This window comes from Pinus tabuliformis, chromosome J, assembly GCF_031772625.1.
Source record: "Pinus tabuliformis cultivar Carrire ecotype Pingquan chromosome J, CPIR1, whole genome shotgun sequence".
Lineage (NCBI taxonomy): Eukaryota > Viridiplantae > Streptophyta > Pinopsida > Pinales > Pinaceae > Pinus > Pinus tabuliformis.
The window spans coordinates 1096185428-1096257516 of NC_142295.1; the positions used below are offsets into that span (position 1 = coordinate 1096185428).

General features: G+C 36.0%; 4 pseudogenes; all 4 read right to left on the reverse strand.

Moving 5' to 3' along the window:
- Positions 1-20376: 20376 nt before the first annotated feature.
- LOC149230855 (mannosylglycoprotein endo-beta-mannosidase pseudogene) lies at positions 20377-21682 on the reverse strand (annotated as a pseudogene).
- A 457-nt stretch (positions 21683-22139) lies between these two features.
- On the reverse strand, positions 22140-22556 carry LOC149230856 (protein DJ-1 homolog D pseudogene; annotated as a pseudogene).
- A 2426-nt stretch (positions 22557-24982) lies between these two features.
- LOC149230857 (mannosylglycoprotein endo-beta-mannosidase pseudogene) lies at positions 24983-26273 on the reverse strand (annotated as a pseudogene).
- A 472-nt stretch (positions 26274-26745) lies between these two features.
- On the reverse strand, positions 26746-27162 carry LOC149230858 (protein DJ-1 homolog D pseudogene; annotated as a pseudogene).
- Positions 27163-72089: the final 44927 nt, after the last annotated feature.

Below are 72089 nucleotides of genomic sequence, written 5' to 3' on the forward strand. Positions count from 1 at the left end.
TATAAAAACATGCATGTAAGTAATTATATGAACAAACAAAATAATTAAAGGAAAATGTAAAAGTACTACAGTATTATCATTAAAAATATATATATAATTTCACAAAACCATTGTGTGAGGTGTCCACAGAAAAATTTATTGTAGTTGTTGCACAATTCATGGAAGTGAATGATTCATACAATAGTGATGCAAGTGTATTATATCATAACAACTAGACATGCCAAATAATTAGATATTTACAAAACCTATACGCTCAATTATATATAATACATGTTATTGTAATTATACATATAATCAATGAAGTCCATAAAGATGATTTCATAATAAACTCATTGATGAAATTTTCCTTTATAAAAACCTTGATCAATCCACTACAATTGTTCCCATATATCCATCATGGATGAAAATCACATGAAATTAAATTAGAATGCTCCATTTGTTAAAATTTTCTCACCTAGCTAGATTTAGTTAGTTGCACATTGTTTGAAGATCCCTCCTGATGGGATGGAGTAAAAAATGTGTTACGTCAAAGTAAGTTAGGAGTTAGAGTGAAAATAAAATTTGGTTCTTGTAAATATTATTTTTAATCTTAGAATACTAGGAAGATATATTAGGATTTTACTTAGTGTTACAAGTCATTTTGTCACATCTACTCAAAAGGCCTATAACTTGGATCAATCGACACCCTTGAACACTTTTTCATTGTCCATTTGTAAAGCACTAAGCATCATCTCCCCAAAAAATATGATTTTTTGGCCCGATTATCTTAAAAACCATATTTTTAGTCCCAGTGCATCCTGCATAACTATGCGCCTGCAATGGTTGCAAGCTGCATAACTGAGCACCTACACTAACCAGTGCAAGTTTCTCTACTTTGCAGGTTCAATGGTTCTAGAATTTCAGGAAAATAAAAAACTATTTATGAAACTTCACCTTCCAGGGATAAGGATCTTGAATTCCTACTCTAATATCCTTAGAGCTTATCCTCCTTCATATGTGGATCTCAAGTCTAGATTGGTAAATCCTAAACTACCACTTTCACCCAATAAATTCACTACCTCCCATAGAGTATGGGTTGGCTTTTGAAGATTAATAGTGCGCTCATCCTACTACTTTGAGCTTAAGGAATCATCCTCCATTAATACATTAGGGTTGAGTTTGAAGGTTTTCTTTGTGGAAAGGAAGGACAAGACAAATGGGGAGACATCTACAAAGTCAAGCATCTATAAATTGTTGTAACTCTCTCCTTCATTTATTAATACAATAGGCACTATGTTTTCCTATACTTGTGTCATGTTGATTCTTATGTATTCAAATGCCTTTTGACTCATTTATTAGAGACATTAGTTTATGATATGTGGGTATTGTAGTTATCTTTCTTCTTTTAATCATTTTGCAGGTTCCATTTATAGCACTTGGAGCTAGAGTTGGAGCTTACAAGAAAGGAGATTCTAGGTAGGTATTTCTTCTATATTTTGATTTCTCTAAGAAAAATATAGATATTTTTATCCCTATTTTATTTATAGATCAGACCGTTAGATCTAGGGAGTTCATTTTTGTCTGCAGAAGTTCATTTTCCATATAACACTTAGGAGGGCGTGTTTTTCTAAACTAGTCATGTTTAACACTTTTGTCAATCTTAATATGCAATTATAATAGCCCTGGGTTAAAGTTTCATATAATAAAGGATCATAAAGGAAAAATAAGACCAAGGTCACGGGACACGTATTCCAAGATGAACGTTGGGAAAACACTAGTGGGCATTACTTGTGGTTCAATAATGGCTATGGAAATTAGCAAAGGCATTGGCAAAGGAAAGAGGCACTAATTGGAATTTACTTATAAGAAATAAAGGAAAATGGGAGAAAAGGAAGGTGAAGAGACACAAATATGCATGCAAGGGAAATTAAAAGGAAATGAAGGAAAAAGGGAGATTAATGATAAAAAGGAATCAAAGAAACATTTCACAACTTTTGGTCATCACAAATTTTGTTAGTTTAGCTTTTGGCTCTCTTACACTTTTTCACACTTAGAGCATCCTTGGAGTACTTTAGAATTAAATTGGATTTCCAGAAAGGGAATCAATCAAACAAAGGAAGGAAAAGGACTATCAAAGGAAATAAAAGGAGCACAAGGGGAAGGTTGAATCAACAACTTTAACAAAAGGATCCTGCAGGTAATTGGTTGCATGCGTGATTTCCTTGCTAGGATGTGAATGCATAGTACATGAATTTGTTTATTTGGTTCATTTACTACCTTTGTCATGGGTTTCTCCCGATTTGAAAATGGTTTCAACCTTGCCTTTCCATTTACTTGATATCCATGGTGTGATGGGATTGACTCTTGGTTGAGCTTTATATTGTCGGAAGGTTTTGGAGCCTGGTGAGGTGGTCTCAGAAAAATCCCAAGGTTTGGGGGTGCAGATTGCATTTTCTGGGAAGCCCTCGATAGGTGCGTGGAGATAGAAAAATTCCTCAAGGTATGGTGAAGGAATTCTGACGCATCCAAGCTTGGTTTGGTTTTGTGATCTCGGGATCGATTTAGGTGAGATCATGGTAGCTTGAGGGTGGAGGTGGTTTAATCTCTAGATTCAGTGGTTGATTATATCTTTCTTTATCCCAAGTGATCCCACATTCATGCTTAGAATATGGCATGGGGGTGATTGGCTGAAAGAAATATATGGTTTAGCCCAATATATGGTCGGGTGGTATGTGGAAGTCCCTGACTTGGTTGGATTTTGCATAATTTAATATGAGTTATTACTCTAATGTAATAAATGAGAATATATACAGATTATCATGTGGAATTTATGGCTGATTTGTCATGGTTTATATTCTGGTTATATGCTGGTTATAAGCATGGTTCTATGATTTTCTCTTATTGTGGCTCTAGTTGATGATTTGATAGTTTATTGAATGGTTGATGAATACATGGTCTAAAAAGTGTTGTTGCAGCTAGATTGAGAGGCCATTGAGCCTTCTTGGTGATTCTCAGATGAAGTTTTGAATTTATTATCAGATATGCATTCATGACCTGTAGCTTATATGTTTACCATATGTTTGATGAAATGTCTATCATGTACTAGGCATGTTTTGTCAAGATATTGTTCAGGTTTTTAATGATTGGAATTTATCATCTTAATCATGATTCTAGAAAGTTACAAGTAGTTCTAAGAAGTGGTCTGGAGGCTTGCCTAAAAAAGTGTCATAGATGTCATGACCGCATTCACAGAACATGGGATTTTTGGTCACAACTGTTGGCAGGCATGCTTGTGCATACAGTTGGAGCCTCATAACCACATGTAAAAATTTTCAAGGGTGTGCTTGAGGTGTTAAGTCAGTGAAAAAGAGTTCTATCTTAGGGATTTATCACCTAGGGTGGTTTGCAGGCTCTTATGTGGCCTGTAGTCCATGATGGATGGTTGTAAGTTGTCGATTAGTCAACCCAACTTCCATACAGGAACTTGAATTTCATGTCATGTCATAGTGACACTCATCTCATGTTTACCCTAGAAGATCTTATAAAAGTGAGTAAACATGGGACGATGCCTTTACAAGGTGGTATCAAAGTGAGGTTACAACAATGGACCTCAAGGTAAATGTATATGGTTATGCATGCATGTTGATTATATATGTGCCTAATATGCATGCATTGTGATTTTTATGGTTATCATGCATGTGGTTGTTATTGTATTATTGTGTCATAATGCATGATGTTGATAAGTTGATGTCATGATGTATTGTGCTAATTTGGACTAATTTTTGTAGATGTGATATCCTTCCCTGAACTTCACTAAGGTATAATTTGATGATATTTATATTTGGTTTATCTAACATGGTATGATTGTAGGAAGAAAAAGATTAAATATGAAGAGAAGAATGGTGGATTATAGTTCATGTGACTCTCCTTAGATATCATTTGAACAATAAGGAAATGAATATTTTTCTTGATATAGCAGATACATTGAAAAGTTTAAGGGCAGAAATCAGAAGTTTTAAGGAAGATAATAATAGTTTGATTGAGACAAAGGAAAGGATTTCTAGAGCTCAATAAAAGAAAGTTGAGGTTAATGTAGTGATCCTTTCAAGCTTATCAGATTTACAGAGACATGGATAACTAAGGATTAGTTATGGATATGAGGAAAGGACTAATGGGGCATATGGTAGCAAATGTTGATCAGGATATAGGTTGGATAAAGATGATACAGCCATAGGTGGTAGATGGTTGGATACACTTGAAAAGAGAGGTAGTGCTTATGGGTTCTATTATAGTTCTGGTTCAGAGAGGCATCATCTTCATCACCGCCATCATCCTTATATGATGAGTGAGAAGAAATATTTTCTAGCAGATTTCAAGAAATTCAAGCATCCTATGTTTGATAGAGAGATGAATAAATCAGAAGATGCAGAATCATGGCTACCTAGGATGAAGAATTTCTTCTAATTGCATGAGTATTCATAGAATATGAAAGAAATATAGCGATATTTATTCTCAATGGTAAAACATATATCTGGTGGGAAGATGTGAAGTGTGTCAGAGGCATCATGGAGAGTTAAGTTGTCATGTGTTTTAAGGAATCTTTAGAAATAAGTACGTGTCTAAGAGATATTATGATGGAAAAGTGAAGGAATTATATGAGTTGAATATGGGTTCCATGATAGATTAAGAGTACATGACAAAGTTTCTGGAGCTATTGAGGTATGTTCCCTACCTCAAGGATGAAAAGACAAAGGTCCAAAGGTTCATCAGTGGAGTGCCATTAAAAATCAAGGATCGGATTGAGTAAGATGAGCCTCTGTCATTGGAGGAAGTCATCAAGAAATTAAAGCATTGTTATGAGTAGTCGAAAATTAATCCCGAGAATAAATGTGTCTGGAAAGGGAATGAGAAGGATAAAGGAAAATGGCCTCAAAGCAAGGAATGCCTTAGAATGTTGGTAAGAAGTAAAATTTGGCTCCTTAAAAGAAGTTTAAAGCAACTGAGAAGGGACATGGACCTCAACTCGGAGAGAAGTAGAATAAAGGTAGTGGCAAAGAATCATTGCAGTGTTGGATTTGTGGCAAAGAGCATCGCAAGAAGGATTTTCCATTGTACTAGGGTGGAAGGCCACAAATATATAATGCTCATGAGGCGTATATAGTTGGGGATGTTAGAGAATTTCACAGATCTATGCAACACTTGATAACAGGTAGGAAGATCATTAGACATCCATTATTGAGATGGAAGGTAAGCTTTGTAATCGAGTTTTTTCCATTTTGATTGATCTTGGATCTAATTATAGTTATGTTATTCCTGACCTAGTGGACAAGTGTGGTTTGAGTAAAGAAGTGCATGTGGAATCTCAGTTGGTGAAGTTGGCTACATGTACCAAGAAAAGAGTTCATCATTGGGTGAGATCTTATTCATTTGAGTTGAATGGTATGCCTACATCAACACATCTAAATCTTATTCCTTTTAGATCATATAGTATGCTTTTGGGTAGGGATTGGTTTTTTACTCACAAGACGAAGGTAGAATACTATGAGAAGGCTATTGATTTCCTGGATGAGAGATCATAGTGGAATAGGGTACTTTTTTTACCAACCTAATCTGAATGCTAGGAAAGCTAGATGGTTACTTATATTCAATGAGTTTGATGTCAAGATAAAGTACATTAAGGGTAAGGAGAATTGGGTTTCAGATTCTCTTAGTAGGAGAGTGTAGGTAAATAATATTTCAGTTGTGACCTCTTATGGGATAGATTTATAGGAGCAGATCCTGCATGGAGGGTAGCATGAAGAGGTACCAAAAATTGAAGCAGAGGTTGCAACAATAAGGTGAAGGTGATAGGGATGAGGGGTATCACCTCATGGCAGACAGTTTGTTTAGATTCAGGAATAAGATTTATGTTCCAGATAGAAATGAGTCAAGAAGCGCATCTTGAGGGAGCTTCATGTTAAGCCATACTCAGGTCAACCAAAATATCAGAAGACATTGACAGTTGCCAATAAATTCTATCATTAGACAAACTTCAAGAAAGAGGTGGTTGATTTTGTTGTGAGATGCTTGGATTGTTAGTAGGTGAAAGCAAAGTGTAAGCATTCAAATAGTCTACTATATCCTATTCAGATTCCAAAATGGAAATGGGAGGTCATTTCCATGGACTTCATTACATTTTTGTCAAGGATATAAAGACAACATGATTCCATCATGGTTGTGGTTGACAAGATGAACTAGGTATCTCACTTCATTGTAATAACGTCTACTAATTCAACTAGTGAGGTAGCTCACATCTTCATCAGGGAGATAGTGAGGTTACATGGTGTTCCCAAAAATATTATATCAAATAGAGATGTCAAGTTCACTTCTAGGTTTTGGAAGGATTTTTTGGTAGGCTTGGGGACAAAGTTAGTTTTTAGTACAACTTATAATCCATAGATAGATGGAGAGATAGAGAGGGTCAACAAGGTTCTTGAGGAAATCTTGAGGATCTATTTCATGCATTAACATCGGAAGTGGGAGGAGTATCTTCCACTAGTAGAGTTTGCATGTAATAATGGGTATCAAGAATCCCTGAAGATGAGTCTATTTAAGGCTCTTTATAGGCATATTTATAATACTCATATCATATGGAGTGATCCAGTGAATAGGGTTTGATTGGACCAGATATGTTGGCTATGATCGAGTAGGAATTGCAAGTTATCAGAAGGAATTTGAAGGAATTAAAGGACAGGCCAAAGAGTTATTCAGATCAACATAGAATATTCAAGGAGTTTCAAGTTGGGTAGCACTTGTACTTGTGCATAAAGCTCAAGAAGAGTTCCTTGAGGATTGTATCATGTGCCAATTTTTCACCTCGGTATTGCAAGCCTTTTTAGATCCTTGAGAGAATCGGATTAGTGGCATATAGACTTTCACTTCTACTAATAGTGAAAGTACATGGTGTTTTCCATGTTTCATTTCTTAAGAGATATGTCCTAGATGTTGATCATGTGGTTGATTGGTATGTGTTACAAATCGAACCAGAGGGAGAGATCCATATAGAACCTCAATTCATATTGCAGTGGAAATAACTCATCCTCTGGAACTCAATAATCGAGCAAGTTAAAGTGAAGTGGAAGCACTTTGGGCCCAATGAAGCAAAATGGGAGATGGTTGATCAGATGTGGAATTTGTATTATTCATTATTTGTTGTTTCAAGAAAATGATTTTTTGATATATATGTGTGTGTGTGTGTGTACTATTGTAAATACCACAATGAGCTATTTTATAAAGATCCAATAAGTGGTATGTTTGTTTGTCTTTTCAGCAGGATGCCATTGTAAATATTGCATGCAATATGTTTTGTTTTCAGCGATTTGTTGGTCATAGGTGTCGTAGAACACAGAGGATGGTGTTCCCCCAAGAGAGATGGGTTTGTAACTGTCTCGAGATAAAATTTCATGTAATAAAGGATCATAAAGGAAAAATAAGACCAAGTTCATGGGACACGTATTCCAAGATGAATGTCGGGAAAACACTATAGTGGGTATTACTTGTAGTTCAATAATGACTATGGAAATTGGAAAAGACATTGAAAAGGAAAGAGGCATTAATTGGCATTTAATTATGAGAAATAAAGGAAAATACGAGAAAGAAAAGGTGAAGAGACAAAAATATGCATGCAATGGAAATTATAAGAAATGAAGGAAAAAGGGAGATCAATTATAAAAAGGCATCAGAGAAACAGTTCACAACTTTTGGTCATTACAATTTTTTTCATTTTAGCTTTTGTCTCTCTTTCACTTTTGCACACTTAGAGCATCCTTGCAACACTTTAGAATTCACTTGGATTTGGAGAAAGGAACAAAAAGAAGCAAAGGAAGGAAAAGGAAAGCAAAGGCGCTGAACGGGAAGGTTGATCAGCAACTTTAGTAGGAGGATCTTGTAGGTAATAGGTTGCATGTGTAATTTCCTGGATGGGATGTGAATGCATGGTACATGCATTTGTTTATTTGGTTCATTTTTTCATTGGCATGGATTTTTCTTAGTTTGACAATGGTTTCAGTGTTTCCTTTCCATTTCCTGGATAGCCATCGTGTAATGGAATTCATTCTTGGTTAAGCTTTAGATTGCTAGAAGGTTTTGGAAATAAGTGAGGCGGTCACAGGAAAATCCCAAGGGTTAGGGGTGGAGACAGTTTTCTTTGGAAAGCCATCGATAGGTGGGTGGAGACAGGAAAATTCCTCAAGGTATGGTGAAGTAATCTGAAGGCATCCGATCTTGGTTTGTTTTTTGATCTCGACACCGATTGAGGTGAGATCATGGTAGCTTGAGGGTGGAGGTGGTTTAACCTCTGGGTTCTCGCGTTGATTATGTCTTTTTTTATCCCATGAGATCCCACATTCATGCTTGGAATGTGGCACAAGGGTGATTGGCTGAAATAAATATTTGGTTCAACCCAATCTATGGTAAGGTGGTATGTGGAAGTCCCTAACTTGGTTGGATTTTGCATAAATTAATATGATTTATTCCCCTAATGTAATTAATGAACACTTGTACACATTATTATGTGGATTTTATTGCTTATTTTTCATAGTTTCTATTTTGGTTATATGTTGGTTATAAGTATGGTTCTATGATGTGCTCTAGCTATGGCTCTTGTTCATGATTTGATAATTTATTGAATGGTCAATGAATGCATGGGCTAACAAGTGTTGTTATAGCTATCTTGAGAGGGAATTGAGCCTTCTAGGTGATTCTTAGTTGAAGTTTAGAAGTTATGATCATATATGAATTCATGACCTATTGCTTATATGTTTACCATATGTTTGATGAAATGTCTATCATGTACTAAGCATGTTTTGGTCAAGATCTTGTTCAAATTTTTAATGACTAACATTGTTATCATTTTAATCATAGTTCTAGAAATTTATAGGTATTTTTGGGTAGTGGTCTATAGGATTTCCTGAAAAAATGGCATAGTGTAACAACCCAGGTTAAAATTTCAAGTAATAAAAGTTAATAAAGGAAAAATAAGACCAAGGTTAATGGACACTTATTCCAAGCTAAATTTTGGGCAAAATATCCTAGTGGGCATCACTTGTTGTGTATTATGGCTAAGGGGAAATTTACAAAGGCAATGTTAAAGGCTTTGAAAAGGAAAAAAGTTATTATTAGCATTTTATTTAGGAAAATAATGGAAAATAGGAGAAAAGGGAGGTGAAAGGTCACAAGTTACATGTGATGAGGAAATTGAAGGAAAATTAAGGAAAGAGTAATAAATTAGAGGCATCAGAACATCAATTGGTAGTCCTTTGTCAATTCATTTTTTTAGAGAGGAGAAGGAAAGTAGGAAATCAAAGGAAGAGCAAGGAATGACAAGGAAGGACAAGGAAAGAAAAGGAAAGAAAGGATCAAGCATGGAAAGGTTGGATCAAGCAACTTCAACAAGAATACTTGCAAGTAACAGGTTGTATGTATGATTTCCTAGCTGGTTTTGGCATGAAATTTATGTGCATGTGTGTATTCGATTTCATGGCTATCGGTGGCATGGATTTTGTAGGGTTTTGACAGTGGTTTTTAACCTTGCCTTTCCATTTCTAGAGAGTCGTGGTGTAATGGGATTCTTTCTCTGTTGAGCTTTGGATTGTCAGAAGTTTTTGGATCCAAGTGATGTGGTCTCAGGAAAATCCCAAAGGTTGTGGGTGGAGATGATTTTCTCCAAGAAGTCCTCAATAGGTGGGTGGAGACAAGAAAATTCCTCAAGGGATAGTCAAGGAATTCTGAGGCATCCAATATTAGTTTGGTTTTGTGATCTCAGATACGATTTAGTTGAGATCATAGTATGGTGAGGGTGGAGGTGGTTTAACCTCTAGATTACCTTGGTTGTTTATGGACTGGTTTATCCCATGAGATCCCACATTCATGCTTGGAATATGGCACAAGGGGTTATTAGATGAAAGAAAGATTTGGTTTAGCTCAATCTATGGTTAGGTGGTACGTGGAAGTCCTTGACTTGGTTGGATTTTGCATTTGGTTAATAAGGGCTATGTTTCTCTTATCTTTGATAAGCAAATGCACTTGTTATTATGTGTGTTTAATGGTTGATCTATCATTTTTATCTATCTTGTTATATGATAGTTATAAGCATGGTTATATTACATATCTAAGTATTCCTATTATCACATTTCATTAAATGAATGTATGGTTAATGAATGCATGGCCTAATTAGTGTTATGACAACTATTGTGAGAAGGCATAAATCCTTCTTGTTAAACCTGAGATAAGTTTTCAGATCCTTATGTTCAGACATGCATTCATAACATGTAGGTTACATGTTCATCATGTGTTTGATGGAATGTCTATCCTAGTTGGGAGATTTTAAGTCAAGTATTGGTTTAAGTTTTGGTTTGGAAGCCTTGTTTCTATGTTATTCATAATTTATGGAAGTTTCACTGGGTTTTGGGCAAGGGCCTAACTCTTAGCCTTGAAAAAGTGGCTTAGAATTTGGGGTTGCAGACATAGAATTGATTGAAAAGGTCCACAGTCACTGGGAAGCAAGCCTATGGGAGTGGTTGGATGGTTACAGTTGCTTGGAGGCCTTGGCAAGGGAGCGACTGAGGCTTTAGGTTAGTGAAACATAGAGTTAACTCAAGGGTTGGACACTTGGAAGGGTTTGGTTGCTCCTGTAGGTCCTATGGCTCATAAGGGAGGCCAGTAAAGTCTTATGTTGTTGACTCCATTTTCTTAAGGTCATATAGGACGTCGATTATTATCATAGTGATCCTTAGCTCATGTTTACCCTAGGAAAACTCGTGAAAGTGGGTAAATGTGGGAGGAGGTGGGTTACAGGGTGGTATCACACTAGGTTTCACTCTCTTTGGGTAAATCTGATGTTGTTATAGTTATGGTTGTCATGCATGGGGTCATTATACACAGTTGGTATGGTCATGCGTGATGTTGTTATATTGATTTGCTTATGATTATGTATATATTAGCACAATATAAGCTAATGTGGACTGATTTTTCAAATGAGATAAACCTCTCTTGAACATCAATGAGGTATTGTTTTGATTTTGGTATCTATTTGTTTAATCTGACATGGCCTACTTGTAGGAGGAAGAGAATCAGATATGGTGAGAAGAATGGTATACTACAGTTATCATGACTCTCCCTACAGATCAGTTTGGTAATAAGGAGATGAGTATTCTCCTAGTATAGTAGATACATTGAGAATTTTGAGGGCAGATATTAGAAGTTGCAAAGAAGACAATGTCAGGTTGGTTGAGGCTTAGGAAAGACTTGCAAGGGCTCAGGAAAAGCAGGTAGAAGTCAATGTAACAATTCTTCAGATCTTGTTGAAATTACAGAGATAGGTACAGTTAAGGATCAATAAAGAGCAGGAAGATAAAAATAATGAAGCCTATGGTAGCAAGTCTCGGTTTAGATATAGGTTGGATAAAGGGGATACCTTCAGAGGTAGAAGATCACTATATACACCTAACAAGAGGATTGGTATGTATTGGCATCATTCTAGTTCGTCATCTAGGAGACATTATCACCATCATCAATGTCATCACCCTTATAGGAGGAGTGAGTACTTCCAGAGGAGTTCAAGAAATTCAAGCCTCCTACATTCAATGGAGAGATGAAGTCAGAAGATGTAGAGGCATGGTTGCTTGGGATGAATAAATTATTCAAATTTCATATCTATTTAGAGAACACAAAATATAAGATAACCACCTTCAATATTCAAGGGAAATTATATATTTGGTGGGAAGATGTGAAGAACGTTAAGGGTGTTCAAGAAGAAGAGTTGATTTGGGATGATTTCAAGAGACTCTTTAAGAAGAAAAACCTATTGGAGAAGTAATATGATGATAGAGCTAAGGCGTTTTATGAGTTGTGGATAGGTTCTATGACAAATGATGAGTACACTAGCAGGTTCCTGGAGCTGTTGAGGTATGTACCGTATCTTGAGGATGAGAAGGGTAAGAATCAAAGATTCATCAGTGGGTTTTCAATAACATGTAGAGTCCGGATTGAGATTTATGAGCTTATATCTTTGGAAGAGGCCATCTGGAATATGAATTATTTCTATGAGCAGTCAAAGCATAAAGCTAAGCCTAAGTGTGATTTGAAAGGAAATGAGAAACTTAAAGGGAAGTGGCCACCAAAGCGAGGAATACCTCAAGATCTAGGTGAGAAAGAAAATGTTGCTCCTTATGTTTCAGTGCTAAAAGGTTTCTTTTAAAACTCCTAATTTCATCACATTAATTATCAACCTGGGTAAATCTTTTTGTTTCAAGAGTGTACACAATATGTGCAAGCTATAAATCCAAAGAGTAATGCTTTTTAAGTTGAACTATAAAACTTGATACAAGAGTAACTAGATGTAGTCATCAATCTCAAGCTATAACTTTTAAAGGAAATAATACATCTAAGCATCAGGACTTAATCTCAAGGAAAACCATAATCAAAGCTGAAGCAAGCAATTCAATTGAAAATAGCATCAACCAAGCATAGTAGCATTAACCAATCTCTTCTGGCTAATCCTATCTAAATCACACTCAATCTCAATTAAGCAATTAAAATGGAAATGATGTCAACCGAGAGTTCGATAGCATTAAGCAATCTCTTTCAGTGGATTCTATAATAACCACACTCTCACGTATGCCTTATTCTGCAATGTTGTAAATGAAAGAAAATGAAATCAATGCTCTAAGCCATGCCTGTCTGTGTAAAAATAATTCACGCTTATGCTAGAAATTAAACACTTTGTAATGAAATTAGCACACGTTCTGCAATGAAATTAACACTCACAACCTACAGAATTGATAGAATTGAAATGCAACCGGTAATGGAAGTCTACACCGCTGGTGCTAATCTAGCTAGATCTCCCAGTTGTGGTGGGCCCTTGCCACTTATGGGAGGAAATAACTTATAGTAACTGGAGAATTAAAAACCACTCAGGCTTAATCAACACGTCTCATTCGATTTGATCTGCACGCGCCAAGGGAAATCATCAGACTCTTTCATTGAATGAAAATAATATAACATAGTCTACCTATAATTCAACAGTGATTATATGTATATATCAAAATCTCTCCATTGTCCCCTCTCCTCCTATCCTATCCTATCCTATCCTATCTCTAATGATCCTTATCCCTCTTTGATCTTCGTTCTCATTTAAATACACAGAGAGCATAGAGAAGATACAACAGATATGATTACAAAATGATTCCCATAACAAAATTGGATTGTTCACAAAAAATTGATCAGCAAGTTCATATATAAAATATCTTTCCATCAGCATTCAACAGGAATAGGTCAAATTTGGTATTGCAACTAAGATAATTTGGAAACTGGCCACAACAGCGAATTTGAGACAAACGTCTTCATAGAAACTTCCATTTCTCTTAATACGGACTGATTTTGGGAAAACTGCTTCACACAAAACTAATTTGGTCCATTCTAAACAAAACCCATGTTCCATATTTTCCAGATTCTTCTCCATTTGCCCGAAACGTCTAATAAAAAACTGTCACTTCTTATTCCAGTGAATTTCTAAGTTGGAATATTTAATGATGAGCTGAAGATCAAATATGCAATCTGGAAAATATCTTGGAGGCTAAAATGGTGAGTGATATTACAACAAATTTATTAATAAACCATCATTGGTAAAATCATGCATAATAATCATCAATTTATTAAAAATAAAGGAGAAGAAATAATATTTATTCATAAGAGCATAAATAATTATAAAATGGAATTATATGATAAATCATGATAAATGATGTGATAAAGAAGGGTAAAAATGGATGAAATAGGCATTAAAGAGTGATAATAATAATGATAAACTAGCAGCCCAACATACCCCCAAACTGAATATATTTTATGTCCTCATGCAACCCAAAACCTCTGTATTAACCAAGCAATAATACAAAAATTGTTCATCCCAACTCATGAAATAGATGGAACAATTGACTTCTTCCTCAAATAATGAATATTCAACTTTAGCAATGTTGATGAAGGCATAACAATTTTTACATTGACGTTCAACTATATGTATATGAAGTTGCAGCAAAATATGATATAAGTAACAACAAGCTTCATTAACCATTTTCTAAAAAAAAACTACAAACCAGATTTTGTTGAAATTTTGCAAGTAGAATTCTACTATATTAATGCTTTTATGATCCAAAGATCAGGTCATTTTGATGCACAGATCATGAGATATAAACAAAATGGTTGTAGGTGACAGTGCATGATTTTAGAAATTTGACAAACTAATTTAACTTGAAATTGTTTGGGTTTGTGTATTTTAATGATACCTCTTTTTTATCCAAAAATCACAAGAATTCAGTTCATATTTTTAAAGATATACACAAATCAATTTCTGCACTATATAAAAATGAAATTGTATGCCTTAAATGAGAAAGAAAGTAGAAAACATCCATCATGTGTAGCAATTCCTCCCCCAAATTGGAGAATTAGCATGCCCTCATGCAATGCTAGAAAACAAATGGAGGTGGTTGCTACAAGCTGTTGAAATCTATGCTTGGTGTAAAACAACATGTAATAAGGGAGGTGTCGAGAATGAATAAAAAGAGCAATGGATGATAAAGAATAAGAATGGTATGGTCATATGAAAGAAATGAATGAAAGTAACACTCCTCCAAACTGAAAGATGATATGTCTCTGAAAAATGGGAAGTGGTAAAGATGTGGAATGAATGATGATAAATAGTGCTCAATGTATTTTCATGAAATTCTCCTAAATTTGTAATAAATAAGAAAAATATGTTATTTTACCTCAAGTTTTACCTCCGAAAAAAATGTTGAATGACATGTATGGACTGGCATTTGTTGAAGCTGATGTAGGCTAAGTTGATGCTGAAAGTGATGCAAAAGGTGGAATCCGGGCAAGCACATCATGTCTGAACAATTATTCACATTCATAAGTTTTTTTAGCCTCTTCTGTTAGTTGCAATAGTGTGGCCTTGTTGCAAATAGAATTCCCCCCCATACGTGTTGTTCTCCTGTAAACAAATCACTATTTTGCATGCAAATTTCTTGAATCCATGGTTTTAGTTTTGAACAGCAACAGATAAGTGGTATGAAAAAATACCAATTAAAAAACTCTTTTATAACCTTCCCCCTCCAAATTGGAAAAGAGCATTCATGACCATAAATCATAGGAAAAGTGTTGTTCTAATGGCAAGGCAAGGGAATGAATAGTATGGCAGTAAATCAAGCAAAGTACACATATCAATGGTAGGCCAACAAGAGGTATGGTTATAATGAGAGAAGAGTGTGTAAAGATAGTGATGAATAAGAGATAGGATGCTTTGGATCTATGATAAGTGATGAAAAGAAGAAAAAAGACAACAATATGCCAAAAGGATACTTTGCTAATGGTATTCTAGCCGAAAATGATGTGATTGATCGGACAACAATTTCTCATGCGTAAAGGTTCAAAACAGGGAAAAATTAAGGAAATAACTTCTCCGATAAAAAGAGAGAATAATAAAAGGGTATTATACTAATAATTGACGATAAGATATAACTTCAATACGATAAGCAGAGCCTCTGTTGCCAAAAGGCATCCATAGCTTCGGCAGGGTTGCTTTCTAACCCATATGAGCTAAGATCCTCATTTTATAAATGGAAAGTTCCAGTGTTGTTCTACAGAAGAGATTAGTGTGTTGGCGTGGTAACCAGATAACCACACTACCATTCATTGGGATGTAGCAAAAGTAATTAGGTCGGCTCATGATGAGACCTCTTGTTCCAAGGATATTTTGGCTATCTATTGGATCATAACCCTGGTGTGGTGGCCATAATTGGAATGTCACTTTGTTACAACCTTATGAACATGGTAGGTTGGCTCTTAATGAGACCCCCTATCCTCTATATGTAGGAAAAATTTTGTTGTTATTACACATTTTTATGATAAATAGAGAGAGGCTCAGTACTCCTTAAGAGTAGGGATGGTGGAAGAAGTTGAACATGTCAAAAAAAAAAATATACCCATCATCTCATTTATTACAGATAGAGAATATTATAACCAGGAAGGGTGGAACCAGCATGGTGTTAAGATGATCAATCAATATCATGTACAGCAGAAAACGATGTAGTAAAGTAGTATATAAATAATTGTGTCCCTTTTCTTAAAAAGAATCCCTCATATAGAAGTTGTCATGTTAAAGATCATAATGTGAATGATATTAACTCGCTTCAATAGAATCTATAATTCTTATCCTCATAAATGTAGTGTACTTCATGCCATGAAAGGGAATCAGTAAAATGTGGTTGAGATGAACTAGGAATAATCCCACAAGAGGAAGGAGGTGTTATTCACAACACACAAAACTTCACAAGAAGGAAAACTGTTGTTCCGAAGAGGGAACCACAAAAACTCAAAAAGTGTTGTCCCCAAGAGGGAACAACAAAAACACTCTAAAAGTGTTGTTCCCTAGAGGTAATGTTAGGCCCCTATACTAATAGTGTAACCCCTTATTGTTATTAGTATAACCCACTTATTATATTGATGTACCCATGTAGTGCCCATATTGTTACTATTGTGCCCCATTGAAGCCCACTATTGTTATTATTGTGCCCTTACATTATTATTGTTATGTCGGCTCTGATTATGTTATAACCCCTTAGACTCCTATATATAGAAAGGAGGTCTTTTCATTTGTATCATCCAAGAATTGTTCATTTATGTAATTTAAAGGAGGTTTCCCCCTCGAAGAGGCTGAATTCTAAGGCGTGGATCTCTCTTTTCTATCTTTTTGTGAGCTGGTTTCATAACATTTGGTATCAGAGCTTTGGATTCTAGGGTTTCGCTGCTCCAAACAGGTCATCGTGGAATTTTCGCTATAACGTTTTTTCTGTGACGTTTCAAAAGTCGCAAAAAAAACCCATTTGAGAAGAACTCGTTCTGAACCTTGGGTCCAAATTTCAGAGCTTTTCGCGCGATATTTTCAGAGATATGATCTGAGGAATTTGGTCTTTTTGCAGACTCCTGAATTACACTCAAAACAGGTGACCTGGGGAAAATCATCATAACTTTCTTTCTGAGCATCGGATTGAAATTTCGTAAGAAGGTGCAGAAAGAGGATGGAATTTAGTCTTCTTTTATATATTTTTTAGAGTCAAAGGTTGAAATAGTGACACGTGGAACTTCATACAAGTTCGCTCTACTGAACTAGTCTATAATCAGGTCACTGCGGGAGATTGTGCATAACTCTTTCTTGGAGAATCCAATTTGGATCAGACTAGTGGCATTGGAAAGAGGACACAGAGGGCTACTATAGTTCACAATTTCAGAACTTAAAGATCTGAAAGTACAGAGTTACAGCCGTTTCAAGGTCAAGCTCCTAAAATCAAGAAAAAGCAAGATGAGGAAGTTTGATGGCAAGGATCCGGTAAATTGGATACTTCAAATGGAGAAATATTTTGATTTACATGGTGTAAAACTGTTACAAAAGGTATGTATTGCATCTTCATATTTAGAACCAGATCAATTTTTATGGTATGAAGGGCTTTGTTCTCGTAAAAACTTGTTACGTGGTCAATTTTCACGGAGGAAATGATAGCACATTATGAGGATACAAAGAGCAACACCTTCTTTAGAGAAACACCACAACAATTGGAAAGAGTAAAAGGGCTTTGTGACATAATGGAAAGCAAAATTATGGAAACCAGGAAGCATACCCCTCACAACTATAAAAATGGAAGTGTTGTTTCTCCCAGCCTTCCACAACCTACAAGGGTTACACCACAACAATTGGAAGAAAAAAGAGAAAAAGGGCTTTGTTACAATTGTGATAGCAAATGCACTAAAGGTCATAGGTGTGCTGAGAAGAAATTATTTTACATAGAATATGAAGAGGAGGAAGAAAAGGATCAAGAAACATCAAAAGAAGAGGATATACGCCAGGACACTACTCCAGAGAAAGACGAAATGAATAAGATCATATCTTGTAAAGCATTGGCAAGAATTACCACTCCTCAAACTCTCAAGATAGAAGGACATATCGAGAAGAAAAAGGTGCAAGAAGTGAAAGATCACATCGAGAAAGAAGAAATGAATCCAACCATATCTTGTAATTCAATGGACGAAATTACCACTCCTCAAACTATCAAGATAGAAGGACACATTAAGAAGAAAAATGTTCAAGAAGTGAAAGATCACATCGAGCATCAAGAAATGAATCCGACCATACCTTGTAAAGGACTGGAAGAAATTACCACTCCTCAAAAGATAGAAGGACATATCAAGAAGAAAAAGGTTCAAGCAGAGAAAGATCACATCGAGCATCAACAACAAGTTCTCCAACTTTTAAAGGATAATGCCACTTCAGTGCAAAATCAAGCGAAACAACAGGTAGATCAACATCGTAGTGAAAAATGTTTTGATGTAGGTGATTGGGTATTTTTACTGCTACATCTCAAGCAAGCTATTTATGAGAAGGAATTGTTGGCAATACTACATGCACTTAACAAATGGCGACCTTACCGAATGGGAAGACTCTTCAAGGATAAGGATGTGGAAGCATTGTTTTGTGCTATTTATATTATCCAACCAAATTGGATAAACGAAGCAAGGGATGAATGGAAGAAGGACAAAGAAGTATGGCCACTTATTCAAAAGTTGCAAAAGATCCCAATTCAAGCAATATTGTCAGAAATTGAAGAGGAAGGAAAAATCATATTGGAACCTGGAGCAGTCACAGAAACAAGAACCCGACAGCTACGAAATCGATCAATTTCAGAGTATCTCATCAAATGGAAGAACTTACCCGCATAATATTCCACATGGGAGGACAAGAATTTTATACAGAAGCATCAAGAACTACTCAAGCGTTGAGGATAACGCTTTCTGAAGCAGAGGGGCATGTTAGGCCCCTATACTAATAGTGTAACCCCTTATTGTTATTGGTATAACCCACTTATTATATTGATGTACCCATGTAGTGCCCATATTGTCACTATTGTGCCCCATAGAAGCCCACTATTGTTATTATTGTGCCCTTACATTATTATTGTTATGTCGGCTCTAATTATGTTATAATCCCTTAGACTCCTATATATAGAAAGGAGGTCTTTTCATTTGTATCATCCAAGAATTGTTCATTTATGTAATGTAAAGGAGTTTGCCCCCTCGAAGAGGCTGAATTCTAAGGCGTTGATCTATCTTTTATTGAGCTGGTTTCATAACAGGTAACAGCAAAAACACTCTAAAAGTGTTGTTCCCTAGAGGGAACAGTAAAAACTCTAAAAGTGTTGTTTCTTAGAGGGTGTTAGCACTTGAGATTTCACCTCAGGCTGAGAAAGGTAAACCTCAAGGCAACATCAAACCATTCAGCCCCGTAGCTAGCCCTACGGGGCAGGAGAAGGCTCTCTCCGGTCAATCTCGGTAGATTTTCAATTGAATGAGATGACCAATACGGTGACACTAATATTAGGCTAGTAAACTGATAAAAAAGGTCGATTTGGGGTTTTTAATTAACTAACGGGGTTTTTCTAAGCTGCATGGGCAAAATCACAGCTTCAAACAGAGAAATATAATGAACAACACAGGTTGACGACTGAGGCAAGGTAGGCAAGGAATTTAGCATCATATCTAGATTTTAAATGGGATGGCAAGACTGGTGAGGAGATGACAAGGGCATAGAACTGAATCCTTGTCAAACAGAAGAAAACATTGAATTGAACAAACTTATAGGCAGAGCATATAATACTATGAATTCTACCTAAACACTTCATTTGCTCAATTAGAAATGATCATGAAGTGAATGAAACATAACAGTTTACATATGAGACAAAGGGAAAACTTATGCTAAATTAACATACCACATGAATCTCAGAAGTTAGAGCTGTGAAATTTTCATTAAAAATCCCTGCAGAAAACTGTACATTGAAAGCTCTGTTCCAGCACTCATCACTCAGAAACTCTCCCCTGACTAACTCTCTCTCTCTTTTTTTTTAAAATGAATTTTTAATACAATAAATACATGCTGCTAAAACAAATCGACCCAAAATCAGCGATTTGTTTTATCATTATTAATATATAAAACTAAAAAAAAAATGATCGGCACTGCTGAGATGGAATAACGCATCCTTTCACAAGTAGCGTTCACAGGTGTCAATCTGAAGATATAGGCAATCTAATCGTATATGCCATTTTGCAACTGCTCCCCAAATCTTGCCATCTTGCAATGCGTTGGCCATTTTACCGAACTTAGGAAAAGATTTTGCTGATCTGGAGTAAATCCACCGCATATTGAATTGAATGCCGGAGTATTCAATTGCCAGAACACAGAATCTTTCTTATCCAATAATGATGGGCATATCTGTTGAGCATGGTGCGATACTGATGAAACTAACACATGAATCTACGCTTTCAGGCATCTGCGGCTTTTGTTGAATGAGAAACGGCAAAGACTGCTCTTTCCAGATGTCCCCAGCCCCTTTTATCTCTGTCACTTGAATGTTTTTGTTCTTTCTAAAAAAAAAACTTGACACCCTTGAACGCAATCCCTCTGTTGTCTCCGTTGCAGGTTCTTCTACATTCATACTTCCATATTCACAATTATTCTCGATGCTAATGGGCTCATGTTGGTTGTCATGATCTTCAACATTAGGGAGAGAATGACTTGGCAAATGGAGCCAATAAAAGTTCCTCGATAAAGGTTTTGCTGATGTATCAAGAAGCATGAGGAGAAGAAAATAAACCGGCTTTGCATTATGTGATTTTGGATACTGCATTTCAAAAACTGGAAGTGTTATTTTTGATGGCACTGATATATTTTTGTTGATTTTGTGGTATGGACAGGTCCCTTCCAAATCCCATACTGAGACCTCCACTGTAACATTTGACAGGGGACTTGATGTTGTGTTCACTATCTCAATAAAATATGTTGCCAGATTCAACTGCACATGGATTGGTTCTGCAGCTGAACGGACACCATAGAATCCTGCTGTTTGTTCATGAAAATAGTCATAAAATTGACCTCTCAAACCCGGCCATGGATTTTGGGTTTTCCAAATTAGAACACTTGTGTATTTTGTCCACATCCTTGACGTCCACCCTTCCAGAGTGCCTTATTTTGAACATAGTTGACAAGTTGTGCCTTCTCACAGAAATCATCCAGACTCTTTGGCTCTCCATACATTTCAATTTGATCATGGACCGTTCCAGGGTTAGAATATGGGATATACTTGTGATAGTCCCAAACAGTATTTGGCACTTCTTTAATGTAGCCATTTGGGAGCTTCTGAAACAGTGGAATTTGCCATGCTTCTAGAGGCATTGTTGCTCTGATAGTGGTTGCAAGTGGCATACCTACAGAACCCACCTCAGGATTAAACCCATATTTATAAAAGTCATCCTTGAAAAAGTCTTCTGGATTTTGGATATTATAGGGGCCATCTGTAAATTTTCCATCTCCACTGGCAAATCCATCCCATAAAGATCCTTGTATGTATACACGGGTTCCATCAAGGTATCGGCTAGGATCTTCAGAGGCTTTGGGCCATGTATGTGAATTCATTAAATTTGTTCCAATGTCAGGGGACTTCGAATAAGGATGAAGCTGCAAGTCATTCTTTAGAGCTGCATTGATGTCATCTGGTGGGTGTTGCTCATTACCTCCAACCCATAGTGCCAAAAGGAATGGCAGCCAGAGAACCATAGAATGATGTTTCAATACAAATCTAATGCCAAAGCGAAGAGAGATGCCGTAAGAACCATTGGCTTTGTCCAGCGCTTGCCATCATTTACAATTGAGCGAACTCGGGTAGCATATGAAAGAAAATTATGGGTCTCATCCATAATGGATTCCGCTGGGGATATATTTGCAAACATTAATGTTTTGGCATCGCCACCAAGTGCATCACTCATAAGCATCGTGAGCTTGTGATTTCTGTATGCCGCCCTTCAGAAGCCAGTGCACTAATAACATCCCCCAGGGCTGAAAGAGACCGATTGATATTTTGAGCCACTTTCATTTGATTGCCTGTTGATCCCTTTATTTTATGTTAACTTAATGAAGACATCAACTTACACTGCAACTGCAACTTATTATATCTAGTGGTCCTCTACAGCATAGTAGTTTTTATACACACGGAGTAGAAATTGAGTTTACAGACAATGCGCACAACTCCTCAAAACGACACTTTAATTCCCAATGATGCCATGATCTGAGAGATAAATTGTGGGTGTGCAGGCCAAGCTGCTGCTGTCACTAAATTCCCATCTCTGAAACACGTAGTTATAGGTTCTGGCTCTAACCATTCACCGCCAGAAAGCAATACATCAAGCTTTACAGCTGGATACGCAGTACATGTTTTCTCTTTCAATATACCTGCACCAGCAAGAATCAATTGCCCACGACAGATAGAAGAAATGAGCTTGTTTGAATCAGAAAACCGCTTGACCAATTTAAGAACAAATTCATTTAGAGCTAGGTACTCGGGTGCCCTTCCTCCAGGAACTATCAACCCATCATACATGCTTGCATCAATGTCATCGAAAGATGCTGTCAAAACAAAATAGTGGCCTCGTAGTTCTGAATAAGTCATGTTTGTTTTCTTCAAATTGTTATATTATCAAAACATAAATGAATTTGCAGCAGATTGTCGAGTGAAGCTAGAATGCGGGCTTGTTGAGCTCTTGCTCTTGCTAGCCACCAATTTGGCCTATCTCTATAGTAATGCATGGTCTAGTCCTTGTTCATCAGCTGCGGAGAATGTAAATCCATGTCTAACTTTTGCAGGGATTGTCTCATCATCCACATCAAAACACTGTCATTTGAAGAGCTGTAGAGCTATAGAACATCATGACAAATTACATATTGATGATTTCTTCTTCAAAACAGGGTTTTGAAGAAGAATCTATCTCTGACATGAGACGGACTCTAACATCGGCTCCACTTGGGATGGCAACTGCCGCTCCGTGGAGGTGCCAAGAACCGCAGAACTTTGGGAGAGCAGACAGTGCCTCTACCCATTGGGCAATGGAGTCATCATCAACACAACTCTTGACTTATTTTCAAACTGAAACTGAAATCAAACAATATTCAAGCAAACTAAAACAAGATGCTGCCCTTATGGCTGCTTATTTATTTACACAACCTATTCTAATCTGCTGTACAAACAATAGATCAGGTAATACTAAAATGCCAAATTAACCATTCAAGTAAACCTGACAATGAAGCCGCTTGAGAATGCTGCCACGAAATCACAGATGCAGTTGCTGGCAGCCCTTCATGCACGTACTAAGCCTGGTCACAGAAAAGACAGCCTGATCTGTCAATCAAAATGAAAAATGTGTCCATGTATGCCGCAATAGGATCACGGAAGCCGGACTCTGTTGGCTGTCCCAACTCTGCAATGCATACTTCCAGCTGCACACTGTCAATGTAAACGACTGTAGGCAATTCTATGATATCTTGTTTTGAATGAGGAAGGATTTCCAAGAACTTTTTAGGGTCTTGGAAATCATATGACTGAATTTGCTCGTCGAGACACTGAATCTCAGTTTCAATTCTTTCAACAATTAACTCACAGGCACCAATTTTAGCTTCAGGAGAGAACTCTGGAGATTTCAAACTTTGAAAGAAGTCACTGAAAAATTCTTCATTAATTTCAATATCCACTAACAATTCTCTAACTCCGTTTAGAGCTTCACAAAATGCAGGGTTTTCCCAATACCCTACCATTGCATGAATGGATCATCAAGCGTTGGAATGTCTAGATCGAGTTGGAGTCGCCAGGTGAATGGTTCAGCCTGCATAAGTGTCTGACTGTTGTCCACCATCAGCATCAGATCTGCACCTTGATTGCATGTACTGGGACAAGACAATCAACAAGTTGAATGTTCTCCCCAGTATGGTCGCCAGTATGTTAGCACTTGAGATTTCACCTCAAGCTGAGAAAGGTAAACCTCAAGGCAACATCAAACCATTCAGCCCCGTAGCTAGCCCTACGGGGCAGGAGAAGGCTCTCTCCGGTCAATCTCGGTAGATTTTCAATTGAATGAGATGACCAATACGGTGACACTGATATTAGGCTAGTAAACTGATAAAAAAGGTTGATTTGGGGTTTTTAATTAACTAACGGGGTTTTTCTGAGCTGCATGGGCAAAATCACAGCTTCAAACAGAGAAATATAATGAACAACATAGGTTGACGACTGAGGCAAGGTAGGCAAGGAATTTAGCATCAAATCTAGATTTTAAATGGGATGGCAAGACTGGTGAGGAGCTGACAAGGGCATAGAACTGAATCCTTGTCAAACAGAAGAAAACATTGAATTGAACAAACTTATAGGCAGAGCATATAATACTATGAATTCTACCTAAACACTTCATTTGCTCAATTAGAAATGATCATGAAGTGAATGAAACATAACAGTTTACATATGAGACAAAGGGAAAACTTATGCTAAATTAACATACCACATGAATCTCAGAAGTTAGAGCTGTGAAATTTTCATTAAAAATCCCTGCAGAAAACTGTACATTGAAAGCTCTGTTCCAGCACTCAGCACTCAGAAACTCTCCCCTGACTAACTCTTTCTCTCTTTTTTTTAAAATGAATTTTTAATACAATAAATACATGCTGCTAAAACAAATCGACCCAAAATCAGCGATTTGTTTTATCATTATTAATATATAAAACTAAAAAAAAAAACGATCGGCGCTACTGAGATGGAATAACGCATCCTTTCACAAGTAGTGTTCACAGGTGTCAATCTGAAGATATAGGCAATCTAATTGTATATGCCATTTTGCAACCGCTCCCCAAATCTTGCCATCTTGCAATGCGTTGGCCATTTTACCGAACTTAGGAAAAGATTTTGCTGATCTGGAGTAAATCCACCGCATATTGAATTGAATGCCGGAGTATTCAATTTCCAGAACACGGAATCTTTCTTATCCAATAATGATGGGCATATCTGTTGAGCATGGTGCGATACCGATGAAACTAACACATGAATCTACGCTTTCAGGCATCTGCGGCTTTTGTTGAATGAGAAACAGAAAAGACTGCTCTTTCCAGATGTCCCCAACCCCTTTTATCTCTGTCACTTGAATGTTTTTGTTCTTTCTAAAAAGAAAACTTGACACCCTTGAACGCAATCCCTCTGTTGTCTCCATTGCAGGTTCTTCTACATTCATACTTCCATATTCACAATTATTCTCGATGCTAATGGGCTCATGTTGGTTGTCATGATCTTCAACATTAGGGAGAGAATGACTTGGCAAATGGAGCCAATAAAAGTTCCTCGATAAAGGTTCTGCTGATGTATCAAGAAGCATGAGGAGAAGAAAATAAACCGGCTTTGCATTATGAGATTTTGGATACTGCATTTCAAAAACTGGAAGTGTTATTTTTGATGGCACTGATATATTTTTGTTGGTTTTGTGGTATGGACAGGTCCTTTCCAAATCCCATACTGAGACCTCCACTGTAACATTTGACAGGGGACTTGATGTTGTGTTCACTATCTCAATAAAATATGTTGCCAGATTCAACTGCACATGGATTGGTTCTGCAGCTGAACGGACACCATAGAATCCTGCTGTCTGTTCATGAAAATAGTCATAAAATTGACCTCTCAAACCCGGCCATGGATTCTGGGTTTTCCAAATTAGAACACCTGTGTATTTTGTCCACATCCTTGACGTCCACCCTTCCAAAGTGCCTTATATTGAACATAGTTGACAAGTTGTGCCTTCTCACAGAAATCATCCAGACTCTTTGGCTCTCCATACATTTCAATTTGATCATGGACCGTTCCAGGGTTAGAATATGGGATATACTTGTGATAGTCCCAAACAGGATTTGGCACTTCTTTAATGTAGCCATTTGGGAGCTTCTGAAACAGTGGAATTTGCCATGCTTCTGGAGGCATTGTTGCTCTGATAGTGGTTGCAAGTGGCATACCTACAGAACCCACCTCAGGATTAAACCCATATTTATAAAAGTCATCCTTGAAAAAGTCTTCTGGATTTTGGATATTATAGGGGCCATCTGTAAATTCTCCATCTCCACTGGCAAATCCATCCCATAAAGATCCTTGTATGTATACACGGGTTCCATCAAGGTATCGGCTAGGATCTTCAGAGGCTTTGGGCCATGTATGTGAATTCATTAAATTTGTTCCAATGTCAGGGGACTTCGAATAAGGATGAAGCTGCAAGTCATTCTTTAGAGCTGCATTGATGTCATCTGGTGGGTGTTTCTCATTACCTCCAACCCATAGTGCCAAAAGGAATGGCAACCAGAGAACCATAGAATGATGTTTCAATACAAATCTAATGCCAAAGCGAAGAGAGATGCCGTAAGAAACATTGGCTTTGTCCAGCGCTTGCCATCATTTACAATTGAGCGAACTCAGTTAGCATATGAAAGAAAATTATGGGTCTCATCCATAATGGATTCCGCTGGGGATATATTTGCAAACATTAATGTTTTGGCGTCGCCACCAAGTGCATCACTCATAAGCATCGTGAGCTTGTGATTTATGTATGCCGCCCTTCAGAAGCCAGTGCACTAATAACATCCCCCAGGGCTGAAAGAGACCGATTGATATTTTGAGCCACTTTCATTTGATTGCCTGTTGATCCCTTTATTTTATGTTAACTTAATGAAGACATCAACTTACACTGCAACTGCAACTTATTATATCTAGTGGTCCTCTACAGCATAGTAGTTTATATACACACTGAGTAGAAATTGAGTTTACAGACAATGCGCACAACTCCTCAAAGTGACACTTTAATTCCCAATGATGCCATGATCTGAGAGATAAATTGTGGGTGTGCAGGCCAAGCTGCTGTTGTCACTAAATTCCCATCTCTGAAACACGTAGTTATAGGTTCTGGCTCTGACCATTCACCGCCAGAAAGCAATAGATCAAGCTTTACAACTGGATACGCAGTACATGTTTTCTCTTTCAATATACCTGCACCAGCAAGAATCAATTGCCCACGACAGATAGAAGAAATGAGCTTGTTTGAATCAGAAAACCGCTTGACCAATTTAAGAACAAATTCATTTAGAGCTAGGTACTCGGGTGCCCTTCCTCCAGGAACTATCAACCCATCATACATGCTTGCATCAATGTCATCGAAAGATGTTGTCAAAACAAAATAGTGGCCTCGTAGTTCTGAATAAGTCATGTTTGTTTTCTTCAAATTGTTATATTATCAAAACATAAATGAATTTGCAGCAGATTGTCGAGTGAAGCTAGAATGCGGGCTTGTTGAGCTCTTGCTCTTGCTAGCCACCAATTTGGCCTCTCTCTATAGTAATGCATGGTCTAGTCCTTGTTCATCAGATGCGGAGAATGTAAATCCATGTCTAACTTTTGCAGGGATTGTCTCATCATCCACATCAAAACACTGTCATTTGAAGAGCTGTAGAGCTATAGAACATCATGACAAATTACATATTAATGATTTCTTCTTCAAAACAGGGTTTTGAAGAAGAATCTATCTCTGACATGAGACGGAGTCTAACAGAGGGAACAACAAAACTTGAAAAGTGTTGTTCGCTAGAGGGAACAGCAAAGAAAAACAAACACGAAACGTGATGTTCCCTATAGGGAACAACAACTGTTCCCTGTAGGGAACAAAAAAGAAAAACACACATGAAAAGTGTTGTTCCTTGTAGGGAAAAACAAAGAAAAACACATGCAAAAAGTGTTGTGCCCTGTAGGGAATAGCAGTTGTTCCCTAGAGGGAACAGCAAAGAAAAACACACGTGAAAAGTGTGGTTTCCTATAGGGAACAACAATTATTCCCTGTAGGGAACAACAAATAAAAACACACGCGAAAAGTGTTGTTCCCTATAGGGAACAACAGTTGTTCCCTATAGGGAATAGCAGATGTTCCCTATAGGGAACAAAAGTTGTTCCCTATAGGGAATAGCAGATGTTCCCTATAGGGAACAACAAAGAAAAACACACACGAAAGTGTTGTTCCCTATAGGGAACAACAGTTGTTCCACGGCAACAGTGCCAAAATGTTTGGGTGCTAAAAGGTGTCTTTAAAACTCCTAATTTCCTCACATTAATTATCAGCCTAGGTAAGTCTTTTTGTTTTAAGAGTGTACACAATATGTGCAAGCTATAAATCCAGAGAGTAATGCTTTTTAAGTTGAACTATAAAACTTGATACAAGAGTAACTAGATCCAGTCATAAATCTCAAGTTGTAACTTTTAAAGGAAATAATACATCTAAGCATTAGGACTTAATCTCAAGAAAAACCATAATCAAATCTGAAGCAAGAAATTCAATTGAAAATAGCATCAACTGAGAGCATAGTAGCATTAACCAATCTCTTCTAGCTGATTCTATCTAAATCATACTCAATCTCAATTAAGCAATTCAAATGGAAATGATGTCAACCGAGAGTTTAGTAGCATTAACCAAACTCTTTTAGCTGATTCTATAATAACCAGACTCTCACGTATGCCCTATTCTGTAATGTTGTAAATGAAAGAAAATGAAATCAATGCTCTAATCCACGCTTGCCTGTGTAAAAATAACTCATGCTTATGCTAGAAATTAAACACTCTGTAATGAAATTAACACACGCTCTGCAATGAAATTAACACTCACAACCTAGAGAATTGATAGAATTGAAATGCAACCGGTAATGGAAATCTACAGTGCTGGTGCTAATCTAGCTAGATCTCCCAGTTGTGGCGGGCCCATGCCACTTTTGGGAGGAAAAAACATACAGTAACCGGAGAATTAAAAACCACTCAAGCTTAATCAACACGTCTCATTCGATTCGATCTGCACACGTCAAGGGAAATCAACAGACTCTTTCATTGAATGAAAATAATATAACATAGTATGCCTGTAATTCAACAGTGATTACATGTATATATCAAAATCTCTCCATTATCCCCTCTCCTCCTATCATATCCTATCCTATCTCTAATGATCCCTATCCCTCTTTGATCTATGTTCTCATTTAAATACACAGAGAGCAGAGAGAAGTTACAACAGATATGATTACAAAATGATTCCCATAACAAAATTGGATTGTTCACAACAAATTGATCAGCAAGATCATATCTGAAATATCTTTCCATCAGCATTCAACAGGAACAGGTCGAATTTGGTATTGCAACTGAGATAATTTGGAAACCGACCGTAATAGCGAATCTGTGAAAAACTTCTTCAGAGAACCTTCCATTTCTCTTAATACGGACTGAATTTGGGAAAAATACACATTTTGAAACTACTTTGGTCCGTTCTAAACAAAACCCATGTTTCAGATTTTCCAGATTCTTCTCCATTTGCCCAAAACTTCCAATAAAAAATTGTCACTTCTTATTCCAACGAATTTCTGAGTTGGAATATTTAATGATGAGCTGGAGATCAAATCCGCAATCTGGAAAATATCTTGGAGGCTAAAATGGTAAGTGATATTACAACAAAATTATTAATAAACCATCATTGATAAAATCATGCATAATAATCATCAATTTATTAAAAATAAAGGAGAAGAAATAATATTTATCAATAAGAGCATAAATAATTATAAAATGGAATTATATGATAAATCATGATAAATAACGTGATAAATAAGGGTAGAAATGGATGAAATAGGCGTTAAAGAGTGATAATAATAATGAAAAACTAGCGGCCCAACACCTTAGAAGAAGTTCAATGAAGTTAAGAAGGTACATGGGTCACAACCTGGAGAGTAGTAGACTAAATGTGATGGTAAGGGACTGTTACAATGTTGGATATGTGGCAAAGATCATTGAAAGAAGGAGTGTACATTGTACCAAGGTGGTATGCATTAGATATACAGTGCTTAGGAGGAATAGACAGTTGGGGATGTTGGTCAACAAGAAGGAAGATCACTAGGCATCCATTATTGAGATGGAATGTAAACTTTGTGGTCGATTTGTTTCTATTTTGATTGACCCTAGATCTAATTATAGTTATGTTAATCATGACCTGGTGGATAAGTGTGGTTTGAGAAAAGAAGTGCATGTAGAGTCCTGGTTGGTGTAGTTGACTAAAGGTACTAATAAGAGAGTTCATCATTGGGTAAGATTTTTTTCATTTGAGCTTAATGGTATGCCTACAACAACACATCTGAATGTACTTCCACTAGGATCATATAGTATGCTTTTGGGTATGGATTGGTTGCATCTTCATAGGACCAAAGTCTATTGTTATGATAAGGCTATTGAGTGCCTGGATCATAATGGGGAAAAGAGAATGTTCTAGGGAAAGAAGAAGCATACTTCAATGAGGATGGTCACCGCTATGCAGGCTAAGCGTGGTTGCAAAAAGGCTTGTGCACTATTTGTAGTCAATATTTCCAATGACAAGGGTAAGGATGTTGAGGATGTTGAAATATTCAAGTAGTACCTTGTATTACAAAAGTTTTTGGATGTGTTTCTAGTAGAGATTCCAGAGTTTCCTCCCCACAAGGAAGCGGAATTTTATATTGAGTTAGTACCACGAGAAACACTAGCATCAAAGGCACGTTACAGGATGAGCACACTAGAGTTAGTAGAGTTGAAGTTGAAACTGAAGGAAATTCTTGATAAGTGATGCATTAGGCCAAGCATATCGCCTTGGGGTACACTAGTGTTTTTCATGAAGAAGAAGGACAATACCATTAGGTTGTGCATTGATTATAGGATGTTGAACAAGGTAACCATCAAGATCATGTATCCATTGTTTAGGATTAATGACTTGTATGATAAGTTGAAGGGAGAAGCAGTGTTCTTGAATATTGATCTGAGATCGGGATACCATCAAATACACATCAAAGAAGAGGAAATCTACAAGACTGCTTTCAGGACCAGGTATGAGAATTATGAGTTTGTTGTGGTTAATTTTGGTTTGACTAATTCCCCAAATAATTTTATGTGCTTGATGAATAGTGCTTTGCGTACTTATCTAGGCAAGTTTGTTATTGTAATGTTTTCCTTTGAGATAATTCTAGGTTAATTAATTATCCCAGAGCATCTAAATTTTTCTATTGTTTTAAATGTTTTTGGATGACCAATGTTATGAGAAAATTAAGACAATTTCTTAAACCTTATTAATATTAAATATTAAGAAAGCGCTGATAATTTACCTATGAACAGTAACTTGATTTAAACGTGTGCAGAAAGGAAGAAATGTAAGAGCCTATGATTTCCTAAATATTCAAACCGAATTTTTAGTTAATCATAAGAAAGCATGCAAGTAAACATTGTTTATAGCCCAACAAAATAGATTTAATCTAATGAATATGGTTGACAATTTATAAATGTAGAGGAGTTTATAAAGAAAAATAGTCCAATAAACTAATCTCTAAAATAGATTATAACTTTAGATGGGGTTTAAGATAGACTGATATTCAGTTTTCTCTTACCCAATTATCTCCATAAAACTTAAATACATGTATAACAACAAAATGAAGTGAAAACATAGGAAAAAATCACAAAGTGACAACCTGTTTGAAACAAATCCAGAATCCTTTCATTAATATGAAGCCATTTTAGTTTGATACAATTATTCTTAAGAAAACTCATCCAAGGGTCCTATAATACATCAATTTCTACTTATTTATACAAAAATATTTGGATTCTAGAAACATATAACTGATTACAAAAATGTAGGAATGCTTAAACTATTGAGGTTGTTGGCATTATATTCAATGAAATTGTTGATGACTTGGCCCCAAAATATGTTTTCTTATTGTCTATCTATTCAAGATAAATAAATAAATAAATAAAAAATACTCGATAGTATCACACAACTCATCCCACCTTTCATCACTTGGTATAGAAAGATTTATTTGATATGAAATGAGGGTTTTAACAATTTGTCATGCTTACAAGAACATCCTACTCCAAAGCTTAAACAAACATGATCTAGCTTATGTTCACAATTGCGGAATTATGTACTTGAAACAGGTGTATGTGTTTGTTTGTTTTCATCTGTTTAAGTGATTTAACTTGATTTGTTTCTTCCGATATTAAACACATATATCAGGCATATAATGTAGCAAATAAGCATCACACATAACAGTAAATTCAATAAGGATTTCACCCTGATCTCATGGGCTACGTCTCCGTGAGATCTTGTCAACTTGACTTGGCTCTTTGGGATTATGGCTTGAATTATTTTACAAGTTCCACACTCAACTCCAAAGGTTATTTAACTGAACCAATGGGCTTAGAAAACCATCTACATCCCTATCATGGTTGTCCTCATTATGCAAGAAGATCTAGGCTCCCTTGAACTTGATTCCTTTAGCAGGTGAACTAAGCTTCCCTGAGCTTCTTAATGGTACAAACTCCTTTAGAGTGCTTCAAATTTATCTAAAACCTCTGCTACTATCTCCAGCACATATCTGACATCAAAAAATGACTGTTCATTTGCTCAAAACGAGCACTGCATCCCCCATCTAGGCCTTCCTCCACGGTTGGCTCTGGGCTGCCTGAAACTTCCCTTCAGCATATCAGCCTTTAGAAGTATCCAAATGCTTTTGAGAATACCTTCAATGGATTCAAAAGGTTCATTACGATTAGGAATGACTATTTGTTTGTTGAGAATGGATACTTGTAGCTCCTGCAACAGCCTCCAACCCCTGGTGGCCCTAAGCTCCAAAATCTCCCTAGACGAAAATCTCCTTGAAGATGGCTTCTTTAGCTTCTTCGGACTGTTCCAATGGCTTCAAAAGGCCCAAATTAGCCTAGGTAGACTCTTGTTTCCCTCTTTTAGCTTGAAAATTGCCTCTTGAGTTCATTTACTCAGTCTCTCCTAGAATTACTCCACCAAATCTGGCAAACTGCAGCTAACTGCAGCCGTCTGGAGCTAAATTCGGAAAACTGCACCAAATTTGGAATTCTGCCAAGTGAAACCGCTAGGCTGACTAACCACAACCATCTGGCACACATGTGACCAGATTTTCTAGGCGGTTACCGTTAAATGCTGGTAGGTTTTGTTAGCGTAACCGTCCGCATAACCGTCAGCGTGTGACCAGGTTGGAATAGCTGGCAGGTAGACCACTGGTGGTCTATCCTCAAACCATAAACATTAACTGTTTAGATATAACCAAGGACCCAATACTGTTAAGAACCACTGCGTAGCCGAGACAGTTGGAACTCTTCGTTTGCCCGCAGACATCACGAGTTCGATCCCACTCGACCCCATAAAAATTTTACAATGCCAATTCAGGGCCATGTGGTGGCCTCCAAGCTTGCCATGTGTTGGCCTCTGATTGGTCAACTGAAACAACATATTCTAGGGAATATTCTGGAGAATATTCTAGAGAATATTCCTTTTTTAATATTTCCAAAAATCAAAATTTTCTTGAAAATTATAGGTTTACTGAATTTTTCAAAATGCGATAACTCCTTCATATGGTGTCAGTTTTTCAAACTGTTCATGGTGCCAAAATCAAGAAGAAGAGATCTATCTAGTCGTTCAGGTTTGACACTCTTTCAAGCACTTTGAATTTTGAGCTATCATTGAAGTCTTGGATCAATATCTCATCACTCTTCCTCATTGGGAATCTTTTGGACCCCAAAAGACTGATATACTAATCTGAACAGTAGATGAGAGTACATCACCCTCTTCTTTGAACCTCCATACACTTGCCTGCAGGGATAATGCCTTTCAACAAAAACTTGAAGGTAGTCGACACTTCCCTTCCTGGATGCGCTTGTCCTCCTGTTAAGAACTATCTTCCTTGAACACATTTAGAATTTACAAAAGGTAGTTGAACATCGCTTCCAAGCCACTTCCATGAAAAAGTCACAAATGTAACCATGGCGACTTTTGTTGTTGCAAATCTTCTTCTATAGACAATGTCGAAAGAAGAAAATAACTTGATGAAATAAATTCTTATTTCAACAAAAGAAAAAACTTTCACATCATGTGAAACATCATCATGTATTTACATCTCGTTTACAAATGATCGACTATATCAAAAGTCAACAAAAATCATGCCTTTCAAACATCTGACCCTTCAAGTCAAGCATGTACAAATAGTATTTAAACAATGCTTTTACAAAGATGAGACACTTCATCATTATCTCCCTTTTACAATCTTGGAGATCAAATCAACTTTCCCCAGTTAATATTACATTACATGCATGTTTAAAACAAAGTAATCAAACCTTCAAGTTAATCACACATACATGTTCAAAATACTAGGAAATCATCATCCTTGTTCTCATGGATATCATTCTCATGCATGCATTTCATCCTTCAACTTTCTCTTAAGTAAAATCATAAGTACAAGATCCTTGATCACAGTACATATACTTTCAAAGTTGAAATGAATATAACTTTCTCTGCAATAAAGTGAGTCTCATACTCTACTTTTCCATCCTGCAACTTGCATTCCCTTAGCAAAGAAATTCATTTAATCAAAACACATGCAACTTTAATTGGATAAGAACTCTAACCATTTCTTACCAATCCACATCAAAGGCGCTTCCTTTAACTGCACATTAACATCAACATGTGAATCATCTTGACATATATCAATGATGGAAAATTCCTTTCCATTCTTGCCATAGTCTTTCTCCACTTTCTTCAATTTTCGTGGAAGCATTGTTGGATTCAGAGTCCAACACCTTTCAGCAGTATGTCCTTTCTTATGGAAATAACTACAACACATGTGCATCTTCTTGACAGCATGATTTGCATTGTTCAATGGAGTTTTGGCTTCTTGCATTCTTTCCTTCAAAATTTTCCAGTATGTGGCCATTCTTTTCCAACATCTAGAAACACTATGGTTAAACAAACCACAAAAAGAACATGCAATTTTTTTCCAATGCTTATGTGGAAATCCACCATTCTTTACATGATCAAAGGAAATATGATTAAAATCAGACTTATACCTTTCCATTTCACCTTTATTACCTTCATGAGGAGGTGATTTGAATGAAGAAGAAGCTCCCTTTGGAACACCATCAATCCCTTCAACGGTTTTAGAGCTTTCAGAACTGTCTTGTTCAAGTGCATGCCTATGAACACCTTCTTCCTGCAAAGTATGTTTCAAACTATTGCATTCCCCAAGAATACAATCTTTACAGCCTGTTAGTGTCGGTCTTGAGCCCTCCATCAGTGATCAATAGCTCTTTGCATATGCATAGGTAGGTGTCTCATTAGTGTCAGTTTTGCATCCCGCTAGGCATGCCATAAAACTGAATGGAGGGCTGGTCTTTGTTCCCTTCTTGGCTTTGCTGGATCAGGTCATACCACAATGAAATTGAGTCATGTTTGTTTTTATTTTTGTCTTGAGGTCCCAGGTCTTAGGTCTAGGGTTTTGAGTCAAAATCACTGCAAGTTCAGTAAGTGCCCAGCAAGCCAGAAGGAGGTATGTACATATGTTTCATTGTTATTTTCATCAGCTACAGGTCATTTTATGCCTTGGATTTAAAAAACCCTGTTTTTAAATCCAAGGTCATGAGAAATTTGTAAAAATAGAGAAATTTTCAAAAGTTTGCAAAAGTGCCGGCAACAACCCTGGTTCCTTCGCCACAGTCCATCAGATGGTCAACCTGCAAAAAGAACGGAGTCAAAAGCATCAAAAAGTTAATTTCAGGACAAAAGACTCCAAAACAGTGTTAAAAAAGAATGTCAAAGTGGAAACATTATAAAGTGGGTTTTTGAGTTAAATTTTTTCAAATGTAAGCATATAAAGGTAAATTCCCTCTTTGAAAACCCTCATTGTGCATTTGGGAGCAAGAAATTACAAGGAGAGAAGCAAGAGAGCGATTTGGGCAATTTGCAGCAAATTTCGAGCTTTTGGAGGGTGCGCGACCACTCCACCAGGGTGCGCGACCACCTGGGAGGTGCGCGACCACTCCAGCGCAAAATTCCTTTGTTATTTTGGTCGGGCGCGACCACTCGAAGGGTGCGCAACCACTCGAGGGAGGGGCGCGACCACTTGTCTAGCAAGCTCAGAAACTCGTCAAAACTTCGAATTTCTTCCAAATTGCTTGCGGTTTCTTCAAGGTAGGCCTCCCAAACAACTTTTATGATGGTGCCATGGATTCAATGATTGGTTTGTGCTCATTTTATCATGCAAAAATTATCAAAAGATAGGTTAAGTGACTTGTTGTTTTGCAAGCTTATGTTAGAGTATTGTTTGCTTTTCAAGGTTAATTATTCCTTTGTTTCCCTCCATTTTTTTTTCCCATTATAAATTCACAAATGTTAGAATGTTGTTTTTATCAATCTCATTTGCAAAATTAATGCTAAAACCCCAGCCCAATTCCATGAAACCCTAAACCCTCCCTAAAACTCTATTCAAACCCTAAATTCTACCATGTTTCCTACCCAAACCCTACACTATGACACACAGCAAAATATATGTAAAAAAACACAGCAAAATGAAAAGAAACATTTAAAAAAAAAAGATATGATGGCAAGAGGCATGCACATGAATATCATAAAAAAAAAAGAGTAATGTAATTATGCATAGCCTAGTAAAAGACATGAGCAAAAAAGACATGCTGCTGTATAAAAATCAGAGGTTAGATAGCTGTGAGAAGTGTCCATGATAAAGTTTATAAATGTACCAGCTGCAATGTTGTCAAAATGAGCAGTTTATTGTGCTAGGGTTTGCACAATGGCATGGTATACCTCCCTATCCCTAAACTCTGTTTTTCCTACCCTTCCCTTCATGAAAACCCTAATTCAATTGCTCATTAATCCCTTCCTAAAAATCCCTATGTAATTGATATCCATTCCCTTCTGTCAAAGCATGTAAATGAAACCCTATTTCACCTATGACAAAAAAGCATTCATGAAGCTGCCAGCATTGTTAAAGGAACTGCTGTTATAAAGTATAGTTGGCAGAGATTGTTAATGTGTTCCCTAGTCCCAAGACCCTAATTTCCTTTATCCCCTCATTTCCCTAAATACCCTTGATACATGCTATCCCATTTCCTTTTCAAATTGTCATAAGAACCCTTTCCCTCCCTTGGTGATCAAATAAACAAGATCCCTGTTTCCCATTGGCATCAATGGCCATTTTAAAATGTTGAAAAAACAGAGTATGTTCATGAAAAGACATTCAAAGACAAAATAAAAAGGAGCAGCCTGTAAATTGTTCATGGTTGATGCTACCCTATTCCCCTATGCTCATGCCCTCATTCCCTCCATCATGAAAATTTATATTGTCCTTTCCCTTGGTGATCATAACACATTTTCCCTAATAAAGTATTGATTTGCAAATGATGAGAGATGGAATGACATGTTTGACATTGTGTGAATATTTCCTTCAAAATTCCCTGTTGATTATATATATTTTCCCTTTCCTTATGTAAATTCCCTCCCCTAACATTTCCCTCATGATTTTTCCCCTTGAAAACAACATACTTCTCAGCATTTTGCAGGCAGGGCAGCAGTCATCTTGACTTATTTATTCCACCTTGCTCAATAACACCATGTCAACCACTGAGACTAATGAGCAAGGTGATGACCGATCTTCATCCACGAAGGTTGAGACACAGCGGAGGCCTCGTAAGGGTGGCAAGGGTGGTCACCACAAGAGAGAAGAGCCCACATCCTTGGCAGAGTTGCGGGCTTGCCCATTGGCAGTGACTGGCTTTCAGTACATGTCATGCTATCAGTTTTGCGAGAGGCTTGCACAGATTCAGCATCATAGGGAGCTGGCCCGGTTATTTGTTTCACACCTTCATGACGGGCAGGTCACCCTTGCAGGGGTGAATTTTGTGTTTTCTCCAGAGGCTATTTCACTGGCTACCGGGATACCCAATGTGGGTGAGGTGTGGCCAAAGCGCAAGTGGCTGGATTTTGTTTACTTTGATCCATATGTCAGGCCAACATACATACACAACTTGTCAGGGAACTTTCCTTTCAGATTCCTCCGAGAGGAGTATGCTCCTATCATGCGGCTTATCATGCACTATTTCACATGCGAGGGGAGATTCTCACGGGTATTTGCTTGTCACATCCGCATGCTGATGCACTTCACCAGGGTGAGGATGATGAACATCCCGGCTTATCTCTTTCATGACATTCAGAGGATGGTGTCCGTGTTTCAGAGGCAGTCCCCAGCTCAGCAGCTCAGGAGCTTGTGTCATCATGGTCTCATCCAGCTAGTTGTTTCCCATCAGCTGAGTCAGCAGGGCATTTCTTGGGCAGATTTTATCTCCCGTGAGTTCTTCACACAGCCATAGCCACAGCCAGAGCCAGAGGTCATTCATGAGGTGGGAGGTCCATCACACCAGCCCGAGATTATTGTTCCGAGACATGTGGTTTCTTCACCTCGGGTCACCTATCAGAGAGGTCCTAGGACCTTATTTGCAGCAGTTCGACGAGTATTTTCTCCACAGCAGGTGGAAGGGGTCTCGTCATCTTCTTCAGATCAGCGAGTGTTATCTCCACACCAGGTGGAAGGGGTCTCGCATTCTTCATCAGCAGAGGCAGTACAGGAGGGCAAGCAGCCCATGATTGAGGATGAGAGAGCTGGTGATACACATGATGATTTCATTGGTCGTGTTGCCCGCTCTCCTCCTTCAGATTTTGATGAGATTATCAGGCAGAGAGAGGAGGAGAACCTCGTGTTGCAGCAAAAGCTCCAAATGGCTCAATGGACCATCACTTATCTAGAACAGCGCACCAAACAATTAGAAGAAGAAAAAGAACTTGATGAGCTATGGAGGATCCGCAATGATCGAACTTTGAACCGTAGGAGGCCCGATGACCCATTGCCTGCTGATCGGGAGTCCATGCTTATCAGTGTGAATGCACACTTGGAGAGATTGTTGGAGAAGGCAAATCGTGACAAAGAGCTGCTACGCAACATGAAAACACACTATTGGGCAAGATTGCATGTTTGCAAGGCTAAAATGAAAATTCTCCAAAGGAAGCTGTCAGAGGCCCAGAAGAAGAAGAAAAGGACAAACCCACTCTGTATCTTGGCTGAGGCATCCCTCACTCACCATGGTACTCATTAGCCTTCATCCAGCAGCAAAATCAAAAAATTTTGAGAGTTTTGGGGCATTTTGGAAATTTTTTGGAAAATTACAGGTTTTTGCCTATGGAGTGGTCTCACCCCCTGCGCGACCACTCGTGAGGATTGCTCAGAATTGCAAAAAGTTGACATTTTTGGAAAGGTTATGCAAATACTAAAATTACCTATACTTGGGAGAAACTTGATTTTGAGATTTGGGCCTCCAAAAGCTCAAAATACATCAAAATTTTGACTTTCTGCCCACTTTTTGAGTTGCAGAAAGTGACCTTGGGAGAATTGACTTTTGAGGGGTCAAATCAACTCCAAATCCAGAAATTCCACTTGGGATGGAAAGTAGACAGACCAAGCTTTCCAATGAGCCATCGTGCACCTGATTTGGACCATTGGAACCCACTCAAAAGTTGCTTCAAAGGGGCGCGACCACTCGAGCAGGGGGCGCGACCACTCGAGCTGAATTTGGCAGTTTTGACTTTTCAGGCCAGAAAACATTGTTTTCACCTTGGTTGATGATTTTTACTTGTAGATGATGGATGAATGTATAATTTTCATGGCACATTGATATATTTTATCTCTCTTTACCCTTCTAGAAGCTTCCTTGATGTAAAAAGTGAATAATTAATGCATGGATGAGTTAGCTAAGTAATAGAGGCAAGTTGTTTGACTACCTATTATCTAGTGCTTAGTTTAGAATCAGTTCAAACTGCTCCTAGGAAGCTGAGCTCGACCCCTAGAGGTGGGGAAAGGAGTTAGATGGTCTATATTATGCCTTCTCTTGCTCATTTTCATGGTTGGACTCTTGTGGGAGAAAGCTTTATTGTGTATTGTACATCTATTTCTGCAATTTAAGGAAAGGAAGGCCAGGGTTTTGTAGACATCATTGTGGATTCTTGTGGATTGATGTGTTGATGGTGTGTTCTCTACATGTTCTTGTAAGTTTGTTTATGTATTCCACATCTCTCTTTTGCTTCTAATTGGACAGATGAAGTGGTAAAGTTTGAATTCATGCTTTGACATGCTCAGCTTTTTAGTTTGTTCAATATTTATGTTTTCTACTGTCTAGAGAGGATTCAAAATGGTTGTTTGCCCTCTTTAGCTCCTCCTCTATCATCCTTGATCATCCATCTCAGATTAAGGCACCAGCGCTCACTCCTACCTTGCCCCAAAGATCCCCCTGCAAAAACTGTGCTCAATCCCCGCACCCTGAATTACACTCCCTCCAATTGCCACCAAAAACCCCAAAAATCATTAAATCAACCCCCCTATCAATTTACTAGCCTAAAATCTTTATTCTTAATTGGTCAACCTAATCATATTGAAAGATCTATCAAATCTGACCCGAGAGAGCCTTCTCATACCTCGTAGGGCTAGCTACGAGGTGAAATGGTTTGATGTAGCCTTGAGAGTTTGTCTATCTCAGCCTAGGTGAATTCCAAGCGCTAACATAGCCTTGAGGTAGAGAACCTGAAATGAATCTCCTTCTAAAAACTATTTGAATTCCCTTCGTGGCTACTTTGGAACTTTCTCCATAAGATTATCCATAGCAAAGACCCAAATACTTAGGCCTTTCCTCAACCATTATTGGCTCAACAATACCTTGTGCATGTTTTCCCAATCCTTTTCCTTCATATCCCATTTTGGACATCAACTTGGACCCTATGCCTCTTGTATGTTTTTCAAAAGAACCAACATAAACATTCTTATAAGAATTTGATGACAGACTAGGATTGTTTACCACTTCTTCAAGCTAATACTTGGCTAAGGCTTTTTTGGCAACAAGGAATTGTGTCTCCAACGCATGCATCCTTTCTAGATTCATATTTGCAATATGAAGTTGGCTTTCCATTTCCTGCAATTGGTCAGAAAGCAACTACTTCTCTTCCTTCATGGAATTCAACTGCTATCGAAATTATTGCTCTTCCTTTAATCCTCATACATTTCTCTCACCATATTCATCATGATGAAAAATTCTTTCTTCAAGCCTTCATCAAAGAATCTTGTGAAGGAGGAATATTTTGAGGACTCGCTTGTGGAAGTTTTGATTGTAAAAATGAACAAAAGAAATTCAACAAAATTCAGAATCTATTAACACATTTCTGAACCAAATGACTACACAATCAATCTCTTATTCAAACAACCCTTTTGCAAACAAACCTCTTATGATTTAAGGATTGACTTGAGGTCCTTAGGGTAAGGAAAATGCCTTCAGCCCTTCTTCCTTCTTTTCCTCTCCTGGACTTAGCTAACAGTAGCTTTCCCTTCACCTTTGTAAACTAAAACAATAGTTAGTTTACAAATAATCAAATAGTGAAATCCTCTATACTGTTTAAACACCTTTCAAGTCAAACAAGAAAATAGTTTGCTCTGTCAATCAAGCAACCTAGCTCTAATACCATCTAATTTGAAATGAGGGTTTGAAAAACTTGTCATGCTTACAAGAACCTCCCACTCCAAAGCTTAAACAAACATGATCTAGCTTATGTTGACAATTGCGGAATTATGTACTTGAAACAGGTGAAGGTGTTTTTTTGTTTTCATTTGTTTAAGTGATTTAACTTTATTTGTTTCTTCCGATATTAAACACATATATCAGGCATATAATGCAGCAAATAAACATCACACATAATAGAAAATTTAATAAGGATTTCACCCTGATCTCGTGGGCTACGTCTCCGTGAGATCTTCTCAACTTGACTTGGCTCTTTGGGATTATGGCTTGAATTATTTTACAAGTTCCACACTCAACTCCAAAGGTTATTGAACTAAACCAATGGGCTTAGAAAACCATCTACATCCCTGTCATGGCTGTCCTCATCATGCAAGCAGATCTAGGCTCCCTTGAACTTGATTCCTTCAGCAGGTGCACTAAGCTTCCCTGAGCTTCTTAATGGCACAAACTCCTTCAGAATGCTTCAAATGTCTCTAAAACCTCTACTACTATCTCCAGAACATATCTGACATCAACAAATGACTGTTCATTTGCTCAAAATGAGCACTGCATCCCCCATCTAGGCCTTCCTCCACGGTTGGCTCTGGGCTGCCTGAAACTTCTCTTCAACATCTCGGTCTTTAGAAGTCTCCAAATGCTTCTAAAAACACCTTCATTGGATTCAAAAGGTGCATTACAGTTAGGAATGACTATTTTTTTTCTAAGAATGGATATTGGTAGCTCTTGCAACAGCCTCCAACCCTTGGTGGCCCTTAGCTCCAAAATATCCCTGGACGAAAATCTCCTTGAAGATGGCTTCTTCAGCTTCTATGAATTGTTCCAATGGCTTCAAAAGGCCCAAATTAGCCTAGGTAGACTCTTGCTTCCCTATCTTAGCTCAAAAATTACCTCTTGAGTTCATTTACTCAGTCTCTCCTAGAATTACTCCACCAAATCTGGAAAACTCCAGCTAACTGCAGTTATCTGGAGCTAAATTCAGCAAACTATGCCAAATTTGAAAGTCTTCCAAGTGAAAACACAAGGCTTACTAACCACAACCATCTAGTGCACATGTGACCGGATTTTCTAGGTGGTTACCATTAAATGCTAGCGGGTTTTGTTAGCATAACCGTCGGCATAACCGTTGGTGTGTGACCAGGTTGGAACCACTAGCGGGTAGACCACAGACCCAATATTGTTAAGAGCCACTGCATAGCCAAGATGGTTGGAACTCTTCGTTTTCCTGCAGGAGGTCACGGGTCCGATCCCGCTCAACCCAATAAAACTTTTACAATGCCAATTCAGGGCCACGTGGCAGCCTCCGAGCTTGCCATGTGTCGGCCCCTGATTGGTCAATTGAAATAGCATATTCTGGAAAATATTATAGGGAATATTCCAAGGAATATTCCTCGAAATATTCTTTTTTCAATATTTCCAAAAATCAAAATTTTCTTAACAATTGTAGTTTTACTGAATTTTTCAAAATGCGATAACTCCTTCATACGGTGTTAGTTTTTTGAACCATTCACAGTGCTGGAACTAGGAAGATGAGATATATCTGGTCATTTAGGTTCAACACTCTTTCAAACATTTTGAATTTTGAGCTATCATTGAAGTCCTGGATCAATAGCTGATCATTATTAGATTTCTATAAACTTCATCTACTTCAGTCTATTTCTCGAAAGTTGGCTTGTTGAAGAAAATGTGCTTGATTTCATGTTTGATAGTTAAATCAAACTCCAAAGCTTCTATGAAAGATTTACTTGTAATATGCCCTTTAATACCTCCAAACTTGGATGTATCTGTTGCAATAGTATAAAGTTTCTCATAGTAATCTTCCAAGTTAATTATTCTGTCATTGGGTGCCACTAACCTTGGCAATCCTCTTTGATTCAACAAATTAAATTTAGTATGAAATATTTGGACAACATGTTCCATAGCTTGATACTTAGTCTCCAACTAAGACATTAAATTCCTTTTCTACAATACCTTCTTGATTTCTAGCATGGTCTTTTTTCTATCTGCAATATGAGTCTACTCTAACTTTGACCTAGTCTTTGAGTTCAATACTCTGATCATGGATGTAGCCTCAGTTGGCTTTTGTCCTAATGTTGTTTTGTCTTGTTCAATGGTTGTTTTGCACCTATCAATTAACTCTTCTTGTTCAAAAATAATCTGAATAGATTGCCAAATCTCATTTATGGCATGATTTATATCCACCCAAATTCTTTCATTGGCTTGGGCCAAGGTGTGAGCCATCAATGACTCATTTTCTAATTGATCAAACTTCCTGGAAATTTGGTGAGATTTCTGCATCTCTTCAACCAAGAGGGTATCATTTTTTATCTTCTATGGTTCTAGATTCCTTAGCTTTTTCTAGAGCTTATCATTTTCTTGTCTTTGAAGAGACAGTTCCTGCATAACTTTTTTCAAATCATCTGGTGATGATGTTGAATCCCATGCTATTGCTTCAAATGTAAGTGTATGGATGTTACTTGATCTATAGTCAATTTTTTAGACTCTTATTTTTCCTTAAGTAGCTTCTCTATATGTTCCTCCATCTCTTTTATCAGTATATTTTTCTCAATGATCAATTTGAGCATGTCTTCTTTATGCTTCTCACTTTCTTCTGTCTCTTTTTTTGTGGATACTCTGTAGAAGGTAACTTCAACTATTTCCTAAGTGCTTCTATGTATGCATTCATTTTCGTTATGATCTCCTCCACTTCTTTGACATCACTGGGATCATAACCCAGCTTGATCACAAAATCTTCTAATTTTTTTATTTTGGTGTCCTTTGCTAATGAAGGAATTTTCTCCAATTTTAATTGTGTCTGGACATTTGTGAGAGATGTCCTTAACTTCAAAAGTTCTATAGTAGTATTTTTCATGGTGGAGAAAAGCATTTCTCCAAATTGTCTATGCATATCCATTTGATCAATGGGTTGTATTAGATTTGCATCAAATGAGAAGATAGTCTTCTTATAATCTACAGGGGTTTTTGGAGATGGTACTTGAGCCTATAAGAATTCCATTTGCATCCTTCATTTCTCACTATAAAATGTTGTTAACAACCTATGCTAGGAGGTAGAAGTCTGCTTCCAAAACTAATCATAGATGTTACCTTTGAGTGTTTTATTTTTATGCTTAATCTGCAAAAACTTAATAAAGATATTGGGATCGTCATGTTCACCCAATTCTGTTGACTTTAATTTTTCTGAAGGATTCTATGAGACCGAGGAGGGTGGGGTATCAGGGAAGAGTTCCTCTGATCCTGTGGAAAATTGTAAACCACCCATAACAATAGTTTGTTGTTCTTCCTCATTCTGAATGGTGACATATTTGAGATGTGTCTTTTGCTTTTTCTATTGAATGATGAATTCTTGAGCACTTATTTCTGTACATGCTGGAGATGAGGTTTCTTCCCTTTTCCTTCTTCCATGTGTTGGGTCTTGAAATCGTCATTCATTTCCATTACACTTTCACTATTATGTCCATTATATCACCTCCATTTCACCTTCATTTCACTACCATGTCACTACATTCATCTTAGTTTCATTATCATTGGGTCACATTTATGTTTTTCCAAACCTTATTAATTCTTAGCATTTTTAAATGAATTTGTGGTTAAAAATTAGAAAATAATGTGCATATGCTTATACCTAACAAGTGGGATAAGATTGTTGACATGTGTAGGTCAAAAGGAAGCTTCTAGAAGACCTTTACGTGGCATCTTAAGGCCAAATTCGAATTTGAGTGGAGAGGATCATGGGATCATGAGGATATGTGTCACATTTCCTATTTGTATTGAAATTCTAAGAAGACATGTGTCTTATCATTTCCTATTTTGATTAGAACTCTAGAGGTATATTGAGAGATTTATGCACTCTCATTAATGTAATGACTTCTCATCTTTTTGTATAAATAGAAGATCTCTCTCCTTCATTTGATATCTTTTCAGTTTTGGAAAGTTTTTGGAAAACCTTGGAGCTTTTGGAAAGCTTTGGAGAGCTTTGTAGTCTTTTGTAATTTTGAAGAATTTGAATAAAGCTTTGATGTTCTCAACATGGAAGGAGATGTGAAGTAGATGTCATGGAGCATATTAGAATGTAAGGTAGATTAGATTTTATATTGTAGTTTTGCTTTGATTTCATTAAAGTATGTCATTTTATTGTTTTCAAGTTTAATAGTTTAGATTTTCCATTCATGCAAGTTTAATTCATGCAAGTGTGTTTAACAGGTTGATTGTAGATTTATCTAACTGTGTAATCTATGCTTAGCAAAATAGTCCAAGAATGTATTTTCCAATTGGTGATTGGAGCATTTGAGCACACAATAGATTATTTTTCCTTTACATGTCTTGTATTTGCTTTACATTTCAAATTAGATTTGATGTTAGTTTAATAACTCATATTGTAAGTGAATATTTCTGAAAGCTCTTGGTTTACCTTAAAGTTGAGGGGTGAAGTATTTCATTTATGAATGAGTATTTCTCTACATTTTTATGTTTACTTTTTCTTAGAACAATGAAGTATTGGATCCCTTCAAATGCTATCACAAGGAGGTATTTCTTTCAAAATTGTATAGCAGAGTGATAAAACACTTCATTAACTGTTATAGTAGATTAGTTGCATTTTCACTTTCAGTCTTAGTCTTTCATTTAAATTTCATTTTCAGTTTTAGAACAATGAAGTATGGAGTCCCTCAAAAAATGCTATCACAAGGAGGTAGTTCTCCCAAAATTGTGTAGCAGAGTGACAAAACACTTCATTTAGTTACATGCTTTGTATTTTCTTTCCATTTCAAATAGAATTATAATTTTTGCTTTCATTTCATAGACATTTTTCTGGCTTAGATTAATCTAACTATTCAAATTTTTTATTTTTTTTATCTAATGTTCATTCCCTTTTCTTCCTTCTTTAGAAATTAGATTTTGACATTAAAAGTCATTAGATTGAGTTGACCATTAACATTCAAAGATTTTCATCTAGAAGCATAACTTTTATTTCTTAGATTAATTTCCTTAAGCGTAAGAAACAAAACCCCAAAAAAAACAACATAAACTATAAAACAATGAAGTAAGAAAAGGGGTTAACTAAACATATATAGTGCACCACACTTCATCAGTTTACGATACCCAGATTGATAATTTATGTAGAGCAATTTAGGACACTAAATTGACTAGAAATTTTGGCATTGCTGCTGGGGAAGTGTAATTAGGAGACCTTATTTCTTACATCTAAAAAAATTAATAATTTCTCGAGTATGCTCTCCTCCTGCACTTTGTGTGATCTGGAGGATCAGAAAAATAATTGTTATGTTAATATATATATATATATATATATATATATATATATATATATATATATATATATATCATTTCATTTGATTCAATAAAAAAAAACAATAAAAATCCAACTTTTTTGATAGGTTCAGCTGTCCAAGATTGACTGGTTATGGTTTGAAGTGACCCTCAAAAACACTATGTCCTGTTTAACAAGATTTTGCGGATTAGCTACAGAATGCAGCCCTATTTCGCAACTAACTGTGTGTTCCGAAGCTATTTCCAAGGTTTAGCAGGTTACATGCATCAAATGAAAAAACCGACCACATGGGCATCTTTGGAATCATCCCAACATGGATCCTATCCTAGTCACCCAGCCCAGATCGAAAAAATCAGCTTATGACCTCAGTCAAAGTCTTGTTTTCAATACATTTACCTTGAAGTCTTTGTTTCTTGAAAATTGAGAATCATTAATCATCTCTATAAAAATTCACAATTTCATATAATAAAAAAAAGAGGAAAAAAACAACCAATGGCTATCTCCAATCCCAAAAAACCTACATTCTTGTTTGAGCTTTGGCCTTGAAATAAACCTGCAAGAACATTTAAAAACAAAACAAAAAAATCAAATAGATCAAATTGCATGCACTGTTGTGTTGAAATAAAAACTCTGCATTTTTGGAATTTGTGAGGGCTCTTTTTCTGGTTCAAGAATGGGAGATGGATGATGTATTAGAAACCTACAGGAAGCCTCTCACGACATGAGCGAAATGGGTTGACAAAAGCATCAATTTCAACAAATCCTTAGTTTTCTTTTGTGATACTCAGCTACTCATTTCAATGGAAGCCAATAAGTCTGAGCCAATATACAAAGTGATCCATGCACGCTAACGTTGAGAACTGGTAATCAGGATCCACCATGTGCTTGCCAGATTCGCTCGTTCACCATTGCCAGACAATGTTTAGATCACCGAAAGCCTTACTTATGGAGGCTATATCACCAAGAATACACCATTGGCTGGATCATTTATGGTGCCATTTTCTATGTTGTGATTACATCTGAAAACAATTTTTTTTTCTTTTTTTTTTCGAAATCGATTTTATAGAAGATGTAATTCACAAAAACGTAGAGCAGTAAAAAAACATCAAACTTTAACTGCATGATCCGACCAAATGAAAACGAATTAGGAAAAAATAAAAGATGGGTTTCTTAGGGGACAAGGTCAATTATATAACCCAAAAACAGTTTTAAGAAATTCACAACCGTTTGGGAGAATTTCTTGATTCTTTGAAGCCTCTTTTTGCATGCCGCATGAAGAAAAACGAATTTTAATTAATGAACAAACTGTTTTTTTAACTCGGCGTGCTTGGAGAGGAGAAATCCGATTTGGGAACTTATTGTGTGAAGGCATTCAATATTAGTTACATCACGCCTCTTGTCTTTAATGACTAATGATCTCCGTGACTTGTACTTCAATTTAATGGCAAGATACATGACGTAACCCAGTTGGATATGACTCTTTCAAACTGATTTTTCATTTATTTCATCGAGATTCTCTCTTACACTTCCACAACCTTCCTATGTATACGAGAACTCAGATTATTCATTTAGTTTTTGGATTCTCTCTGTGTATAAGCAATACTCTGTCTATGTGTGCAACACCTCCATTCCTTACATCCTCCGCACTATTTCATGCATACAGTTCCTCTACTTCATATACCCTCTATGTTTCATTCCCATATCCATCGTTCCCTTTCCACATACTCTGATATTTCATTCTCGTCTCTGTAACTATTTCCACTTCCATATACCACTACCATATATACAGTCTTCTCCATGCAGACAGTGAAGAAATTTTTTGAAAATAACAGAGAACCTCATGAATGATTGGTCTTGTGCACTAGCTGCAGTCTTGGACTTTCTCCCTAGTACTTATCTGCATAAAATATCTTCTCCAACAACTTAAATCAGAAAATTTATGGTTGGTTTTCTTTTAGCTACGGAACACAACCTTGTTCCATAGTTAATCGGTTGTTCCGCAATCATCTCTACACTTTTGTAGGTTATAGGTGTCAAGAGAGGAAAAGGACCATATGGGTAGCTTGGAAAACATCAGAGCATGGATTGTATTTTATCCATCTGGCCTAGATCAATGAAGAAGACCCTGGTCAAAGGAAAGTCAAACAAAGAAACCTATGGCAAACAAGGCATTGTTCTGCACATGTTTCTCAGAGATAGGGATCCGAAGTGGTTTCCTGAGGCCATGGACTTCATCTGCCACCTGCACAAATAGAATCCAATAAGGTTTATGTTTCCAAGCAACCGAGGACAAGAAAAAAAAAAGGAAAATAATATATATATATATATATATATATATATATATATATATATATATATATATGAATCAATGAAATAAGTAGGTTATTTGCTCATTTTTCTGAAAGGTGTTGATTAATTTTGGACTGGTGATGAAAAATGAATGGATAACTTTCTGTTCAATATTTTTAGCTTCAGAAACTGGGCATGTTCCACAGCTAAAGTCGTTCCGCAACTAAAGCCATTCCGCAGCTAAACATCAATTTTGCAACTGAAAAACCTCAGTGTTCAAATCAGCCTAACTTTCTCATACGAAATCAGATTTCAATGATTCAAGTGTCATTGGAAAGATATCGATGAGATATACACAATGAGAAATCCATCATTAGTGTTTGAAACAGTAAATAATGAAATAAATTGCTGAAAAGATACAACAGTTAACTTGAGGCACTAATTCTGAAGCAAGTATAAATTCTTTTGGTTTTCCTTTATGAACTTGTTTCATTAATACAAATTCTTAGTTTTGTGTGTAAATATAATAACTAGAGAAATTGATCACCTTTCTCCTTTGATAATCTTACATTCCATTGCAGAAGAAGTATTAATTTTTTTGTAGGTTCCAAGAGGAAGGACAAATGACTACAAGTGAATAGTGTCTCTCTTAAGAGACCAATTTGTTTCATAAGAGGATGATCAGAAACAAATAAGAAACATGCTAATGCAAAATCAGATCCAAACACTTGAAAAAATTTTAGATACTATTGTCTCCATTACATCCATACTTCATAATAAACCATTCACCTCATTTCCCTTCATATTTTCCATTTACATTCACATACACTTTCCATTACTTTTTGTCCACTCCTAACCCACAAATAAAAGCAAGAGGCTCAGTTACATGCTTATTGCCCATTGCCATTACTACTTTCCATTGCCATCTTCCATTTTCATTTTCCCTTTCCTGTCATTTTCATTTCACAAATAAACCCTACTTCAATGCAAATTATTGAGTCCATAGTCCTTTGAGTCTAAATTCCTTGCAAAAACACCTTGAGGCTTGCATGCCTTAATGGAAAATACTCATGTTGATGAACAATGGGAATACATTAATGTCCCTTGTTCTTCAGATCTTCTAGGTGACTCGACATCAACAAATTTATTCGTACCTAGCAAGATGTGTTTGGCCATCTTGACTCTCATTGTCATCAATGGTGAGAGTTCTCGTGTTGACTAGTGGCATCCATTAATGGCCACTAAGTCAACAATTTCCTGTTATGTTTGAAATCAGAACATCTCTTCATATAGTAGGAATTGTGCCAATGAGTTTTGAAGACATGAAGACTATTATTTTCAGCATTTTTGGAGCAGATATAAAACAGATCAGCACTATTCAGTAGTAGATTCAACAAGCTCTAGTAAAAGCAATAAAAAGTCATCTTGAATCTTTTATCCATAACTCCTTTTGTCCAGCCACTTGAAGAAGATTATGGTCAGAATTTCGTAGCCACCACACATACAACTCATCCATTTCCGAAGGGTAAGTTAAGGTACATTATTTTCTAACTTTTGACCATAGAATTCCATAAAAAGCTAGAATGATAATTGTTGGAAAACATTTCTCTTCCTCATTTCATAAAATTGCCAATACCATCAGTTGGGGGGGGGGGGAATACATTCATATTCATATCTTTCCATGTTCATATCATATTCAGAAGCCCACATACTTCCAAAATATATAACTATTACATTACTATTATGAGTATACAATGGATTTTCAAAAGTGCTTAAAGGATAATTGGATACAAACACAATCATGGTTGTCACACAAGAACCGACCATCATGCAATCCAATAAAGATATATTTTGCAACAATAATCAAATTATCATTATGCAAAGTTCAAAGATCAAAATAAAATGCAACAAAAAAATATGGTTGTAACACAAGAACCAACCATGTTGAAATTCAAGTAAAACACTTTATAGAAGTATGAAGTTATCAAATAAAGTTAAGCCAAAGCTCAAGGATCAAAAGAATTAATGTAATATATATTGCATGAGGACATGCAATAGCTTCAGTTGGGGGATATGTTGGGTCTTGAAATTGTCATTCATTCCCATTACATTTTCACTATTATGTCCATTATATCATCTCCATTTCACCTTCATTTCACTACCATGTCACTCTATTCATCTCACTTTCATTGTCATTGGGTAACATTTATGTTTTTCCAAAATTTATTATTTCTTAGCATTTTTAAGTGAATTTGTGGTTAAAAATTAGAAAATAATGTGCATATGCTTATACCTAACAAGTGGGATGAGAGCCCCAAGAGTTAGCTCAATCGGTCAAATCAAGTGCCTCGCCAATGGGAGGTCACAGGGTCGAATCCCGAAAGCTCTTGGGGTTAGGTCAGTAAATAGGCCGAGGGGTGTTGATGCCTTTGGGTGCGTCCACTCAGTGTTGAACAACCCTGGATGTAGTGGCTACCCATTGACCCGGGTATCCGTGAACCAGAAGTGAAAAAAAAACAAGTGGGATGAGATTGTTGACATGTGTAGGTCAAAAGGAAGCTTCTAGAAGACCTTTATGTGGCATCCTAAGGCCAAATTTGAATTTGAGTGGAGAGGCTCATGGGATCATGAGGATATGTGTCACATTTCCTATTTGTATTGAAACTCTAAGAAGGCGTGTCTTATCATTTCCTATTTTGATTAGAACTCTAGAGGTATAGGGAGATATTTATGGACTCTCATTAATGGGATGAATTCTCATCTTTTTCAGCATTTTTGGAGCAGATATAAAACAGATCAGCACTATTCAGTAGTAGATTCAACAAGCTCTAGTAAAAGCAATAAAAAGTCATCTTGAATCTTTTATCCATAACTCTTTTTGTCCAGCCACTTGAAGAAGATTATGGTCAGAATTTCATAGCCACCACACATACAACTCATCCATTTCCGAAGGGTAAGTTAAGGTACATTATTTTCTAACTTTTGACCATAGAATTCCATAAAAAGCTAGAATGATAATTGTTGGAAAACATTTCTCTTCCTCATTTCATAAAATTGCCAATACCATCAGTTGGGGGGGGGGGGGGAATACATTCATATTCATATCTTTCCATGTTCATATCATATTCAGAAGCCCACATACTTCCAAAATATATAACTATTACATTACTATTATGAGTATACAATGGATTTTCAAAAGTGCTTAAAGGATAATTGGATACAAACACAATCATGGTTGTCACACAAGAACCGACCATCATGCAATCCAATAAAGATATATTTTGCAACAATAATCAAATTATCATTATGCAAAGTTCAAAGATCAAAATAGAATGCAACAAAAAAATATGGTTGTAACACAAGAACCAACCATGTTGAAATTCAAGTAAAACACTTTACAGAAGTATGAAGTTATCAAATAAAGTTAAGCCAAAGCTCAAGGATCAAAAGAATTAATGTAATATATATTGCATGAGGACATGCAATAGCTTCAGTTGGGGGATATGTTGGGTCTTGAAATTGTCATTCATTCCCATTACATTTTCACTATTATGTCCATTATATCATCTCCATTTCACCTTCATTTCACTACCATGTCACTACATTCATCTCACTTTCATTGTCATTGGGTAACATTTATGTTTTTCCAAAATTTATTATTTCTTAGCATTTTTAAGTGAATTTGTGGTTAAAAATTAGAAAATAATGTGCATATGCTTATACCTAACAAGTGGGATGAGAGCCCCAAGAGTTAGCTCAATCGGTCAAATCAAGTGCCTTGCCAATGGGAGGTCACAGGGTCGAATCCCGAAAGCTCTTGGGGTTAGGTCAGTAAATAGGCCAAGGGGTGTTGATGCCTTCGGGTGCGTCCACTCAGTGTTGAACAACCCTGGATGTAGTGGCTACCCATTGACCCGGGTATCCGTGAACCAGAAGTGAAAAAAAAACAAGTGGGATGAGATTGTTGACATGTGTAGGTCAAAAGGAAGCTTCTAGAAGACCTTTATGTGGCATCCTAAGGCCAAATTTGAATTTGAGTGGAGAGGCTCATGGGATCATGAGGATATGTGTCACATTTCCTATTTGTATTGAAACTCTAAGAAGGCGTGTCTTATCATTTCCTATTTTGATTAGAACTCTAGAGGTATAGGGAGATATTTATGGACTCTCATTAATGGGATGAATTCTCATCTTTTTGTATAAATAGGAGATCTCTACTTCATTTGGTAGCTTTTTAGTTTTGGAAAGTTTTTGGAAAGCCTTGGAGCTTTTGGAAAGCTTTGGAGAGCTTTGTAAACTTTTGTAATTTTGAAGAATTTGAATAAAGCTTTGATGTTCTCAACATGGAAGGAGATGTGAAGTAGATGTTATGGAGCATATTAGAATGTAAGTAGATTAGACTGTATTTTGTAGTTTTAATTTGTTTTCATTCAAGTATGTCATTTTATTGTTTTCAAGTTTTCAAGTTTATATTTTCCATTCATGAAAGTTTAATTCATGTCAGTGTGTTCAACCGGTTGATTGTATATTTATCTAACTGTGTAATCTATGCTTAGAAAAATAGTCCAAGAAAGTATTTTCCAATTGGTGATTGGAGCATTTGAGCACACAATAGATTAGTTTTCCTTTACATGTTTTGTATTTGTTTTCCATTTCAAATTAGATTTGATATTATTTTAATAACTCATATTGTAAGTGAATATTTCTGAAAGCCCTTGGTTTATCTTAAAGCTAAGTGGTGAAGTATTTCATTTATGAATGAGTCTTTCTCTGCAGCTTTATGTTCACTTTTTCTTAGAAAAATGAAGTATTGGATCCCTCCAAATGCTATCACAAGGAGGTAGTTCTCCCAAAATTGTATAGCGTAGTGATAAAAAACTTCATTTAGTTGTTATAGTAGATTATTTGCAATTTGACTTTCAGTCTTAGTCTTTCATTTTAATTTCATTTTTAGTTTTAGAACAATGAAGTATGGAGTCCCTCAAAAAATGCTATCACAAGGAGGTAGTTCTTCCAAAATTGTGTAGCAGAGTGGCAAAACACTTCATTTAGTTACATGCTTTGTATTTGCTTTCCATTTCAAATAGCATTATCATTTTTTCTTTCATTTCATAGACATTTTACTGGCTTAGATTAATCTAACTATTCAAAGTTTTGATTTGTTTTTATCTAATGTTCATTCCCTTTTCTTCCTTCTTTAGAAATTAGATTTTAACATTAAAATTCATTAGATTTAGTTGACCTTTAACATTCAGAGATTTTCATCTAGAAGCATAACTTTTCTTTCTTAGATTAATTTCCTTAAGCATAAGAAACAAAACCCTCCAAAAAGAAACAAAATAAACTATAAAACAACGAAGTAAGAAAAAGGGTTAACTAAGCACATATAGTGCACCACACTTCATCAGTTTACGATACCCGCATTGATAATTTATGTAGAGAAATTTAGGACACTAAATTGACTAGACACCATGTTTATCTTGAGGTACTAGATTGTGAATGGTGGTTGTATAAATAATTTTTTCTTCTACTTCTTGATTCATAAACTTTTCAATATCTGGTCTAGGGGTATGATTATACGCTATGGTTTTGAGTTCCACCCTTAAATTAGAAATAATTCTAAAGAGATCATATGACCAGGTGCAACTGGGATGAAAATTGAATTGTTTGAGGATTGAGTTCGCCTCATATCCTGTTGTTCTAGTATTACATATGAATGGTCCCACTTGAGTCTTGATCTTGAATTGTGATTTTATCTTACCTGAGACAAAATTAATTTCATCCATATTGATCATCTTCCTTATATATTCTAGAGATAAAATCCTCATTGGAACATATTTAGGAAACTTGTAGGGAGCCAACTCATATCCATATACCCTTATCTCTATATAATTTTAGTATAAATACCAGTCTCGAGTTTTTGTCTGCTCACTCAAGTGCAAAACCATTTTAATTTCTTAACTGATCCTTAGCTCACTCTAACTGCTAAGAAGCCTTGCAAATGTATGAACAAAATTGTCTATGAAGTCTGCAAATTTAAACTCTGTTGACCTTTTCCTGACTAATGAAGTCTACTGTATCACTGATTGGTAGATACCTCAATCATCTTGTTTATGTAGAGTTATGGAAAACTTATCTCCTCGCTGAAAAAGAAACATATAGACTAATACAGGTGCATAATTAAAAGTTCCTTCTTTAGTAAACTTCATCACTTGTTCATGCATATTGTTAGCCATAAATTGACTAAAATTAAACATGAATGTTGGCTTGTGTTCATTTGATAAAATAGATAGAAATCTGACAATAGGCTCATCTACCCACTAGTCTGATTGATACCCTAAAAGGAAAGAAACTAAAGCAATGATCTGTTTGGCTTTCTCAGGGAACATAGAAGCTAGATAAGGGGGATTTTTCTTAGGAAGCTGAGAGTATTCTGGAAGGAAAATCTCGAAAATCTAGGCTCTCTGAGGAAAGGTTAGCTTATGATATAAGGCCATAAGAAAAACTACATAAAAATGGTTGAGGGAGTCATTTGAGGAATAAGAAACATCTAGTTTATGGTTTCAGGTGAAATTGAGATCAGAATGTCTCCATTCTGGGCCACACCACAATGGTTCTTTGCAATGGATTGTATCTGGCTTGATACCACATTACCAGATCATGGAAATAATGTGTCTGTGGGAAAATAAACATAAGCAACAAGGATTTCCAAAGGTTAATCTCATCTTGTTGGTCTAGGTAGTTTTGCTTCAACCAATGATGTAATTCGAATAGGTCAAATTCACACTTGGTAATGAAAATCTTGAAATATTGGTTTGCTAATGGCATATGGTCAAGGTCTAGGGTTCTATAGGTTTTAGGGTTATCCTCACTTTTTGATTTGCTACTAGAGGATTGGCCTTTCCCTTTGGTGCCATGTCTGAGGATTTTGGAAAGGAAAAGATAACTAAGATCGGCTTGAATAGGTACCTGGATAAGAAATGAGTCTTTGTCAAGGTTATTGAGCTTTGAATCGCTGAAATTGATAGGTGTTAGCACTAGTAGGGGTTGCGAGAGCTAAAACTATACCTGCAATTTAAAATAGTGATTGCATAGCTAGGAGAGTCACACGGGATGAGACAAGGCGATTTTATAAAATTTGATCAATTACTGTTATGGTTAGAACCATTACAAAATGGAATTTAGTTGAATTAATGGGAAACGAGAAAATTTTCAAGTGATATGGTGTATAATGGGTAAATGGAAACAGGAATAGATGGTGAGCGAATGGAGGAATGACAAGTGGCACATGTAATTGGCGGTGGGTAAACTACGAGAAGTGATGTGGTGGCGGGAGCAGATTTAAGGGGGGAGTGATGATAAGTGGTTTTCAGCGAGGGGGGTGTGAAGTCGTGAGGAGGTGCCACATTGCGTGGGGCCCAGGAAACGCCATACTGCTTTTTGGACCCCCCTGCCATTAACTAGAAATGGGATGAGGAGGTGTGAAGTGGTTTCCCTGCCATTGATCTGGGTGGGGAAATCATGGTCATTGAAAAGTTCTCTTTCGATATCACAAGCCGAAAAAATATCAAATCGTCTCCCGATGTTATAACAAAACTCAATGTTTAATGTTTATTACATCTCGCCAATCATGTTTAAATGACATGATTAGTTCATAGTTTAACCAAAATTAATCTATCAAAGCATAATTAATATATCCTAAGGAAGCATTTGATCTAGAAGGCCCTATTTTTATTTCCTAAGCGTAATTATAACCCTATCTTAGTGCATATAATGCATTAAATGTTTTGGTCACTTTTCTCTAATCTATCCAATCTTCTAATTTCAACCAAGATTAAACAGTTTGGTTGAATTATTTCCTAATCTGAAAACATAAATTTAAGCATGTTTGATCATGATTATACTATATGATTTAAATAGAAATTATTTCTAGTGGAATTTGAGCTTTCTCACTTGTACACTTCTTTTCTTTTCATGGGGTTACTTTCATCACCTTTTTTTAAATTTTCATATTTTCATTCTTTTATCCTATTTTTTATTTTTTTTAATTTTTTTATACCATCTTTTATAAATATTTAACTTATCAAAACCATTTATGTTAGAAAACCGGTGCCAACTATGGACTGCTTCCTCCTATAGGATGCAGAGAACTTGCAGCTCCATGTGCCTTCTAATGGGGTCTTTGTTGAAAACAATCACACATTGCTTAAAAAATAAAAAATAAAATCTAGTGATGTACAAATGATGAATGAATGAAGAATCTCAATATTGGATATAATGCTTCAAATATTTCCCATTGACAAACAATGAGGAATATTGTCCTTCCAAGTTTTGCAAGATAAAAGTATTGTTGCCTTTAACCTTTGTAATGCTAAAAGGTCCAAACCAGAGATTATCAAACTTTTCTTTTTTTCCTTTATCTCCCCTTCTTGTATCCCATTTTAATACTAAATCTCCTTCTTTAAAATATCTTTCTCTGGCCTTTATGTCAAACAAACTTTTCATTTTCTTCTGATATTCATGAAACTTATAATGAACTTCATATTTTTTTCGTTAAGTTCTATAATTTGATCAATTCTCCTAGAAAAATCATCAAGTTCTTCATTTTATTCTGGCAAAAATATCATAACATGAAAATCTAGATGTGTAGGAAATATGGCTTCTTTACCATAAACAAGCTAAAATGGAGATTTACCTATTGACCTCTTTGGCGATATTTTGTTTGCCCAAACTGCATATATGAGATTGTTGTCCCAACTCCTTTTGTGGTCTTCCAGCATTTTCTTAATGACTTTAACAAGGCTCTTATTTGAAGAAGCTGCCAATCAATTTGCCTGTTGATAGTATGGGGTAGAATGATGCAACAAAATTTGGTATTTCTGACAAAATTCAATCATTTTAACACTACTGAATTTTGTTGCATTATCTGTAACTATCTGTTGGGTGCTTCCAAACCTAGAGAGTATATTTTCTTCAATAAACTTAATAACTACAGTGTGAGTTGCATTCCTAACTTGAATTGCCTCTACCCATTTAGTAAAGTAATCTATAGCAATTAATATCTATTTATATTGGTTGCTTGATGCTGGATGAATTTCTCCAATGAAATCCAATCCCCGTTGTAGGAAAGGTGCTTGAACTAGTACTGGAACTAAAGGAAGTGTTGCTAATCTTTGCTTTCCAGCAAACATTTGACATTGGGTACAACTTCTAACCTTTGCTCCTACTTGTGCAAACAATGTGGACCAATAAAATCTTGCTCTAAAAATTTTATATGTTGTAGCTCTCCAAGCATAATGTCCTCCACAAATACCTGCATGAAATTGATCAATGGTTCCTTCTGTCTCACTTTCTATCAAGCATAGAAAAAGGATATTGAGTGGGTCTTTCCAATACAAATTTGCATTGATGATACAATATTTTATGGCCTTCAACTTTAGTGTCTTGCATTGATTCTTTGTAAATTCAGATGGACACTCAAAATCTCTAAGAAAATGTACAATATTAGTGTACCATTTAGATAACAATAATGTCTAGGAGTGGATTGTATTGAAGATGAAGGTTCTTGTGGATTCTTCTCTGGTGAAGTTTGAGAAGGATCTTGTTGATTCTTATCTACTGAAATTTGAGAAGGTTCTTATGGATTCTTCTCTGCTGAAATTTCCAAAATGGAATTTAACCCCAAAATTTTACCATTTGACTCTGCTAAGATTTTAGTCAAACCTTGAAATTTAACAACTTTGTAGTTTTGATAATGAGATCAAATTCTAATATCCTAGTAATCCTTCTTCCTCTTCTTCCATTGGTATCAGGTTGAGTTAATACAAATTTAACATCACTATTGGGAACATCGGAAATAATGGAAGAATGAAAGACATAGACTCTAAAATATTTTAGGGCTTGAACTAAGGAATAAGCATGTTTTTCAATAATATCATATTTGAGTTCAACATCTCTCATAATTTTGATGAAAAATGAAATAGGCTGGTCATCTCTATTCTCATTCTTTTGTAAAAGAAGAATAGTTAAGGCGGTTTCAGAGGCAAAGGAAAAAATCCTAAATGGTTGAGAATAATTTATACTAGCCAATATTGGGGCTTCTGAAATAGATTTTTTAATATGGTCAAAAGAAAATCTTTCTAGAATTGTACATTTGACTTCGTCACCTTTCCTCAACATATCAGTGATATCCTTAACTATTTCAGCATAATTAGGTATAAGCCTCCTTAAAAAGTTGATTTTCCAAGAAAATCATGAATTTCATTTGTATTCCTTGGTAATGAAAGTGCTTGGATAGTTGAAACTCTTCTGGGATCAATGACCACTCCTTCCTTAAAAATAATATGGCCAAAAAATTTCCCTTATTTTATTGCAAATAGGGACTTTTTGGGATTAAGTGATATCCCAAACTTCCTACACCCATCAAAAAATTTCCTCAAGTGATTTAAATATTTTTTATCAAAATTATAAAATACAGTCAGATCATCAATATAAATGACAACAAATTTATTTATGCTAAATCCATATCTCTTTGAAAGGTAGCTCCAGTGTTGGTTAATCCGAAAGGCATCCTTTCATACATAAATTTACCCCAAGGAGTTGTAAATTTTATCTTGTCTCGATCTTATGGGCTCACCATGATTTGATTGTATCCAGAAAAACCATATAACATAGAAATTCTATTAGGACCTGAAACTTTTTGAAGCAATTGGTCCATCTGGGTAATGGATAATTCTATTTCAAATATGCTTTATTTAAGTTCCTAAAATCTACACACAATCTGATTTCATCATTTTTCTTTCTTACTGGAACTAAATTTGCTACCCAATCAGAATACCTCAATGGAACCATGATCTTTGCATCAAGTAGTTTTTTAAGTTCTTTCTCAATGGTAGGAAGAAGGATTGGATTAATTCTCCTTAATTTTTTCTTAAAAGGTTTAGCTTATGGTTTTAAAGGGATTTTACGTTCAATGAGTGTTGTATCATATGTCTTCAACTCACTATAGGACCAAGAAAAAACATCTTTATCAGATTTAAGGAGATCTAAATATTTATCTTTCACTTCCATTGGTAAAGAGGCAAAGATTTTAATACTTCTGATTTCTTTTGAAGTTCCAATACTACATTCTTCTATATCTTCTTCTGGTGAATTTGATAATGGATTTTTAGAAACATCATTGTGGTCAAACAATTTTTCAAGAGGAACTAATCCCTTAAGAATGAAATTATTAGATAAATGAATGATGCTATGATCACCAATTCTTGAGTCTAATGTGAAGTTTGATTTTCCTTATTCATCTCATTATTATCTAGTTGTTCTTCTTCAATTTGTAAGGTTGAAAATTCATCAATTACTTTCAAAAAGGATTTCAATTGTTCATCATCATCAAATATTTGCCAATGTTTAAGGTTATCAAGAATTGAAAGCCTATATTTAACTTGAGTTTGGTATTGCGCAAGAATTTGAGCAGGCATTTTAAAATAACTAGCTAAAACAACTAAAGAGTATGCATGAATATTTTCATTCCTTGGAATAGAAGTGATGTTAAATGCTTGGAAGAAATTATACACTGAGTCCCGTACCTCATTTATATAAGATCTAAGTCTAGGATGTTTTGTTTGACAAAGATTCCTTACTTGTTTAACAATGAGTTTTGAGTCACTGAATACACTTCGATTTTGCACTATAAGACTTTTGGCTAATTCCAATCTTAGAAGGAAAGCTTCATATTATGCTACATTATTTGTAACATCAAATTCAAGCTTATAGGATTGAGTTATATTTTATTTGTCTGGTGAAACTAGTAGAACACCAGTGCCAAATCCTTCCTTTGAACAAGAACCATCAAAGTATAACCACCAAATATTAGTCTTAATAGTCCTTTTTCTTATCTACAATGTTTTCAATGCTAAGATGAGTGTTTTGTAAGTTATTTTATGATAATTCAAAACATCCAAAACCTTGATATACTACATAAATGGGATGATTTCTTGCTTGATCTGATTTTCAAACAATATTCGTGAATCTTACCTCTCTATATAACCTAAGATGTTCACCCCCATATACAGGAATGGTAGCACAAGACATGTCCATTTGAAGACTTCCTCCTAATTTGGCACAACATGATCTCGATAATAACATGCCAAATTTAGGAGGACTATCAGTAACTACAATGTCTAATACCACACTCTTAACAATTATTTGAGCTAAAGTGACCACTACATCCTTTATATGTCCGAGACATGGTACCTTTTTGGAATCAAAAGTATATAGATCATGATAAGATCAGGTGACCTCTAATTGAAGTTGATCCATGATTACCTTTGGCATCAGATTATGGGAGGCTCCAGAATCTAACATGCAGTTGTATAATAAAAAATCATGAACTTTTAAAGTGACATAGAAGGGTGGTACATTTTCATCAAACATATCTAAGCTGGGACCAAAAACTACTGAAGGTTTTTCATCTTGTAAACTTATTACATCTCCTTCAGCATAAACACTTGAAGATTGGATCCATTTGGAAACTTGGTTATTATAACCTAGATTCTTTGAAAGTCCAGAAAAAGGAATGGGTATTTTGACTCTTTCTAATTCCTTTTCAACATTGAAAGTGGTTAGAATAGTTTTATCAATTGAAGTTGTTTCATTTGGTTGATTCAATGGTTTGATTTTTGTTGTTTAAGATTTAGTAGATTTAATTTGTGGTTCATTTGCAATGGGATTTTTAGGAGGTCTACCAGGTCCTGACCTTAGTCTTAACTCATTTCTTCTATTCAGTTTTGCAATTAAAAACTCAGAAAAGGCCTAATATTTTGAAACTTGTGAGTTTTCTTCATCTTACTGAGAAGATTGATTTAAAGGAAGAGAGACAACAAAAACATATGAATGATAAAGTTTATTGATATCCTCAGTAATCAAAGGGATAGTGTCTTCAGGTTGTTGCTTGCCAATCATTTATGGAGGTTGAATTTGTTGATTAGTATTTGGTCTTTGTAATATTTGGAGATGGGGAGCTCTCCTAAATTGAGTTTGAGGTCTAACAGTAGTTTGTTGAATTGTTCTAGGTTGAGCTTCTATTTTTGAAATCCTATTTGAAAGGTTTCTAAGCAATGAAGTGATTTCATCTATATTTTGATCTTCATTTTTAGTTTTTGAGGAAGAACCCTCTTCCTTGGCTTTCATTTTCCTTTTATCTTTTTCTACCTTAGATTTAAGTTTAGTTGATGCTAACCTATTGGCTTCAACTCCTATGGAATTTGTTTGCATGTCTTCTAAGGTATTAGATATCCTTTCCCTAAGCATAACTGCAAAAACATCTTCAAATTCCTTGGAAAATCTAACTTTGGTTGCTGCTACTGGCGGTTTCCAGTTAGGTGGAATTTTACAATAAAGTTTATTGAATCTCTTTATAAAATCATCCACTAGCTCACTAGGGTTTCTTTTCAGTTCTTCAAATTTTGTAAGAAAATACACAGAATCCTTTTTAACCCCCCATTGATGGTTAAATATGGTAGTTAATTCATTCCAAGATTGAATAGAATTTGGTCTAAGTTTTCTAAACCAAATTCTAACATTCCCTTCTAGTGATTTAAAAAACAATCTCATATACACATTTTCATGCTCAATAGTCATGTTATCCACAAAACCCAAGAAGGAAGCTAAATGGTCTTCAACAGACAAACTATTTTCTCCATTAAACCTAGGTAGGTGTTTTAAATACCCATCAGAAAAATTATTGAGTATATTAGGAAGTCATAAAGCAGTGTACCTAGTTTGAACAATAGGTTGAAAAGTAGCCATACTTGAAGATGAAGATGAATCAGTGGAAGATGTTTTAGAGCATGAGATAGAGGATGATGAGGTTGTAGGTGAAGATGGAGGTGTAAAAGAAGGTGGAGGAGGAAAAGTGGGTGGAGGATTTCTTAAAATTTTTAAAGTTGTTTTGATAACTACTTCTGGACCTCTGTTTCAACTTCTTCTTTGTTTTCAAAGAAAGGATTTGAATATACAAAAAACGTTTCCTCAGGTTGGACAGAAGTGGATGGAAAGGTATAAACAATGGGAGAGATAAAATCATTAGGTTTTAACTCAGGTAAATGTAAATCCAATTCTTCTTCTGACTTAGGTGATTCTGAAGGTAGTTCATGAATTTGATATGATTCCAGTGAATGGAATAAAAGAGCTAATTGCATATCAACTCCTTTGGATAGTAGTTCTAATGTTGTAGGTGTTAAGTCATCAAAATCTAAAGGAGATGGAACAGACTTAAAGGGATCATAGTTTGAAATATCCTCAAGTTTTAGTGGTACAAAAGAAGAGGAAGAAGCTTCAAGTATTCTTCTTAAAGAGGCTTCGTTTACCAGTCTATCTGGATCAGATAATGGGGAAACAATTTTAAAATTAGAATGAGATATGGTGTGCGTTGAAGGAGCCAGTTTGGGTTTGTGAAGTCACCAAGTGAAATATTTTAACCTACTAGTCATTTATTCACCTTAAAGGAAATTTTATATCCTTTCCCTAGGAAAAATAATTCAATTTTCGATCCCCGGCAATAGCACCAATATGGTGTTGCCCTCTGAGATAATTCTAGGTTAATTAATTATGCCAAAGCATCTAAAATGTTTTTTTTGTTTTAAAATTTTTGGATGATAAATACTATGAGAAGATTAAGGTAGATGTTTAAACCTTATTAATACTAAATATTAAGAAAGGGTTGGTCCTCTACCTCTAAACATTAATTTGATTTAAAAGTGCGTGGAAAGGAAGACATGTAAGAGGTTATGATTTCTTAAATATTCAAAATAAATTTTTAGTTAATCATAATAAAACATGAAAGTAAAAAATGTTTACAACCCAACAAAATATTTAATATTATGAAGATGTTTGCCACTTTATAAATGTAGAGGAGCTTATAAAGAAAAACAGACTAAAAAACTAATCTCTAAAATATATTATAACTTTAGAGGGGGTTTAAGATAAACTTATATTCAGTGTTCTCTTACCCAGTTGTCTCCATAAAACTTAAATACATGTAGAACAACAAAATGAAGTGAAAACATAAGAAAAACTCACAAAGTGACAAGTTGTTTGAAGCAAATCCAGAATCCTTTCATTAATATGAAGCCATTTCAGTTTGATACAATTCTTCTTTAGAAAACTCATCCAAGGGTTCAACCTTTAATACATCGAATTTCTACTTATTTATACAAAAATATTTGGATTCTAGAAACATCTAACTGGTTACAAAAATAGTACAAAAATGTAGGAATGCTTAAACTGTTGAGGTTTTTGGCATTATCTTCAAGGAAATTATTGATGAATTGGCCCCAAAATGTGATGTCTTTTTGTTTGTCTTTTGAAGATAAAAAATAAAAAATAAATAAATAAATAAATAAATAAATAAATAAAAATTACTTGATAGTATCACGCAACTCATCCGACCTTTCATCATTTGGTACAGAAAGATTTATTAGCTTTCAATAAACTTCATCTACTTTAGTATATTTCTCGAAAGTTGGCTTTTTGATGACAATGTGCTTGATTTCGTGTTTGATAATTAAATCAAACTCCAAGTCTTCTATGAAATCTTTACCTATAATATGTCCTTTAATACCTGCAAACTTGGATGTATCTATTGCAATAGTCTACAGTTTCTCACAGTAATATTCCAAGTTAATTAATCTAGCATTGTGTGTCACTAACCCTGGAAATCCTCTTTGATTCAAAGAAATAAATTTAGTATGAAATCTCTAGACAAAATTTTCCAGAGCTTGACACTTAGTCTCCAACTAAGTAATAAAATTCCTTTTATGCAATACCTTCTTGATTTATAGGATGGTCTCTGTTCTATCTATAATCTAAAACTGCTCTAACTCTGACCTAGTCTTTGAATTCAACACTCTGATCATGGATGTAGCCTTAGCTTATTTTTTTCCCAGTGTTATTCTGACTTGTTCAATGGTTTTCACTTGTCAATTAACTCTTCTTGTTCAAAAATAATCTGAATAGATGGCCAAATCTCATTTATGGCATGATTTATATCCACCCAAATTCTTTCATTGGCTTGTGCCAAGGTGTGAGCCATCAGTGACTCATTTTCTAATTGGTCAATCTTCTTGGTAAGTTGGTGAGATTTCTGCATCTCTTCCATGAAGAGGGTATCATTTTTTATCTTCTATGCTTCTAGATTCTTTAGCTTTTGCTAGAGCTTATCATTTTCTTGTCTCTAAAGAGACGGGTCCTGCATAACTTTGTTCAAATCATCTGGTGATGATGTCGAATCCCCTGCTATCCCTGCAACTGTAATTGGTACGGTTGTTATTGGGGCTATAGTAAATTGTGAAGTCTCTTATTTTTCTGTAAGTAACTTCTCTATAGGTTCCTCCATCTCCTTTATCTGTATATTTTTCTCAATGATCAATTTGAGCATTTTTTCTTTATGCTCCTGACTTTCTTCTATCTCTTTTGTCTATGGATCCTATGTATAAGGTAATATTAGTTGTTTCCTGGGTGTTGTTATGTCTGCATTCTTTTTCTTGATGATCTCCTCCACTACTTTGACATCATTGTGATCATAACCCAGCTTGATCACCAAATCTTCATATTTTTTTATTTTAGTGTCCTTTTCTAATGAAGAAATTTTCTCTAGTTTTAATTATGTCTGGACATTTTTTAGAGATGTCCTTAACTTTGAAATTTCTATAGCAGTATTTTTCATGGTGGATAAAATAATTTCAATAGTCTTTATTCATATCCATTTGGTCAATGGGATGTATTAGCTTTGCATTAAATAAGAAGATAGTCTTCTTATAATCTGCAAGGGTTTTTGGAGATGGTACTTGAGTATGCAAGAATGCCATTTGCATCCTTCCTTTCTCACTATCAAATGTTGTTAACAACCTGTGTTGGGAGGTAGAAGTCTGCTTCCAAAACTTAGCATAGGTGTTGGCTTTGAGTGTTTCATTTTTCTGCTTAGTCTGCAAAACTTACTAAAGATATTGGGATCATCATTTTCACCCAATTCCGTTGACTATAATTTTTCTGAAGGATTTTGTGAGGCCAAGGGATGGGGTATCAGGGAAGAGTTCCTTTGATCTTGTCGAAAACTATAAACCACTCATAATAATAGTCTATTGATCTTCCTCATTCTAAATGGTGACATTTTTTAGATGTGTCTTCTTCTTTTTATGTTGAATGATGGATTCTTGAGCACTTATTTATGTACAAGCTGGAAATGAATTTTCTTCCCTTTGCCTTTTTCCTTGTTTATCTTGAGGTACTGGAGTGTGGAGGGTGGTTGTAGATAGAATTTGTTCTTCTTCTTCTTGTAAATTATTTTCCTCCCACTGGTCTTGATTCATAAACTTCTTGATCTCTGGTCTGAGGTATGATTATAAGGTGTGGTTTTTAGTTCCACCCTTAAATTAGAAATAATGTTGAATGGATCATATGAGCAGATGACACTGGGCTGAAAATTGAATTGCTTGAGGATGGATTATGCCCTGTCTCCTTCTTTTCTGGTATTACATATGAATGGTCCCACTCGAGTCTTGATCTTGAATTGTAATTTTATCTTACCTGAGGCAAAATGGATTTCATCCATATTGATCATTTTCCTTATATATTCCAAAGAGAAAACCATCATTGGAACATATTTAGGAAACTTGTAGGGATCCAACTCACATCCATATACCCTTATCGCTGTATAATTCTCGTATAAATACTAGTCTCCAGTTTTTGTCTGCTAACTCAAGTGCAAAACCCTTTTAATATCTGAACCAATCCTTCACTCACTCTTACTGCTAAGAAACCCTGCAACTGTATGAACAAAATTTTCTATGAAGTCTGCAAATTTAAACTTTGTTGAGTTTTTCCTGACTAATGAAGTCCATTGTATCACTAATTGGTTGATTCATTGATCATCTTGTTTATGTAGAGATATCAGAAACTTATCTCCCTATGGAAAAAGGAACATATAGACTAATACAGATGCATAATTAAACATGTCTTTTGTAATAATCTTCATCATTTGTTCATGCATATTATCAGCTAGAAATTGACTAAAATTAAACATGAATGTTGGCTTGTGCTCATTAGAGAAAATAGATAGAAATCCTAGATAATAGGCTCATCTACCCATTGGTCTGATTGATACCCTAAAAGTCAAGAAACTAAAGAAACGATCTGTTTAGCTTTCTCAAGGAACATAGAAGTTGGATTAGGGGGATTTTTCTTAGGAAGTTGATAGTCTTCTGGAAGGAAAATCTCAAAAATCTAGGCTCTTTGAGAAAATGTTATCTTATGATGTAAGTCCATAAGAACAACTACAAAAAAATGGCTGAGGGAGTAATTTTGAGGAATAAGCAACATCTAGTTTATGGTTTCAGGTGCAATTGAGATTAGAATGTCTCCATTCTAGGCCACAATGGTTCTTTGTAGTGGATTGTATCTGGATTGACACCACATGACCAAATCAGGGAAATAATGTGTTTGTGGGAAAATGAACATAGGCAATAGGGATTCCCAAAGGTTAATCTCATCTTGCTGGTCTACGCAGTTTTGCTTCAACCAGTGATGTAATTCAAACAGGTCAAATTCACACTTAGTATTTCCAATATTGAAATATTGATCTGCTAATGGCATATGGTCAAGGTATATGGTAGCAGAGGTTTTAGGGTTATCCTCACTTTTTGATTTGCTACTAGAGGATTGGACCTTTCCCTTTGGTGCCATGTTTGAGGAATTTGGTAAGGAAAAGATAACTAAGATCGGCTTGAATAGGAACCTGGATAAACAATGAATCTCTATCAAGGTTAGTGGGCTCTGAATTGCTGAAATTGATAGGTGTTGATACTAATAGGGGTTGCAAGAGTTGAAATTGTACTCACAATTAAAAATAGTGACAACGCAGCTAGGAGAGTCATGCTGGATGAGACGAGATGATTTTATAGACTTTGATCAATTACCGTTGCGGTTAGAATTGTTATAGAATGGGATTTAGGTGAATTAATAGGCAACGAGAAATTTTGTAATGGATATGGTGTATAATGGGTAAATGGAAACGTGAATAGGTGGTGAGTGAATGGAGGAATGATAAGTGGCATGGTGTAATTGGTGGCGGGTAAATTATGGGAAGTAACATGGTCACCGTTGGTGGGAGATGAGGAGTGATAGGCAGATTTCGGAGGGGGGGAGTGATGGTAAGTGGTTTTCAGCGAAGGGGGTGTGAAGTCATGAGGAGGCACCATGTTGTGTGGGGCCCGAGAAAATCCATAACGCTTTTCAGACCCCCCCCCCCCCTATCGTTAACTGGAAATGGGATGAGGGGGTGCGAAGTGGTTTCCCCGTCGTTGATCTGGGCAGGGAAAATCATGGTCATTGATAAGTGCTCTTTTGATATCACAAACTGAAAAAACATCAAATCATCTCCCAATGTTATAATAAAACTCAATGTTTAATGCTCATTACATCTCACTAATCATGTTTAAATGGCATGATTAGTTCATAATTTATCTAAAATTAATCTATCAAAGCATAATTAATGTATCATAAGGGCGCATTTGATCTAGCAGTACCTATTTTTATTTCCTAAGGGTAATTCTAACCCTATCCTAGTGCATATAATGCAATTGACCAAGATTAAATGCTTTTGTCACTTTTCTCTAATCTATCCTATCTTCTAATCTCAACCAAGAATAAATAGTTTGGTTGAATTATCTCTTAATATAAAAACATAAATTTAAGCATGTTTGATCATGATTATACTATATGATTCAAACAGGAATTATTTCTAGTGGCATTTGAGCTTGCTCACTTGTACATTTGTTTTTCTTTTCATGGGGTTCTTCTCATCACTTTTTTTTTCATATTTTCATTCCTTTATTCAATTTTTTACTTTTTTATACCCTCCTTTATAAATATCTAACTTATCAAAACCATTTATGTTATAACATATTCATTAATGATATATTGATATTCTAAGAATGAAGAAGAGCATGTTGAACACTTAACAGCAGTATTGAGATTGCTAAGAGAGCATCAGTTGTTTCCCAAGCTTAGAAAGTGTAGCTTCTTTCAAACAAAGGTACATTACTTGGGAATCTCCTAAGAATGTGGATGAAGTCAGTTCATTCATGGGGTTAGCAGGTTACTACAAGAGGTTCTTCATGAAATTATCACATAGTACATATCCTATTACATCATTGTGAAGGAAAGGTAATAAATTTGAATGGAAACAAGAGTGTGTGGCCAATTATGAGCAGTTGAAGTGGTTGTTGACAAATGCTCCAGTTCTAAAGTTACATATCTAGACAAAGAGTTCGTGGTGTGTATAGATGTTTGTAAGAAAGGGCTTGGTGGGGTCTTGATGTAGGAGGGACAGGTGGTGTGTTATGAGTCTAGTAAGTTGAATGAGCATGAGAAGAACTATGTGACTCATGATCTTGAGTTGGTAGCTATTATTCATGCCTTGAAGATGTGGAGACATTATATTATTAGCAAGAGTTTTGTATCAATGAGTGATAAAAATGGGTTGAGATATTTGTTTGACCAACTGAATCTGAATTCTAGGAAGGATATGTGGTTGGCCAGGATCAGTGAGTTTAAATTTGAGATTAGATACATTAAGGGTAAGGACAGGGTTGCAGATTCTCTGAGGAGGAGGGTGCATATGAACCACATTGCAGTTGTGAGCTTTTATGGGACAGATTTACAGGATTACATCTTACAGGTAGGTCAGTAGGATAACTGGTACATGGAGCTTAGGTATAGGTTATAGAAGGGTATAGGTGATGAGGATGCAGACTATCATCTTATAGAAGATGGTTTGGTGAGATTCAGGGACAAGATCTATGTTTTGGATGACAGTGGGCTCAAGAAGCTTATCTTGAGGGAGTTTCATGTCAAGCCATATTCAAGACACCCAAGACCTTAGAAGGTGTTGATAGCAGTGAAGAAGTTCTACTATTGGCCGAATATGAAGAAGGAAGTGGAAGAGTTTGTGGCTATATGTTTGGACTATCAGCAGGTGAAAGCATAGCGTTAGAATCCAAGTGGGTTTCTTTAGCCTATTCCATTTCTAGAATGGAAATGGGAGGCCATTTCCATAAATTTAATTACAGATCTTCCAAGGACATCGAGGAAGTAGGATTATGTCATGGTTGAGGTCTATTTAATAGGAAAGGTAGCTCACTTCATTCAAGTGAAGACTACTTATTCAACTAGTGAGGTCGTGTTGACAGTTTTGGAGCCGCCAAAATTCATGGGATCTCCCCAATATGAAGTCCTAACTAGACCTCACACCATTTAGAGTAGGAGTCCCAAAAGTGGGTGGTAGTGCAATGCCTTAACCATGGTAGCGCGCAGAGGAAAGTATGATAAATTTGGGTGAGAGTGTGTGTGTGACCCTATGGAGAGTCAAGTGTGATGCATGAAAGTTCTAACACAAAGAGGGGAAAAAGGAAGTGCACCCCTTAGAAGCCTGTAATAGTACACAGATTGAAAGGGACACATGAGTGGAATGACATCACAAGCTAAAATGTAGAATAAACCACAAGTTAAAGTGATGAGTTAATCCAACAATGTGCATTCAACATATTCATACAAATTCATACAAAGTAGTTCATAAGCATATGCGTAAGTTAAATAACATACATTTCCAATGCAACAAGAATAGTCCTACTATATTAACAACATATGCATGAAAGAATTAAGGCTCCGATATTATTATTATAAGTGAAAGTTCCATCCATACATACATCATTAACAACCACTAGCCCCAATAGTGGAACATTATAATAAAGAACTCCTTTTCCTCCAAAGCAGTATACTCTCTCTACGCTATGGAGAAGCTAAGGCTCTTCACAACACTCCCAAGCCTTCTCTAAGCCTAAGCCTATCCAAAAGCTTGGCTCCCAAAATCATGTTCTCTGATTTATGAGGTTCTATTTATAACAAAGGGTGGGGTGACCCTTGACATTCCCCTTTGTGACTCTTTGACTTCCCTCATGTCCCTTCAACTTCTTCACTAGATGACACATTACATTACATGATGACTTTTCATATTCCAATATTGACACTTGTAATATCACTTACAACATATTTACAAATAATATTATGTTTTCCACATGTACCCATATAAGACAAAATAGGAAACCGAAAGCCTAACAAGACATAACACTATGATTCTGGAGTTTGGGGAGAGTCCAGATCAGCAACAACCACTTGATGCTTCTCGGTCACATATCGCTACCAAGCTTGGTACTATGTGATGGTGTCCCCAAACTGTTTGATGGTGTCTTTCTGGAAGCAAACTCTTGCCTCCATGGCATCTGGGTATATGGTCTTAGAACTTATATCCAACTCATTTTGAAGCATGAGAAGTATGGTGTTGACCTTGACAAGACCACCAATGTACTTCTGCATGTTGTGTGCATTGAGCTCCATGTCTTCCATGTTGGCCTCTCATCTTAGCTGCTGCAAGTACTCATCGATCTCTAGTCGGACTTGGTTCTTGAGTTTAGCATCAATGAGGGAACCAATTGATGGGATCTTTTTCTTTCTCACCATGACATCCAAACTAATATTGTACAATCGCAGATATGAGTTTTGTATGTTGTCGATGAATGGGACGCACTGCTCATATTTCTAGATCAACATTCAGATCTTTGCTTTCTCCATCTCTTCCTGTGGCTTCATCTTCTTTGCTAAGTCAAGCAGGGCCCCTTTGTACCACATTGTCCACTCTTATATATGGGAGATGGCAGCATGTATATTCTTGAGAGTTTGAACAAACTCTTTGCTATGTTGTTGTAGGCCATACACATGGACAACTACTTTATGCATGATGACAAATGCATCATAGAGATTCCACATTATATCACCAAGTGTTGATATTTCAGCAAGTATCATTTTCCTCATCTCCCCCAATGCAAAATCTATATTTTGCGATGATTCTTGGAGTTTCTCTGCCTCTTTCCTGGTGGTCTACAAGTTCTTTTCCAGTTGTTAATTCTTGACCATCAGGTATTGAACATTTGAGCTTGTTTCTCTTGCATAGGCCAAGATGGCTTGGT